Source organism: Hordeum vulgare, chromosome 5H (assembly GCF_904849725.1).
Source record: "Hordeum vulgare subsp. vulgare chromosome 5H, MorexV3_pseudomolecules_assembly, whole genome shotgun sequence".
NCBI lineage: Eukaryota > Viridiplantae > Streptophyta > Magnoliopsida > Poales > Poaceae > Hordeum > Hordeum vulgare.
The window spans coordinates 246,628,689-246,700,777 of NC_058522.1; the positions used below are offsets into that span (position 1 = coordinate 246,628,689).

Here is a 72,089-nt window from a genome sequence, read left to right on the forward strand (position 1 = left end):
TTTCAAGGGTAGAGTATTCAACCCAAATTTGTTGATTCGAGACAAGTTGAAGTGAAAGAATATTCTCGAGTATTAGCAGTTGAGTTGTCAATTCAACCACACCTGAAAGACTTAGGATCTGCAGGAAAGTTTCAGTAGCAAAGTAGTGTGATAGTAACGGTAGCAGCGATAACAGTAGCAATAGCGACAGCAGCAACGGTAACAATAGCAGCAGTGATAGAAGTAGAGGTAATGTAACATAGCAAGGACTAGTAGGAAAATACTCGTAGGCATTGGATCGTTGATGGATAATTATGTCGGATGACATTCATCATGTAACAGTTATAACATGGGGTGATATGTAACTAGCTCTAGTTCGTCAATGTAATGTAGGCATGCATTCCGTATATAGTCATACATGCTTATGGAAAAAAACTTGCATGACATATATTGTCCATCCCTCCCGTGGCAGCATGGTCCTGATGGAAACTAAGGGATATTAAGGTCTCCTTTTAATAGAGAATCGGAACAAAGCATTAGCACTTAGTGAATACATGAACTCATACTATGGTCATCTCCGGGAGTGGTTCCGGCTATTGTCACTCTGAGGTTGCTGGGTCATAACACATAGTAGGTGAATAAAACATGCAAGATAAGATCAAGAACACACATATATTGATGAAAACATAATAGATTCAGATCTGAAATCATGGCACTCGGGCCCTAGTGATAAGCATTAAGCATAGCAAAATAGTAGCAACATCAATCTCAGAAGATAGTGGATACTAGGGATCAAACACCATCAAAACTAACGCGATTACATGATCGATCTCATCCAACCCATCACCGTCCAGCAAGCCTACGATGAGATTACTCACGAACGATGAAGAGCATCATGGAATTGTCGATGAAGGATGGTTGGTGATGACGAGGCGTCGATTTCCCCTCTCCGGAGCCCAGAACGAACTCTGGATCTGCCCTCCAGAGGAAGAACACGTGGTGGCGGCGGCTCCGTATCGTAAAACGCGATGAACTCTTCTCTCTTAATTTTTTTGGGCGAGAGAGACTATATAGAGCTGGAGTTGGAGGTGGGGGAGCCACGAGGGCCTCACAAGCCTGCCAGGCGCGGCCAGGGGGCCGCGCCTCCTGGGCTTGTGGGCTCCTGGCTCCATCCCTCAAGGTAATTTTTGCGCTAGTTTTTTTATATATTCCACAAAAAATCCTCATAAATTTCCAGGTCATTCTAAGAACTTCTATTTCTGCGCAAAAACAATACCATGGCAGTTCTGCTGAAAACAGCGTGTGTCCGGGTTAGTTCCATTCAAATCATGCAAATTAGATTCCAAAACAAGGGCAAAGGAGTTTGGAAAAATAGATACGATGGAGACGTATCAAGGCTAAAAAAATATGGATGGTGGAAGTGCCAAGAATCGTATACTCACATTAGTCCGAAGAACTCATGAACTTATTATCGGTAACTCTCTATCTAGGCAGGAAATTCACAAAAAAACAAGTACCTCGAGGAGGAGTGTTTGGGGGTTTGGTTATCCTTGCGCATCATCGACTCATGGTAACGTGAGAGTACTCTATATATTCCAACCCCTACAGAGGTTAGCGATCATTTTAGTAGCTAGAGTTCTCAACTAATTTTTAGTTTTAGAAAAACATATGGATTTTCCAAAATTCGACATCTATCACTGATAGGCTCAAGCTCTTGGAACCTATAGTCCAAACATTACTAAAATCAATACCTCAAAACTATTGCAAGTTACTACTATATACTTAAATCGCAATCTTAATTACCTACTCATGCAAGACACACAACTCAGTGCGACAAGCCAACTCTCTAAAGAAGATAAGCATGATAACTCTAGAGAGTTCGAAAATCAATCTAAATAAAAGCTCTTAAAAAGATAAGCACGAAAACTAAGAGCTAAGCATGAGAGCAGCTATTGAAAGATAAAGAACACACAAAAAAGATAAGCATGAAAACCTATGTTGTGTTCTAGAGTGGAATGTAGCATGTTTCTCTCCCAAACAAGGTAGGCTAGGTTCCGACTTATTATAAACAACAAGCAAAACTAAAACAAACTAAAAAGTAAAGAGTGGGACACTCAAAGCATAGCACATAACATATGAAGTGATAAAAAATATAGCATGGACATGGACGAACTGATGATTGTTGATAGAGAAAGGGATGCACAAGGGCATCCCCAAGCTTAGACGCTTGAGTCTCCTTGAATATTTATTGGGGTGCATGGGGGCATCCCCAAGCTTGAGCGCTTGACACTCCTGTATCTTCTTTCATCATCTCCCATCACATACTTGAAAACTCCCTTCATATGAAACTCATCATAAGCTGATTAGAATGGTTAGTACCTATGATAAAAAATTCATTACCTACTAGAAATAAGGATTTTCATGAATAGCTATTGTTTCTCATAATTGCCAAACGTATTTTGCAAATAAAAAGTAAGCTTAGGATTTGCAAAACAATGAAATGCAAAACATGACAGAATGTGTGAAAAACAGAACATCGATTAGTAATTAATTTATTCGGGTCACTTCTGCAACCCAAATCAAAAAACTCAGAACACATGCCAGAAAGGCAATTATATAGAGCATGCTGTCAAAACAATTCAGATCATAAAGATGATCTAGTGATTTTTGGAGAATTTTTCCGTCAAGCAGACATAATCTGTTTCTGGACAACATGTCACAATTTTTGAACTTTCTTGCAATCGAGGGTTGTAACTTGGCACAAAGCTTAAAAATAAAGATACAGTGATGTTGCTACAGTAGTATCAAGCATCAAGACCACTAAAACTGAAAGTAAAAAGAAATTAGGTCGCCTCCCAACATGTGCTTTCTTTTATGCCTTTGAGCTAGGCATGATGCAAAAAAGATCAAGTGTTATCAACTCCATAAGAATAACTTGCCCAGGTAACGGACTCATAAGGTAACTTAATCTTCCTTCGAGGGAAGTGTTCCATTCACTTTTTAATGGAAAATGGAATCTAATGGTCCCTTCTTTCATGTCAATGATAGAACCAACGGTGCAGAGAAAAGGACGTCCCGAAATAATTGGACATGAGGGATCACACTCAATGTCCATAATAAGAAAATCAACGGGAACATAATTATCATTCACAATAATAAGTACATCATCAATTCTCCCTAAAGGTTTCTTTATGGAACAATCAACAAGACGAACACCAAAAGAACATGGATGATAAGGTTTCAAATCAAGCATATCATACATGCTTTTGGGCATAACGGAGGCACTAGCTCAAACATCACATAAAGCAAAGCAAGAGATATTATTTAACTTAATTTTGACTATAGGATCCCAACCATCTTCTAGTTTTCAGGGAATAGAATTCTCTAGCTTGAGTTTCTCCTCCCTAGCTTTGATAAGAGCATTGGTAATATGCTCGGTGAAGGCAATATTGAGTGTACTAGTGTGGGGGTCTTTAGCCATTCTTTGCAAAAAAGTGATCACTTTGAAAAGACTACAATTGTCAAAATCAAGATTACTACCATTAATTAAAGTGGTAGTAATGTCATCTAAGCTTTTGGTAGTCTCTAAATTCAAAGGACCTTCTTGTCCTATATTTGAGGTATTAGCATCACCATTAATAGGTCCATTGGGACTAGGGGTGTGATGGGTGCTAAAAGTTTTGAGATCCTCAACAACTTGTATAGTAGCAATGGTTGTGTGTCTAGGAAGGCTCTTAATCCTATATTCATCTTCTTTTTCTCTAGACCATCTATCTTTAAGTTCGGCTAGCATTCTTATGTTATCATTAATTTGGACTTGGATAGCATTCATAGGTGTGGTGTTCCTTTCGTCAAGTTGGGAAGTTCTAATTTTAAGCATCTCTACATCATGAGCTATGTTGTCTACCTTCAAAGAGAGACAATCTAATTTTTTCTAATTTCTCTTCTACACTCTTGTCGAAGGCTTTCTGAGACGTGATAATGTCTTTAAGCATGCTCGCTAATTCAGTAGTGGAGTTTTTGGTGCTCGGATAATTGTTGTTGTTGCCATAGTTGTTGGATGGGAACGGTCTAGGATTGCTACCAAAATTACTACTATAAGCATTGTTATTAAAGTTGTTCCTAGAGATAAAATTAACATCAACTTGCTCTCTTTCTTAAGCAACCAAAGAATTTAAAGGAACATCATGATGATCAATAGGAGCTTGCTTAGTGAGTAGAGTCATTATCATGTCAACCTTATCATTAAGGGAGGAGATCTCCTCAATAGAGTTTACCTTCCTACCCGTTGGAGTTCTCTCGGTGTGCCATTGAGAATAATTTGTCATCATTTAATACAATAGCTTTGTGGCAGCACCAAGTGTGGTTGACATAAAGGTTCCTTTCGCGGACGAGTCTAACAGATTCCGCGAGGTAAAGTTCAATCCTGCATAGAAAGTTTGGATAACCATCCAAGTAGTCAAACCATGTGTAGGGCAATTCTTAACGAGAGATTTCATGAGTTCCCAAGCTTGAGCAACATGTTCATTATGCAATTGTTTAAAATTCATAATGTTACTTCTTAACTGGATAATCTTAGCAGGCGGGTAATACTTCCTAATAAAACCATCTTTGCACTTATCCCGAGAATCTATGCTATTCCTAGGCAAAGATTGAAGCCACACTTTAGTTCCTCCTCTCAAGGAGAAAGGAAAAAGCTCAAGTTTAACAATATGACCATCTACTTCTTTATATTTTTGCATATGACAAAGCTCAACAAAATTGTTCAAGTGCAAGGCAGCATCATCTCCAACACCGGAGAATTGATCTTTCATAACAAGGTTCAGTAAAGCAGGTTTAATCTCATAGGAGGTAGCCCTAGTGGCGGGAACACCAATAGGAGTGCAGATAAAGTCATTGTTGTTGTGACTAGTAAAGTCACACAAGTTGGTGTTTTCAGTCGAACAAATAGCAGAGGCAACAAGCAATAACAAAGCAAATAATTTTTTTGTGGTTTTTGGTATAAGACTCTAAAGCAAAAACTAGAAAGCAAACTAACAAGACTAAAAACAAAGGTAAAAGATAGCGTGCAACGCCCCTATCTTGAAGACTAGAGTCCCCGGCAACGGAGCCAGAAAACTTTGCTTGATGACGATATGATGTATATACTTCTCGCTCCTCGTTGGTTACCCCAAGTGGAAGGTTGGGATGTTGTCAGCAGCAAGTTTTCCCTTACATGGAGACTATAAGGTTTATCAAACCAGGAGGACTCCTAGGATCAACAAGTAGGTGTCTCCCACCCTGGCGCTAGGAGAAGACGTGGACCTGCACACACACATATAACTTTGCTCCCAACGAGTACATAGAGGTTGTCAATCTCTCTGGCCTTCTAGTTTGCAAAGGATCAAAACACAAGCGGGAATAGCAATAGTGATTGCAACTGGAAAAGTAAATGAAAGCAGTAAATGATGGAGGTGTAAACAATGATGGTGATATGGACCGGAGTCACATGATGTTCACTAGTGATGTATCTCTCCCAAAAGATGATAAACAACTATGCTTGGGTAAACAAAATACAGTTGGGCAATTGACATAATTATAAACGCACCGCAATGCTAATTATGCTACTTGATAGTTAGAGGTTCAATAGTAATGGGCAGTATGCCAAGACAAGTAGACCGTCTATTCATCAGCATCTACTTAATGATCATCCACCTTGAGATATCTATCCAGAACATCTCGCTGGTATTAAGTTGCGAGCCCCACCCAAAGTATAAACTCAAAGCAACGGACAACTGCATTAACGAACTATGCATAAGGTAAACAATCCTTGCAACCGTGGTCACAAGCACCGTTGTTTTCTCCCTGGTGCCAACAACACATCCCCTAGTCTCATGTTTCTGTCACTCAAGCTAGACATCAGGGGGCATGAACCCACAATCATGCATAACGCTCCCTCTTGGAGTTACAATCTACTACTCGGGCAAAGCAATAAAGAGCAACGGACAACATGCATCAATCACTAAGGAGCATAATATAAAAGGATAATCCAAATATAACTCATAACAATCTGAACATAATCTCATAATCCATCGGATCCCAACAAATCGAGCATAGAAATAACAAGAGAATTACATAGATGCCTTGTTGATGTAGGGCAGCTTACAAGGACTAACCATTGAAGCACAAGATTGGAGAGAAGACATCACATAGCTATTGGTCACGGAATCATGGTCCAAGGAGGACTACTCACGGCAGGTTCGAGAAGCGTCCATGGAGGTGGATAACCTCTCGGAGGTCAATCTCTCTCCGGCAGGGTTTCCGGGAAGAGGTCTCGTGACGCTCCCGATCTCGGAAGCGCTCCGGCAGCGGAACGATGGAGAAAATTGCGATTCTGGATGTTATTGAAGGGTTTCCTCTCGAGAGGTAAATATAGGCTGAAGGAGGGCACCGGAGGAGGTGGGACCCACCCAGGAAGCCTGTGGGCGTGGCCAGGGGGTAGGCCCTGCCAGGAGGTCGCCTGGACGGCCCCTGGCCACCTCTAGCCCATCTTCGGTGATCTAGAAGCTTCCGGTACGCTGATTTGATATATATTTTTCTCGGGATTTTTGGGGCTTCGGAAAATTGGGTAAAAGCCCCTGCAAAAAGACATCAGTAGACAAGAACTGGCACTGGGTGCACTGAGTTAGTAGGTTAGTCCAAATATGTGTAAAATGATATAAAAGTGTAGCAAAACATTTAACAATGTCACCCAAAAGATCATGGAACAATAAGAAATTGTAGATACGTTTGGGACGTATCACTGTGACAGTCGTACGTCCGGTTTGGAGCGGCCTGGTATTTAAACCAAATGACACACAATCCCAGGACACTTGGTCCTTACCGTATTCTCCTTGAGCTAAGGACACACAGTCCTCACCCAACACTCATGGTAATTCTTTGGGGTATATTTCCAAACCCTCACAAACTAGGTCATCCGGTGAACCATAACTGACTGCTCGATGCTCTACACCAATGATGCCTAACCGTCTTGAGGATGCACAGTCCTCAAAGGTAAAAATCGTGGGTTCCACACACGAACAAACTCTTAAGTGATACTCAATCACTTTGGGTTTTGGGTTTTGGCTTGGGTGTATGGGGTTTTTCCTTACTGATGATTTTCACTCAAAGTCTTCAAGGAATGGGTTGCTCTCAAATGACAAGTCTCAATATCTCTCTTGGAGTAGCCAAGCAGCTACTGGTTATGGGGGGTGGCTATTTATAGCCTGGGAGTAATCCCAACATGATTTACATAAATTCCCCAATGATATAACCATTATGTGGATAAGGTTGGGGGCAGCTGGCGCACGACGCAGCAATGGTCGGAATCTTTCAACTTTAAAAGTGCTCATGTCAATCATGTTCCTCACTTGTAGGTGATACGCACTGGCGAAAACCTAACTCCTCAGTTAGACCAAATTCCTCAGAGACTAGAAGAGCTTCATCTCTATCACTAAAGAATTTGATTAAGATGTAAAAGAATTCCAAAGGCTCCACACGAACGATTGGGTACGTATAGGCTTTGAGATGACCATCACTTGGAACCTTTTCCTTAGTTTTACCTCGACCCCCTATGACTCAAAAGAAAGGAAATGAAAAACTAAAAAAATGCTTCACACTCCAAAGTCCTCATATCAATTTCTTCACAGGAACACCAATTTCCTTGCTTTCAAAGTCTTCGAGGAATTACCTAAATCTTCAGCCGAATACATTCATTTTTAGGGGTCGATATTCTGAGAATAACTCAAACTCCATAGCGACTTGTAGAGCCCGTGTACACTCACAAACACATAGTCTCTTAACCTATAAGTCTTAAATACACCAAAATCACTAAGGGGCACTAGATGAACTTGCAGATGTGGAAAGTTAATTCCTCAATGGAAAGCTTGAGGAAGAAGTATATGTTTCTCAACCCCCGGGATTTGAAGACCCAAAGCATCCTGACAAAGTCTTAAGACTCAACAAGGCTCTCTATGGACCAAAGCTAGCCCCTCGGGCATGTGACGAATTTGCCTACATGATGGGTGAAGAATATCGAATGTCCGTGATGGGGGAGTTGAAATTCTTCCTAGGACTACAAATTTGTGAACAATGCAATGGCATCTTAATCTCTCAAGAGAAATGTGGGGACCCCGACTTACGAGTCGAGATCGCCGAAAGAACGTGCTCAGTGATCCCAGAGATCAATGCTCACCGAACTGAATAAGAAGAGTCTTACATCCATACATACCGTATGATACTATAAATGACCCTTGTGGTCAAGTCTTGCATATATAGGGCCTTGAGGGGCAACACACCCAACTTGACCAACAGCAGAAATATTGGTCGAAAGCGTGAACCCATGCCATCAGCCTTAACCTACAGGCATTCTGGCTCGGAAGCGCCCTAGCTTGCAGGAACGTCACCAGGTTACTCTTCACCATATCTTGTTCTCTCATACCCCGTCAATGAAATAACCAGTGGCAAGCCAATGAGTATTTTGAATGTACTCGCAAACAGCCCATGATATGGAAAATGAAGTTGGTATTGTAACAATTAATATGCAGTATTGGTGGATAACAACTTAACTGTAAATAAACATGATCATAGAAGGATGTGCATCATAAGCTAGATGGTATTTAGAAGAACAGGTTACATATATTAACGTATCTGTTATGGGTTGAACACTTTAGGTTCACCCGATATGCCAAGTCACCAAACTTCGTCATATCAACTCTTTCAGATACACCATTTAACACACACACACACTCACACTTGGTTTATGCGGAAACGACTGGACGTAGTTTAAGCAGCACCACCCAACTGTCCTTGACCATGTACATGACAATTCGAATAGTTTTACACTCTGCAGAGGTTGTACGCTGTACCCACGAGATTCGGGAAACTTGCGTGTCATCCACGACTCGTGGTATCTAACACACCCGAGGTAAGTACCCGATCAATGTATTTCCCCTGACGATACTAGACAAAGAGGTCCACTCGATTGGTACCCAGCCCACATGATGTACGTCTTACGAGAACCGAATCTGGACAATATCATTCATGCGGGGACCAACGGTGTGCCCGGAACATGTAAAAACGACATAGTCGTCCTACCTCGCACGACCCCGTCACGAGAGTGACCACACATCACTCCCGCTACTAGTAATGTGACTTTGCTAGCACCGACCAGAGTAATCGACAAAGCCCCGTCCCATAAAGGCGTAACGTGGTCGCACATGTAAGGTTGGGATGGTCAACACATCATAAATCAATTCCCATTTCCGAAACCACTCACACCAAAATACCCAGTTCACCACTTCACCAAAAGTGGCCACCTAACTCATCATCACCCTTGGGCATTAGTAGCACCCGACGGGGTTTTCATAAACCTTTGATTTATACCATCATCATGCTCATGCTTCTACTATGCTTAGCCCTACTTGTCAACATGGTATTAGCGTGACCCTCATAGTTGGTAGGATCATGCTTAAAATGCAATTGCTCCGGAGGAGCCATCAGAAACATCATATCGATGATATACCGAATATTCATGATCATATGCAACGGGAGTATTTGCTTTACTAGCATGCAATATAACATATGCTCAAACATGGTCAAAGGGTTGCTTGCCTTTTCTCACATAAGCCCTCGGGGTCTTCGAGGTCTTCCGGTCCAACTCCGAGTACTCCGTCTACTCTGTCAACTAACGTCGGAAACAACACGATAAGCCATACAACAAGCAGAAACAAAAGTGCTATATAAATAGGATTTTTACTTTTCTTGGACCTCTCTCGTCATAATAAAAATACCTGAAGCTTGCTATAGGAGATTTGGATCATCATGGAATTTTGAATGGATGAAAGGAGGAATAGGTGGTCTTTTACAAAGCCCACAAAAAATATTCTGCTAAAAATGAGTGGAGGCACTCATTTGACAGAGCATGAATTTAAAAATATTTAGAAAGTTGTTTCGCTGGATTTGGAAATGATATGAATATACTAGGGATTTTTCAATACTGGATAAATAGCAAAAGGGAGCTATTTATTTATTGCAACAGAACAATGCGTGATAAAAATGTTGACCAAGGCTCTAAAAATAGGGTATGATATTAGAAGGCTGTGGAATCTGGAATCACTCCATTTGGAGTTTATTCAAACCCTATACGAATTTTGAAAGGGGAGGCTAGGAGCATTTCAATCTGTTTTTGAATAATAAGAAAATAGAGAAGTTGCTTGGGAAAATGCGCAAAGCACATATTTGGATAGCCCTGGTTTTTATGAACCTGCAGGAATTTGAATCATCAAATTTGGAGTTGATTTGAATTATATATGAATATTTGAAGTTTCAAAGAAAATAAAAAAGGCAAATAAGGGGCTACCATGGAGGGGGTTATATTGCGCTTGGGCGCTAGATAGACGGTGGGCCTGCCCAGCAGCTGGGGCTGCCAGCGAAGGGGTACGCGGAAGGCGTACTACACCGATTGGGCCTACTGCGCGGGGAAGCGTCGAGGAGGGAACCCGCCTCCACTTACCTACTGGGCTCCTGCTGCCTTGCCATGCCGGAGGCTGAGCCAGGACTCGGGCGGCTGCCCTGTTTCCATTAGAGCCCGGGGGAAAGGAGCCCCGCTCGTCGCAGGGGAGGCAGGGAAGAGGGCCTCGATAGGGGTGGACAGAGGCGACGGTGGCTGTGGGAGCGGTGCTCCGGCCACCTTAGAAGCAAGATGGAGAGAGGGGAGGGCGCTGCGGAGGCTAAGGGAGAGCCCCGTGCTGGCGAGGGTGGAGGGAGGGCCCTAAGGGGCTCGAGCTCGAGCAGAAGCCGTCGAGGGTCTTCAGCCAATGACGAGCATGCACGGAGGCAGAGAGCTAGGGGGAGTTACGGGATGCTCCACGGATAGGGAAGAGATGCAGAGGGCAGCAGGGGCTCGGGGAGAGAGGTAAAATGGAGGGGCCAAAGGGTGAGCTCGAGAGCTCATGAAGATCTCTGGCATGCGAGAAGGCACGCGACCCTAGGGCGCCTTGGAGGCTAGCCAGCGTCGGGAAGGGCTTGGACCAGTCAAGGGAGATGCCCTGGTGCACTGGGACACACTGTCGTTGATGGGCTCGAGCTGGAGCAAAAGAACAAGTGGTAGATCACTGATATTGCATGCTGCCAGCATGGTCACCATGGCCACTGATGTCTACACGGCCCTCATGAAAAGTCAAACATGTCCTACAAGTAGGGCACACATGCATGAAGTATACAGTGGAGTTTGGTTGCATATGGGGCTGATTTAAATTGGTTTTGGCTATGGTTAAGATTCCAGCATGAAAGTTGGGGCTAGCAAAGGTGGTTTTTAGAGGGGGAAACTTGGGGTGAAACCATGTCTAGCAGCATCTGGTATGGAAGGACTACACCACTACAAAGTTTCAGCTCAAGCAAAGGAGTGTAGTGAGTACTTGCTCTACAAAGCTACATTTCAGCTACAATTCAACTTGTATATGTGCTAATCATTTTCCCCCACATGAGCATGCCATATCTTGGTTTTAAATGAGGCCTTGGGATGCAAGGGACTCTCTAGAAAGAGGTAGGGGCTTTGGCTTAAGCAGAAGTGGGTCAAGAGGGGTAAAAATGGTGATCCAAGTGTAAAACTGAGAGGTAGCTACAAGGGGTGTCTCTCCAATAATTGACGAGTGGCCATGGCAAGGCTACTGGAGTAAAAAGGTAACTAGGGGTGGCTGTGGTAGGAATTTGAGATCAAGGGTAAAGGTGGAAGGGGCCAAAGTAGCCACTTTAGTGAGTGCACACAACGTGTTTGATGAGTGTTAGGGCAACCAGATGAATTTCAATGGATATGAAATTTAACATGATCAAATAATAGATGAAAATAAGCTTGGACACCAAGTTTGGGATTTGTTGGAGAAGGTTTCCAATGTAGACTTGGAAAACCCATGAAATGGGTAGAAGTGGCCTTCTTCTTACAAAGCTATTCAAATCAATTCCCTCAAATCCAATATTTGGCGTGGGGTCATTATTTGAGCATTAAGTTATGCCCAAAAAGTTTGGGGTCAATTGGAGAAACTTTATAATGTAAAGTTTCCCAAAGTCAGAAATCAACAGAGAGGGTTTTGAGGGTCTTGGGACAAGTTTTTCTATTGTCCTTGGTGCACCACTTGGTGTGGTTGCATTATTGGAGTATCAGAACATGTCTACCAAATTTGAGCACAATTGGAGATACTTGACAATGTAGAGTTGCCCAAATTTGGATCTGGACATATAGGGTTTTAGAATAATTAGGAGAGTCAAATCAACTTGGATTGAGATGAAACTTGGCAAGATCATCACATATATCATATGTGACATGCTGGAATTTTAGTGGAATTTATGGAGAATATTTCTTATAGAAATATTCGAAAAGCTTGAAATAGGCAGGAAGGGTTTTGAAGGTGTCGTGATTTTGTCACGGCAGATGTCCTCATGAAAGGACTTAGTGATGGAGCCATCACACCTTGGTGGCGACTCAAAGGGGGTGAGCGGAAGCGTGATTCAGGTTTACCCAGGTTCGGCCCCTCTTGTGGAGGTAAAAGCCTACGTCCTGCTTTGTGTATATTGATGGTGGATTTGATTACAAGGAGGGCATAATTCACGTGACCTAGCTCTCGATGGGTTCTAACTTAATCTTTCTGCCCTAGAGACTCGCCTTTATATATAGGTCGAGGCCCTAGAGGTTACAAAGTCCTGGCCTTACTTACAAATCGTGGCCTTCCATATGTCTAAGTCGCCGTGTTGGCCAAGCCAGGAAACCTCCTCGGCGACTCATCTTCTCCATCAATCCTGAACCGTCATCTGGCACATGGGCCCTGGCAACCCACCGATGAAGATCCCTTACACGTCTCAGACCCAAACCTAGGCTTCTACTAATCATGTATATATGAGTCGCAGCTTTCCTGACCCGGCCCAGCAGGGCGGGTCATACCGTAGGTAATATCCCCAACAGTAGGCCCTAGTTTGACTTGAATTTATTCACGCCAACCAACCTTTATGCTTATCTTTGGTGACTCATATTACCCCTGTCCTTCCTTTAATAAGTGACAAGCCGTCAACTTTCCCAATTTGCTTGAGTCGCCAGGTCATTTTTCGGTGACATCATCCTCTCCACTATTCCCGGGATTTTGGTGACATCACTTTCCAACGGATCTTTTTCGTCTTTGTCTTGTCATCGCGAAAATCTAGGAGTCATCATTTTCGGTTTTCAATTTGTCGCCTCGATTCCCGCGCCTGCCGTTTAGTCCTTGCCCTGGGCCTTTAAATAGCCGCACGGGAATGAGAGGGCATCACCACCTACCCCCATTCCATCTCTTTAGCCACATCGTCTTCCTCAGGCTCACGTCTCGACCACCTCGCCATCGCCGAAGCTCCATCGCAGGTCATCATGGCCCAACCGTTTCCCAGGCCAATCAGGGGTGCGGTCGCCTTTGCGGAACCTCTGCAACCTTCTTCCGGCGTCTTCTTCCTTCTTCAGGTAAGTTCTCCTCCTCCATTAGGGATAGATCTCGAACCCCTGTATTTCTTAGGGCAGCACCGGGACCTCATGAATGCCCTATCCCCTTAGCTTTTAATCTATATGGGTACATCATTGTAGATCCTTCCACATAGTGATAACCGTGGTAGTTCCATTGTGTTCCCCGGCAAGTAGTATTCCTCCTCCATTTCTCATAGATTCACACACTGTTTTTTGTAGTGTTCTTGTGTTCTTAGCACCTGATTCTTTGGCCAGCATTATTTTCTCAATCGGAACTACCCGTAGATCCGTAAGTTATCTCTTGGTGTTGGTAACATGTTTGTCCCCAATTAAGAATATTCTTAAGGAAACCTTTTAGAACCACAATCTGCCTCCTTTTGCGACGGCGAGTTACAACATCCTTGCAGATACGTTCCCGGTCATTTAGCCGGCGAGTTACCATTCCATAGATCCTAACAACCCGCCCATCTCTTTCTTTTTGTAGTTATGGATACCATCTCAAAATGTAACTGACTACCAACAGAGGTCAATGATGCTTATGTTGATAAATTTGTGAAAACGGGTAACCTTGATCCCAAGGAAATCATTGGTTGACGGACCGCCTTCAGGGAAACAATCCCCCAACCCGCCGAAGGGGAACTAGTTGTCTTTGCTGATCACCTAGAGCGAGGCTTCAAGCCGTCTGACTCGAAATGTTTTAGAGATGCCTTACACTTCTTCAACCTTCATCCCCACGACTTGGGGCCAAATTCCATCAGTAACCTTTGTCAGTTCCAAGTATTCTGTGAGGCTTATCTGCAAATAGAGCCCACTTTACTGTTATTCTGGAAGTTTTTCTATTTGAACCGCCAGAAAGAGTTTGCCAACGGGCCAAGCTTAGAGCTTGGTGGATTCAATATTCAGAGGCATCGTGAATGCGGGTTTCCGGCCGTTACATTGCCTAGTCATCCCAAAGGCTGGGCGAAGACTTGGTTCTACTGCCACGACACCTCTCCTTGCAATGAGAACCCTCTGCCAGTCTTCAGGGAAGATTGCCTACCTATGGACTTCAAGCTGCCGGAAAAGTTAACTGAAGAAGAGGAAGCAACATTCGTCCCTATCTTTGAAAAGTTGAGGGCCCTTACCACCAATGGTCTTACCGGGATTGATCTGATCCGCTGTTGGGTAGAATGGAGAATTCTGCCCTTAAGCCGCCGAGATGGTTTGAAGTGTGAATATAATGGCGACTTTAACCACCCCAATGCTTTTACAGTGTGAGGCTTTTGGAAAAAGATATCGTTGATATTATAAAGACGCTATGTGGCGAGCCTATTTGAAAATTGCTCCAAAATTGGGCTTAAACCCTTTTGCGTCACCAACCCGGCTCCAGAGGTAAAAAAACCGGGTTGCCCTTTTAACCTTTCCATATACCCGCTCATGTTTCTGATCTTGAGCCTTTCATCATGTTTTAATCAGAGGGATTCGACATTTTGGACCTGAAGACCCAAGACAATCGCCAATAAAACAACCAAACCTGCCCCCAAGACGAAGAAGAAGGGCCAAGGCAAAGCTGCAGCAAAGGAGTCATCCGTTGTTGGCGAGTCTCGGGCTGCCGAAGAACAGTCGGAGGTAAAATTTCTCTTGTCTTTACTGCTTCATTCTGACTTGCACTTATATTTTACTGCCTTTGTTTATACGATGATGACTTTCAGAGCCAAGATGAAGATGTCGAGGTAATTTACGTTTCTTCCGACTCAACTTCTTCTCTCCCCAAGCCGGCCAGGCAAATTTGTAAGAAAGTTCCCATGTCTCACCCGAATGCTCATCTGGATCCCAATTTCCTTTTGAAGACGGCGAGTTATACACCTAAATGTCACACTCGAAGCCATTCCGGAGACCTAGTGTCCGGCTTGCCCAAGACAAAAATGGGTCGCAAATGGCAAAACGAGGTATGTTTGCCGCAAGCATCCTTTCCTTCTTGTGTAATATATTCTCGTGATTTAGCCAATCTTTGAATCCTTGTCCATCAGGTTTCACCTCCTTCATCTGGCGATTCAGCAATGTTGACTCTCCCCCCAATGATTCGTATTCACGGGTAGGTTCCTTTACTAACATGTTCTTTCAAATATCAATGTCTTTGTTCCAACATTGATGCCATTGTTTCTTAGAGAGCAAGCAAAGAAAAGGAAAACTAGCAACTCATGTTTGGCTCCCAAAATAGCTGAAACGACTGGTATGGGTGCCTCCGTCCCACAGGCTCCAGAAGAACCAGCTGAAGTTTATGACAATATTTTTGATGATGTTCCTGATATCCGGGTCAACCTTTCAAGCCCTCAAAAGGAGGTGACTGAAAATATCAACCTGCCGAGTCCTTCTAAGGCGCCTGAAGATCCAGACGCAGTCATCATTACTGGTACTGGTTATTCTAAACCTGCAACCGCGGTGTTAACAAACACACGTCCAAAGATGCCCAAATATTTTTAGAGAAGGATATCACCAAGCTGAAGCTTCCTCATTATGAAAAATTGGAGTTTGAGGAACTATATTCTAGTTTTGTGAGCCGCCTAGGGACAAGCCGCGAGATGGAAAAAAGCATTGCCAACCTGATGCGGATCAAACATGAGGTATGGCATCTTTTATCATTCTTAATATATACTCCCATTAGCCCTCCAAAGGACGGGTCATCCATGACAAATCGTGCGTTTGTATCATTCTTCAATGTGTAGTCACCAAGGGTCGGGTCAGCTTTGTAAAGATGAGCTGGGTCTTGAACTTATAGTGCAAAAAAATGGCTTCAACGTGTAGCCCCCAAGGGTCGGGTCATCTTATTAAAGATAATCCGGGTCTTTAACTTTCAGTTGCAAAAAACAACTTCGACCTGTAGCCCCCAAGGGCCGAGTCATCTTTTGAAATATGAGCTGGGTCTTTGACTTGTAAGTGAACAAAAAATATCTTCAACCTGTAGCCCCCAAGGGTCGGGTCATCTTTTGAAAGATGAGCTGAGTCTTGAACTTGTAATTGAACAAAAAAAATCTTCAACCTGTAGCCCCCAAGGGCCGGGTCATCTTTTGGAAGATGATCCGGGTCTTGTGTGAAGGTATGACTTTAGAAGAATTGAGCCATACATTAGCCCCCAAGTGTCAGGGATGTTGTTTGCAATGGTCCTGAAACTTGCTTCCCCAATGTTTGTTTGCAGGAATCCTTGACTCGGGCCGACTCAACCGTGGCTGGCTTGAAGGAAAGCTTAGCTGAGCAGAAGGACGCTCGGGCTAAGTTTGAAGAATAGTTTCGTCTTTCCCTTATCGACATGGAAAAAATGAAAGCAGAGCACAAAAGGTTTAAAGATAATGCCCATGCTGAGCAAGCCTCCATTTTGAAACGGGTGGAACATGCCGGAGAAAAGCCGAAGGCCGCTATTCAAGAACTCTCCGGCTTGAAGCGTCATATCTCCGACATGACCCAAGCCATATTTGGTAAGCGTCAATTACCTTCTTCTGAAAATTGTTGTGTACAATATTGCAACCGCTAATTATCCTGGTTTGCCACATGTAGGTCCACGAGCCTCCACCCCTGCAGAGTGACTGCATTTTGAAGCTGAAAGCGGTCTATACTTTGATAGAGGAGCTATACACTGGTGGTATGATGACTATGAAGGCCATGATGGGCAACAAGGAACCCATAAAATCCATCAAGCAGATGTTGGGTTGCGTGTCAACACTACCGCCCCAGATAGAGGACTTAAAAAGGTTAGCCGCTCGTAAAGGAGCGCTAACCACCATAAGTCGGTGTTTGGCCTATGCCCCAGAACTTAAGACGAAAGAGGTGGCTGGTGGATTTCCAGAGTTGAAGGATGATGCGTCAGATTTCACTGAGGAGGACTACAACCATTGTGTCAAAGAGTCTCGTGTTGCGGCGACTCAGCTAGCACCCGGCCTGGACTTAGGCAAATACTAGGCGGCTTATGATGAACACATCAAAAGGGTGGCTCTTCCCTGGTATGAAATCACCAGCCTGACTCCGCGACACCGTAAGAATACTTTTGATTTTGACGTTGATCTGTCCACCGTATTGACTGATGAAGACGAGTTCCTCGCCTTGACCAATTGCAATTGAAAATTGGGCGACTTACAGATTGAAGATGGCGAAAGCTTGAGGCAGGATAACCCGGAGTTGACTTGAACTAAACTGTCATGAAGTTTATCCTCCAAAAACACTTTGATCCTTTATGACCGGGATATGATTCCTGGTAATAGTCTAGGATTTTGGAAAACAGTATGATAACCGTACCTTGTGATGGTGTTTGGAAGTTTCAGCCTTCATTAATATGAATTACTTTTCCCAATGCTTTGTCATGTTTTCACAAAAAAGATCTTTGCCCTGTTTATGAGAGAAAAATAATAGGTCGGCTCAGTGAGTCACGGCGGTTTATAATTTTTTACGGAACCTTTGGGCGGTGCCACAAAGATAGTCATAAAGTTCGTCGGCTCAATGAGTTACGACAGGATAGGACGAGTTTGCAAAACTCTAGTGCTACCCCAAGAATGCTTTTGCAACAACCCAAGTTGTTTAGACCGGCTGATCAGGCGCGAGTCAAGCTTCAGTGAAGCAGGTTCAGTGAACCCATGGTTTGTCTATTTTCCATGTGCCGGCTCTCGCTAGTACCTTTCATGTTTTAACCAAGGCAAATTCAGGGTCCAAAAAGTGCATTGACTCGCCAAGAGTACATGGGACCACAGGGCGAGTCGCCAAACACACAGTCCAGTATAACCATTGTAATGCGTTAATTTTTCGCTAGCCAAGTGGGTATTCAGGCTGAACTCAGTGAGTAGAAGCCCCCAATTGACCTATGATTAGGGAAAAGCCAAACATAGGATTGCAGAAGCGTATACGCTCTTACTGCAAAACGACTTGGGAGCCATTAGCCCCCAGGTAAGCCGGCTTATTCTCAAAACCATATAGGGTGCCCATGTTTGAATCGTGCAGCGTGGCAACTTTGGTCCTCTTTGGCGTATCAACATCCAGTTATAAATAAGCGCAACGTGGCGAATTATGCTCTTTGCTGCTGATAGCGTCAATTCTTGGACAACTTATGGAACAATAAAGACTCATGATTTCAAGAAGCTGAAATGGCAAAAAATCCCGAAGTTCGTGGGCGCCGGTTTATTGCTTTATATATAAAAGAAGAGATTTACAAAGTCAAAATTATAGACATAGATAAGGAGCAAGTGGCTCTAAGTATAATATGGCCGCAAGTGGGCGATGTTCCATGGGAGGGTTGTCTCAACCTCTGTTGCTGGCCTATCTGGGCGAAGATCCACCAGGCAGTATGAACCGTTGTGAAGAGTTTTGCTGACGACAAAAGGTCCTTCCCATGGAGGAGATAACTTATGCATACCAGTATGATCCCGAATCAACCGGAGCACTAAGTCGCCCTCTTGAAAGGCCCGGCTCTTAACTCGGCGGCTATGGTAGCGTTGTAAGTCCTGTTGATAAATCGCCGATCCTGACGCGGCCTAATCACGCTCTTCCTCCAGGGCGTCCAACGAATCTTAACGTGATAGCTCATTGTCTTGGTCCACATAGGCGGCGACTCGTGGTGAGTCGTGTCTGATGTCACTTGGTAATACTGCCTCTGCTCCATAGACCAGGAAAAAGGGCGTGTAACCGGTAGACCGACTAGGGGTTGTTCTGATGCTCCTTAAAACTGAAGGTAATTCTTCAACCCAGCATCCCGGAGTACGTTCGAGAGGTTCCATAAGTCAGGGCTTGATTCCTTGCAATATTTCCTGATTCGCCCTTTTTGCCTGTTCATTAGACTGAGGGTGGGAAACTGTACAAACATCAAGCCGGATGTGCTCCTTTGCGCAGAACACTTGCATGGCGCCTTTGGATAAATTAGTACCATTATCAGTAATGGTACTATGAGGATACCCGAAGCGAAAAATCAATTTCTTCAGGAACTTGACAGCCATGTCTGCATCGCACCTGCTAACCGGCTCTTCTTCAACCCACTTGGTAACTTGTCAACTCCAACCAATAAGTGAGTCTTTTTATTGGACGACATCTTGAAGGGGCCAACCATGTCCATCACCTAGACCGCAAAAGGCCATGTAATCGGAATCATCCGTAATTCCTGAGCCAACACATGCATCTGACGTCCAAATTTTTGACACCCATCACATTTGCGTACTATATCCTCAGCATCTGCATGAGTTGTCAACCAGTAAAACCCATGCCTAAAGGCGTTGGATACCAGAGAGCGTGACCCGGCGTGATGACCACAGTCGCCTGCATGTATCTCGTTGAGAACCGCAGACCCTTCCTCGGAGGAAACACACCTTTGAAAAATTCCAGAAGTACTTCGCTTGTGTAACTCGCCTTTATGTATGATCATGGACTTGCATCGGCGGACGATTTGGCGGGCCAACAACTCGTTAGTAGGTAACTTTCCTCGTGCCAGGTACGCCATGTAGGGGATTGCCCAATTCGGGGTAGCACGAAGAGCTGCCACAAGTTGAGACTCAGGGTCAGGAATTGCTAAGTGTTCTTCTAAAGGTAATTTTACCGATGGGTTGTGCAATACATCCAAAAAGACATTAGGGGGAACCGGCTTACGTTGTGAACCGAGTCGTGAAAGAGCATCAGCCGCCTCATTGAGCCGACGATCAATGTGATCAACCTGATAGCCATGAAAATGACCCGCCACGTCCGACGCTGCACGCCTATAAGCCGCCATTAGAGGATCTCTGGAATCCCATGTGCCAGAAATTTGTTGCCCCACTAGATCTGAGTCACCCAAACATCTATCTCGACTGAGGTTCATCTCTTTGGCGATTATCAACCCATGGAGCAGGGCCTCGTGTTCCGCTGCATTATTGGTACACGGGAACATGAGTCGGAGGACATAGCAAAACTTGTCACCCTGAGACGAAGTCAAAACCACGCCAGCCCCCCAGCCTTCCAGCTGCATAGACCCATCAAAATGGATAGTCCAATACGTGTGATCAAGTCTGTCTTCCGGAATTTGGAACTCGGTCCAATCGTTGATGAAGTCCACCAATGCTTGAGACTCAATAGCTGTGCGAGGGGTATATTTCACATGATGGGGTCCAAGCTCAATGGCCCACTTAACAATCCGCCCAGTCGCCTCTCGATTCTGTATGATATCACCAAGTGGGGCAGAACTGACCTTCATGACAGGATGCTCTTGAAAGTAATGTTTCAACTTCCAACTTGCCATGAGTACCCCAAAGACTAGCTTCTGCCAATGTGGGTAGCGCTGTTTGGAGAGGGTTAGGACGTCGCTGATAAAGTAGACCAATCTCTGAACCGGGTATTCCTTCCCTTCCTCTTTGTACTCGACGACTACTACAACGCTTACCGCTTTAGAATTGGCAGCAATGTACAGGAGCATAGGCTCTTTGTCAGTCGGAGCATCTAAGACAGGCGGCTCAGCGAGTTGTTTCTTCAAGGCTTCGAAAGATTCGTTGGCTTCATCCCTCCAGACAAGCGATCAGTTTTCTTGACCATCTGATAAAGAGGGATGGCTTTCTCCCTAAGGCGGCTTATGAACCGACTTAGGGCCGCAATACGACCCACCATGCGCTGACCTTGGTTGACATTGGCCGACTTGCCTAGCGAAGTGATTGCTTCAATTTTATCAGGGTTAGCTTCGATGCCTCGCTCTGACACCAAGAATCCCATTAACTTTCCTGCAAGAACACCAAAAACGCACTTGGTAGGGTTAAGCCTCATTTGGTATACGCGCAAATTGTCGAAATTCTCCTTCAGGTCCTCCAAAAGTGACTCTTTCTTCAAGGATGTGACCACTATATCGTCAACGTAGGCGTGAGCATTGCGCCCGATCTAAATGTGTAGGCAATTCTGGATGCAACGTTGATAAGTCGTCCCCACGCTCTTCAGCCCGAGCGGCATATACACATAAGAGAAGGCCCCAAAGGGAGTTATAAATGACGTTTTCTCCTGATCCGCCAAAGCCATCTTGATCTGGTGGTACCCTAAGTAAGCATCTAGAAAACATAGTCGCTCGCAACCTGCCGTAGAGTCAATGATTTGATCAATGCGAGGGAAGGCGAAAGAGTCCTTTGGGCAGGCCCTGTTGAGGTCGGTGTAGTCAATGCACATGCAGAAGGTACCGTTCTTCTTGAGTACCAAGACCGGGTTAGCCAACCACTCCGGGTGAAAAACCTCAACAATGAATCAAACGGCCATGAGCCGAGCGACTCCCTCCCCAATTGCTTAATACCGTTCTTCATTAAACCGGCGAAGATACTGCTGAACCGACTTTATTTTAGGGTCAATGTTAAGGTGGTGTTCAACGAATTCTCTCGGTACACCTGGCATGTCTGAAGGTTTCCATGCGAAGATGTCCGGTTCTCACGAATAAATTCGATGAGCATGGTTTCCTATTTCGGATCCACACCTGTCTCAATGGTGAACTGCTTGGATGAGTCGCCAGGTGTGAAATCTACCACCTTCGTGTCATCCGTCGGCTTAAACTTGAGGGGAAGTTCGGAATCAATTGTAGGTCTCTTGAGTGGTGTCATATCTTCCGGGTCAACGTTAGCTTGGTGAAACTTGAGTTCCTCAGTCGCGCAAGCCGACATGGCATAAGCCGCGTCTCCTTCCTCGCATTCTTGAGCTATTTTCCTGTCCCCGTTGATCATGATAGTTCCCTTAGGGCCCGACATTTTGATCTTGAGGTATACATAGCATCGGCGGGCCATGAAACGAGCGTAAGCCGGCCTTTCGAACAATGCGTGGTAAGGGCTCTTGATCTTGATTACCTCAAACATGAGGGACTCGCTCCGGTAATTGGACTGTGTGCCAAAAGCTACATTAAGTTTGATCCATCCAACAGGGTATGCTGACTTACCCGGAACAATGTCGTGGAAGACCGTGGAGGATGGCATCAAATCGCCCTCTGAGAAATTCATCCGCCGAAAGGTGTCGAAATATAAGATATTGATGATGCTGCCACCATCCATAAGGACCTTGGAAAGGGTGTAGCCCCCAACCTAGGGGGCCACGACCAAAGCTAAATCACCGGGGTTGTCAACCCGGGGCGGGTGATCCTCCCTACTCCAAACAATGAGCTTCTCAGACCAATTGAGGTACCTGGAAAGCGTCGGCTCAACCACACTGAAAGCTCTGTGTTTCACCTTATGGTCTCTTTTGCAAGTGCTGGAAGTGAACACATGATATTGTCCGCTGTTTAACTAATTAAGATTATTCTGGAAGCCGCCATTGTCATCCTGCCGCTGGGGGTTGCCTTGCGGAGGCGGTTGTTGAAACACCCCCTGCGTATTATACCGCTCAGTGTTCTGAACCTGATATTGCCCGACATTAGTCTGCGACCCGCCCTGCGGGCCCGGGTTGGGAAATCCACCAAACGGGTTTCGGTGTGATCCGGGCGTGCCAAATTGTTCCTAATGTACACCCTAGTTGCCTCCTTGACCATTTTTGAGCGCCTCAGTGCAGAACTCCAGCATCACATAGCAATCCTCCCAAGAGTGGGTGGACGGACCTTCCGTGGTGGCGGCTTGCGGGCAAGGGCCATTGAGCATCTCATGATAGTTGCATGGTTTCTTCCCGCTGAAGCCCCATTTCTTTTGACGCTGGTTTCCGTGGCCAGCGTTAGTGTTAGCGACGAAATCCATGACGCCTTCATGCTGCCTCCTCTTACATTGTCCCACTGGGTTGTGGTTAACTCACCCTTGGAACTGGGGGTGGCTTTTCGACGACTCGCCTCTCCTGTTGGTGCTAACTTTGTCGCCATCCTCCCCGTTGTGGCGCTCGACCTGATTACCACTGTAGCCAGACGATCGCCGCCCATAACCGCCCAGGAAATCACTCTCGCATGCACGTTTACAACAAGTATCCTGAACATAGGCATTTCTATTAATGAATATAAGAGTTTTACAAGGTGAGCTACAAGGGTATTAATTTAATCATGCATGAAAAACACAGAGCAATGCTTTAGGGCATCCATCAGATGGTCGGAGGGCCCGCCGACGAGCGGCTCTTCGATTCATGGCGTTCACAGCCAGTGGGGAGGGCCTGGTGGCGCGACATCTCGCGGCGGCCACGGCTCGGCTCCACCAAGATTCTGGCGATCGGAGGGTTTCCCGAAGAAAGCGAGGGCGGGGACGGGTCCCTAGGGTCATGGCGCGTCGGATGGCGGGCTCGAACGGAGCCAGGGACGGCCGGAGAGAGGGTCACGACGCGGAGGCCGAGGGAATGACGGCGGCCTTCGTCCACGGAGCAAAAGGGGACTCTAGAGCACATGGGAAGGGGCTTGCGAGGATGCTGGCAAGGAGGGCATGCTCGGAGGCAACTTAAATAGGCTCGGGGAAGGCTCTAGACATCTCTTGCCGACGATCGAAGCTCCAGGAAGATGGGCATTGCTCCAGTGGTTGGCAGACACGTCCATGGCGAGGAACAGAGGAGGGGAAAGGACCGCACGATCACGGTCTAGCTACTGGACATGGATGGGATGCGAGAGGAGGAGGAAATGGATGGCAGCGGAAAAGCTGTATCTAAGGCAGCATGGTCTTGATGCTACTCCAATCCACAGGGATCTGACTCGGTTACACTCCTAGCCCGCGAACACTCTCTCTCCTCGCGTACGACGGATCCTTATGTGAACCTGGTCACGTTAAAAGCCGCTGAGTAATTTTGAATGTACTCGCAAGCAAACCAGACTAACATATACACTAGGCAAAGCAATCCATGGCATTCAAGCATGTATTTGTTATTAGAACAATATTAATCATCATGGCATAGCATACCTGTCTAGAAATGTTAATTATCAAGATATAACAGGGTTATCTAGCAAGATAACTTCTAAAGTTAATGCGGTAAAGTAAAGCACATTAGGTAAATGATTTATACTCCGACTATACTCATGATCTAGTCTGAATCTGATCCAAATCCAATCCAACTCATGTGGTCATCCGACCACTCATTCATAGCCATCCCATGGATAACATGTCATATACCGGACATCTTCTGATGACTACACCAGACGAGTTCTTCCATCATTATCATCACTCTTACGGTTGATCACCTACTGAGATCTGGTCGGGCTGTCCAATACCATGGACTCGGCTATTCGAATAGATTTGACACTCTGCAGAGGTTGCACACTTTACCCACACTCTGGAGCACTCACCTCGTGATCCCATTCGGGTGGACCAGCATTGCTCCAACGCAACTTGCATGAACCGTGACCCTCTCATCGTACCACCGGCAACCAGTCTCCTCTGGAGTCTTGCCCTGGGTGGCCCTGTGTCCTCATGACACATGTGTCCTCATGACTCCTGCCACCGTCGTGGCCAAACAAAACTGTCCCAACTGGGGACGGGCCCAACTCAACTTAACTGGGCTCACAGGGTTATCACCGCCTACCTGATCAGGGTAGCACGCGTGCATAACCCTCCCTCTTTGGAGGTACCGGTGAGAGCGATCACGCGAACAGCTCAAGTCACTACTGTCCCATATCGGCAAATGTGGTTGCACGGATAAGCCCAGACAAGTGACTCGAGATCAACTCATTAGGTTGGTTTTAACAACATATTTATCAAGCATGGTTGTTATCAACTATGACTTAACATGATGATGATTATGCATGAAATAACAATGGTACAAACACCACGACCTATCTCTATATTATGAGTCATTAATAAGACAGTATGTAGACCCTCGGAACCCTCACATAAAACCGACAAATAAATCGGTAACCACCAGAACGGTCTTTACAACATAGATCTGGGACGTTACTGGAATAACTCAACCCCAGCTCAAGACGGCTGGAAAGCAGCACAGAGCATGAGGCGGTGTTGATAAGAAGAATGTAGAAGTTCCCTAAGACGGCCAGAGAACAGATCAGAGCATAGGGTCACTACCACGGAAAGAAATTCAACAACTACCCATGACGACCGAAAAGCAGCTCAGAACACGGGTCAGCGGTTGAAAAGATAAAACTAAAGTTGGCACCCACCCCGGACGCCCGAAAGCAGCTCAGACTCGGGCGTGGTGCCATTATTGAAGAAGATGCGAGCAAGGGTTCGTCAGAGTCACATACAGTCCACTACTATGTATGAAATCACAAGCATATTAATTTAATCATGCACGAACAACACAGAGCAATGCTTTAGCGCATATATCAGATGGTCGGTTTGCCTCGGGTTGAAGAATACTCCTGCAAGAGGTGCGGAGAGTCCGCGGAAAGGATCACCGGATCTATTCTCTCTCGAAGGGGGCTGATTGGAGACAAGGGCAAAAGGGTCATTTTCACAATGTCACCACCTTGTGAAAATGTTACCAACATGACGGGCTCGACGAGACGAAGACGTGGGCTTTTGAATCACCCCAATCGGAGTCTCGAGCAAAAAGATACAAGCATTGAAGGAAAAGGATCAATCTGCAATAATAATAATTGCCATCGGGTCCCTGAGAGCTCAGCCGATGGCGCCTTCTGAGAAATACGTTTCCCCGAGGGGAAAACGCACCGGCCGCCTGGCGCCTCCACTAAACCAGCTGGAGGTCTCTCTCTCTCACCGACAGGTGGGGTTGGGGCCCACCTGTCGAGTCCCTTCTCTCTCCTCTCTCTCCTGATCTCCTTCAATCTCCCGCTCGTGCCTGCGAGGCACAGAGAGGGCGCCGGCGCCGGCCCTCACCAGGGCGGCTCCGGCCACCCCCGACCAGACGAAGGCCACCGGAGGGCCCGCCGACGAGCGGCTCTTCCATTCATGGCGTTCACAGCCAGTGGGGAGGGCCTGGTGGCGCAGCATCTCTCTCCTCTCTCTCCTGATCTCCTTCTTCTTCAATCTCCCGGAGAAAGCGAAGGCGGGGACGGGTCCCTAGGGTCATGGCGCATCCGATGGCGGGCTCGAATGGAGCCGGGGACGGCCGGGGAGAGGGTCGCGGCGCAGAGGCTGAGGGAACGACGGCGGCCTTCGGCCAGGGAGCAAAAGGGGACTCTAGAGCACATGGGAAGGGGCTTGGGAGGATGCTGGCAAGGAGGGCGAGCTCAGAGGCAACTTAAATAGGCTCGGGGAAGGCTCTAGACATCTCTCGTCGGCGACCGAAGCTCCAGAAAGATGGGCATTGCTCTAGTGGTCGGCAGACACGTCCATGGCGAGGAACATAGGAGGGGAAAGGACCGCACGATCACGGTCTAGATACTGGAGATGGATGGGACACGAGAGGAGGAGGAAACGGACGAGGCCGAGGGCCCAAATGCACAGAGCTTGCATTTGGCGCGCTCTACCGGTGGTCACCACGTGCACCACCCCCTCTGTCACTTTCCTTCGTGACCAATCATGTCCAACAGCTTCCTCACTCCTCAAAAGGATGAGATCAAGGTCTGGAATGAGCTGGGAGGCTCTAGGATAAGAGAAACTTGCACAAACATGATCTGACAGCAACTTGTTTGTGTTCTTTTATGGAATATTTGCTAAATGGAACATGCTGATTTTTGGTGTGTGGAAATAATTCACTAAGATGAGTGCCTTGGCAAATTTCCAGGACAAACAACCCAACCTAACTAGCACTTCCTTCACAAACCAGCAATTGGTCCAGAAACTAGAATTTGATGCTGGGATCAAATGGCTAAATGGATTTGGCTCAAACTTGGGGGAAGATGATGGTTTAAATATATGGAGATGCTCGAAAAGATTCAGCTCATTTGGGAATGTCTACATGGTACTTCCTTCACAAAGCTTCCAAATAAGCAGAAAATTAGGATAATTGCTTGGACAACCTTGAAGAAAGAGATGGAGCTGATTTTTGGTATTCAATAGTGATTTAACAATATAAACCACCATGAAAAGTTTCAGCTCAAGTAGATCAAGGAATAGAGCACTTCCTTTGCAAATTTCCCAACTGGACAGAATTTGCAATTGGATGTTGTGCTCAAATTTTCAACTAGGGAACTTGGTATTTTGATGGAGATTAGCAAGATATGGATAGGAGAAGCTCCACAATTTATTTGGGATTTTGCGTGGCTACCAAAATGGTAGTTCCTTTAGAAAGTGCCCAAAATGCAATATTGGCATTAAATAGGAAAAGCCAATTTTCCTTTATTCTATGATGGCCAATATTTTATGGGAGCTCAATATGATCACCAAGAATACCTTCACAAGTTTTCATGAGCATTGGAGATGGATAGCTATTTTTCTGGATTTAATTCCTTCAACTAGAAGAAAAATGAATTAATTATAAATCAAAAATATTGCAAATGACTTAGCAATATTTTTGCATATCCAGGGTTTAAAGATAGGGGATGATCATTGGGAAAAGGTTTGGGAGGCAACAGGGAAAAAGAAATTGGGGTTCCTTTGAAACAGGAGAGATTAGTGTTTCCCTTCTAGCAATTCGGAAGGTAGGGTTTTGACGACAAAACCCCGAGAAAAGGTCTTGGGTGGAAAGGCTAGACTGGGGAGAATTTAGGGAAGGCAAGGCTAGGTGACCATCTTCACATTCCTAGGGTAAAAGAAATCCGATAACACCGAGAAAAAGACGGGGGTTAAATCCCGCAAATGAAAAAAAATCAGGGAGCGAAAACCAAGGTGTTACACCCGTGATCTTTAGTGTCGTCTGATTCGGCATACCTGGTCAGGGTGTCCATCAATTCTCCCACGTCCTGCACCTTACACTTGAGTCGCCCAAGCTTCAGCACCAAAGGCTCGTAGTGACAATTTTTCTCTAGGATCAGCACGGCCATGCGGCGCCCACGCGGCCCCGTCCCCTGCAGCTCTTCCGTGCCGGCTGGAGGTTAGGGACGGAACTGAACAACGGGACCCCTGCGTCAGCGAGCCAGGAGCTGGGGCACCCATTTAAGTGAAGGCGCCCCACGTGCTTCGCGCTCTCCCCTGACCGAAGGCATACTAGGCCGGTGCGCCTCCTGCGTGGCCACCTTGTGCCTCCAGGCATAGCCGCCGGGCCGGCCCATTCGCCTAATCAGTGCTCTAGGCACTAGTTAGCAAAGGATGAGTATCTTTCTACCTTTTCTTTTTCATTCCTAACTTAAAAAATCCATTCTAAAATCATCCTAACTCCAAGTCCGTTGATTCAAATTTCTGCACGCCCCAAAAATCAAGGCCTATCCATATCTGTGCCTTGCACATTTTCCAACCACTTTTCCTGTTGTATTATTTTTCAAATGTCAATCTGGACATTGAAAACCCCATCTTCCAGAAATCCCATAGGCTTCATATCAACTCCAAATGGAGTGATTCGAACTTCCAGAGACTCCTAAAATCATTCTCCATTTTTAGAACCCTAGTCAACATTTTTGTGTGACTTACTTCTGTTGCAATAAATAAATAGCTCCTATTGCTATTTATTCCACCTTGTAAAACCTCTAGAATATTCATACCATCTCCAAATCCAGTGAAACCACTTCCTAAATATTTCTAAAATCATTCTCTGTTAAATGGGTGCCTCCACTCATTTTTAACAGAATGTTTTCTGTTGACCTCTTCAGTGGTCACCTATCCCTCCTTTCCTTCCATCTAGACACCCCTGATGATTCAAACCCCTTGGCAAGGATTCAGGTATTTTTCTTATGACCAGAGAGGTCCAAGAAAAATATAACTTCTATCTATAAGACACTTTTATTCTACTTGATGTGTGGCTTACTATGGTTGTTTCCGACGACAGTTGACGGTAGACGGAGTACTCGAAGTTGGAGCGGAAGACCTCGAAGACCCCGAGGACTTACGTGATCAAGGCAAGCAGCCCTTTTGCCATGACTTAAGTATATAAAATGATGCATGCTAGTATAGCAAGTATTTTCCCGTTGCATGTGATCACGATGTCGGTTCATCATTGTGGTGATGGTACCGAAGGCTTCTTCGAAGCACTTGCACTGATAGTAATGATATTCACATGTCTCCTCGGAGCACAAACATGAGGAGCTGACCCTACCATCTATGAGGATCATGCTACTGTCGGAATACGTGGCAAGATAGCGCGTCTGGGTTTTGGCCTCGGCCTGCTCATGCTGGTTAGTGACACCTAGATGTCACGTGTTAGAACGTATGGTCAAGGCCTTCGCATAGCTCCCTTTTGACAGTGAAGTCCTTGACTCCCTTAAGGCAGGCAAGCTATGGTCGCGGGCGGTCTTCATCCTCGAGGGTGTGGAAGTAGTCTTCGAAGGCTTCTCGTGAAAGGGTCTGGGTTGGGTCTCGCCCATGATTCTAAGCTGGGAGACTCAGAGTCCAGGACAGGTCCTACCATCTCAGAGAGTTCGCGAGGGGTTCTGGATGAGCTGGCTACCCAAGAGTATAGACTAGTCTTCCACTCCCGAGGTCTGCGGCTCGGCAAATGGGTGAATAACCTTTAGAAGGTTTTTACCATGATCCAATCAGGACTCTCACCCTTGGTTTGGACTAAGAAGAGGTTCTCTAACTTCTCTCTATGTCCAAGGCTTATTTGTCTTGATTCGTCGAGGCTTCTCGACATCGTTGATGTAGTCGGTGCAGGATCGGTGCTTGACGTCTTCTACTTCCTTGCCATTGATGTGGTTTCCCATCCATGGTGGTTCTTCATCTTGTCTTGGGTAGGATAGACTTTCGCTATCTTGAGGTTTCTTTGAGAAGCCCACTTTCTCGAGATAACATTGTACCCTCGAGAGGCATAGCGATCGGCGTTCCTGGGGCTCGTCCAAACAGGACCAAGGTGTTCTTCCTCTTATTGGGTGAATAAGTATGTCATCCGTGAGGATAACAACACATTTTCACCAAGCATGACATAAGCACAGTGCTCACTAGACAGGTGAGGAGAACGGGGACTTGCCATGCGTGGTCGTTGGTCGAGAGATTCAGGTCCAACATGATCTAGTCCATTATGCCCATGTCCGTCATAGACATGGTGGGTGGCGGTCGGGCGGAGTACTAGCCATATTCCAATGACTTAGAGCTGTTTTCTATGGTCGTAATCTGGCCATCCTATGGCTCGGTGAAGCATGTATTTCAAGGAACTTAGGACAGTTATCATCTTATCTCTCAGCACATTCCTTAGATGCCAATAGTCCGGGACGACATCACCCTATCTCATCCAATATATCATCTCACATGGGTCAACTGCACACCACTCATGCTAGTCAACACGAGGGTTGAGGGAAGAACTAAACCCAAACACTACAAGTATGGTGTAGCTACGATGCATTCCTATGAAAGATCCGCGAGGAGGCATACAAGCTGCTAAGATTGAACTGGGATGCTACAAATCCAATGATCAACCAGATCATTCAATGGACAGGGTATTGCATTTCTATATTAATAAAACACGTAGTATTCCAATCCATGATCTTGTTTCCTTCCTACGAATCCGATCAAGTGGTCCATCAATCCGGTCGATCATCACTGGACCCATCACTCCTACAAATCCAATATTGATGGGGTTCTACATAATCACTTGGATTCCTCATAATTCACATATTATTGCCAGAACAATGTTGTAGTGTTTCCACCATCTTCCAATATCATGGCCAACTAATCTCCAAGGCCATGCTTATGCAGGTTCGCAAGTTATTCCTACAACTACAATTACTTCTACTCGTTATCCACCGAGAATCATGGTATCATGATCGAGATCATCGGGCTAAATCCAATTTACTCCGAACCATGTCGTCTCTGTCTTCATCGATACTCTATTGAGACTACCTATTTAAATCCAAAACTCAAGCCCAATAAGAACTCTTACTCGATACTCCAAGTTGGTATGATAAAACCATCAAACTATGTCAACTACTAGATAAGTCAATTATACCACCAAGAGTTATTTCTCGTGATCATAATCATCCTGCTGAATCCAAACTTACTCCAGGAACATGTAGGTTATGCTACTATATCAATTTTTCCACCTAATTCACCTCCCTTTATAAGGGTCTTACGGTCCACCAAGATAGTCTAGCCATATCCTTAAGACAACTATCATCATCACAACAACCTTAGTCTAATACTCTTATATCCGAGAATGGTCCTTCTTATGGCATCGGGGTTACGGTGCTAGCTTAAGAATGAAGGATACTTGTTCACTGTGATCACTCGTTCCATCAAGAACCCAGTGCTAAGTGGGGTTTTATCGGGGCTCGACGGTTGTTCTGGCAAATTCGTGTATCAGACAGGTGACCAGAAAATTGAGCCGAAAGGCTTGTGGAGGTTAGGCTAGGCAAGGGATGGTTTCCAATCTTGAGGGAAAGCATGACTCCTATGGGTTGCGTGTGTTTAAGCATGGTATAGTTAGTGTCTTCAGCATCAGTTGTCCATTGAAGTGGATTCCTAGTGCATCTTGTCTTGTTGGTCTTCAGTTGTCGAGAGGGGTGAGAGAGATACATAGATAGATAGATAGATAGAGAGAGAGAGAGAAAGAGATCAGCACTGAGGAGAGTTCCTAAGGGGTGCTACAGTGTAAGCGCAATCAAACAAGTGTTGGAAAATTCAACTCAAACATCAAGGTGAGGCAGGTGATGTAACTGCATGCATGTTTCCTAGAGAAAAAGTGCGACTTATATCAAAGCAAAAACAACAAAAACAAGCAACACACAACATGGTTCCATCCGAACCATTTCACGGACTCGACTTCGCATAATGGATTTACGACTCATCGTACCCTAGGGTTCTCGGACTCGACAGTCGTGCTTGCTTCGTATCCCGAAAAGGGGTCCGCTAAGTCTTCTGGACCTTCTCATGGTGTTGTCACGTCTCTTGTCATTTCTCGTTGAAGCGAGTCGGGTTGAGTTGAAAATAGCTCTTGATGTCTTCTCGTCTGGGGAGTTGCTGACAAAGGTGATTCTTTATGGCTGTCGTTAACAGGGTCTTCCTTTGTCTTCATAATCTTGCCATCCTGTTCTTGCCTTCCAAGGCGTCGAGAGTTCTAAGTGGACGACCTTCATGCAATGTTGTTAACAAGGCATGATATAGTTCCTACTCGTCAGTCATGTTGATTGCGATATCAACACCTAGAGCGGGGGATGAAGAGAACCGTTTTCCTGCTCACTAAGGTGAGGCGGACCAAATGCCGAGGTTCTCATCCACCGGTGATGGTCGACTCAACCTTGATGTTGACAGGGCCACTCTATTAGCGATGAAGATCATGGTCTTGCACTTATTATGTCGTGATCATCATAGGTGAAGGTGGCATCACTCCGGAACAGTGCTGAGGGTGTTGCCGTCTTGTGGCCTCGATGTCCTTGTTCCTCATGGAGGTACTTCTGTTGGTGTCGTCTCGTTGAAGCTTTTCATCCTTGTCCTTCAGTACATGGGTGGTTGGTTGGAAATATTTCTTCCTTCCAAGTTGCCCAAAAGGATTTTAAGTAATCCCGTGGTCAGGCATAAGGCTGCTAGCGGCCATTTGCAGGTTTTGAAGAAGCAAAACTAGGAGTGTCAAGAAAGTAAGAGTGGAAGTGCTAAGGCAAAAAACTTGCTCCCTTTGAATATTTAGGAGAGGTGAGAAAGATACAGGTTTGTAAGTACTTTTGAAGGGTTTGGAAATTAGTTTTATCCTAACTAACGTCCGTGATAACTAAGGGCTTCCTACAGTCATGATGGCTCTGATACCAGCTCTATGGGACCGTGACTTACGAGTCGAGATCACCGAAATGAATGTGCTCAGTGCTCCCAGAGATCAATGCTCAGCGAACACACAGAAACTGAATAACAAGTGTCTTACATCCGTACATACTGTTTGATACAATAAATGACCCTTGCGGTCAAGTCTTACATATATAGGGCCTTGAGGGGCAACACACCCAACTTGACCAATAGCGGAAATATTCGTCAAAAGCGTGAACCCATGCCATCAGCCTTGACCTACAGGCATTCTGACTGGGAAGCGTCCTAGCTTGTAGGAACTTCACCAAGTTACTCTTCATCATATAATGTTCTCTCATACCTGGTCAATCAAATAACCAGTGGCAAGCCAATGAGTACTTTGAATGTACTCGCAAACAGCCCATGATATGGAAAATGCAGTTGGTATTGTAACAAGTAATATGCAGTATTGGTGGATAGCAACTTAACTATAAATAAACATGATCATAGATGGATATGCATCATAAGCTAGATGGTATTTAGAAGAACAGGTTACAGATATCAACATATCCATTATGGGCTAAACACTTCGAGTTCACATGATATGCCAAGTCACCAAACTTGGTCATATCGACTCTTTTAGATACACCATTTAAAACACACACTCACACTTGGTTTATGCAGAAACGACTGGACGTAGTTTAAGCAGCACACTATAGGAATTAGCTTCTTTGCCGTTTGCCATCACAAACGGCAAAGAGTAAATCCCGGACGGCAAAGAGAATATCACAGACAGCAAAGAATCTCACGGCCGGCAAAATTTCTGCGTCACCGTACGACGGCATCGTAGCTTCTTTGTCGTCTATCTCCCAAAGCGTACGACAAAGAGCTTTGCCGTCAGCTTTTCATAGGAGCAGTCGGCAAAGTGATCGAGATGGCAGCCGACGGGCGTTGCCTCGGTTAGGGGCTAACGGAGGCTTTGCCGTCTGCCTCCCCCCCTCTTCTTTGCCGTATGCCTCCCCCTCTTCTTTGTCGTCTGCCTCCTCCTCCTCCCCCCTCCACTCTTTGTCGTCTGCCTACCCCCCCTCCTCTGTGCCCTCTTCTTTGCCGTCTGCCCCTGGAAGCAGACGACAAATATACTATATGGCCATCTGCTACTGCCTAGGTTGCACAGCTGGGCGCCACGTGGCACCTTTGCCGTCGGCCAGCTGACGGCAAAGGCCTTTGCCATCAGCTGGCAGACGGCAAAGAGCCTATATTGTCACATTTTTGTTTATTTTTTCTATTTCACAGCACATATACATATAATTCATAGCACATATATGATAAATAGGTCACAACACATATATGATATACATATAAAGCTCATGAATGCCATTTGTTCATCAACGTACATCCCATATATCAAAAGAACCAACACATACAAAGTTTCATCCATATATACATACATATAGTTGCACATATATTGTTCATCCATATGTACATATACATATAGTTCCAGAATGTTCATCAACTCAAATAAAAACGGAAACTAAAGCTCTCCAATGCCATCTTCCATGCATGTAGTACATCCAGTCTGCAAAATGGGAATAAGAAAGTCAGAAGAAGAACAACAACCTATATATGACAAATAAGCTAAATTGAAGAAGAAAGAGAAGAAGGAAGAAGAGAACAAGGAGAAGAAAAACAAGAAGGAGGAGGAGGAGGAGGGGAAGGGGAAGGAGAAGGAGAAGGAGCAGGAGAAGAAGAAAAAAGAAGAGAAGGAGAAGGAGAAGAAGGAGGAGAAGGAGGAGGAGAGAAGAAGAAGGAGAAGAAGGAGGGCTCCTTCTCCTTCTTATTCTCTTCTCCTCCTCCTCCTTCTTCTTCTTCTCCTTCTCCTTCTCTTCTTCTCTTCTTCTTCTTCTTCTTCCTTCTTTTCATTTCTCCTCTTGGAGCTAAATTAGCTAACTATGTCTTTTTGGAGCTAAATGGGCTAATTATGTCATTATAGAGGAAAACAAGCTAAGTATATAATATTAATGAGCTAACCAAGGTTCTTATGCCATTTTGAGCTTATAATGTCTTTTAGGAGCTAAATTGGCTAATTATATCATTGTTGGGGAAATTAAGGCAAGGAGAATATGAAAGAGGAGAAGAAAGAGGAGGAGGAGGAGAAGAAGAATAAATAAAGAAAAAGGAGGAGAAGGAGGAGGAGGAGGAGAAGGACTAGAAGGTCCTTGGCCTTCTCCTCCTTCTCCTCATCCTCCTCCTCATGCTCCTCCTCCTCCTCCTTCTTCTATTCTTCTTCTTCTTCTTCCTTTTCATTTCTCCTCTTCTCCTCTTCTTGGAGCTAAATTAGCTAACTATGTCTTTTTGGAGCTAAATGGGCGAATTATCCCATTTTAGAGGAAAACAAGCTAAGTATATAATATTAATGAGCTAACCAAGGTTCTTATGCCATTTTGAGGTTATTATGGCACTTTGGAGCTAAATGGGCTAATTATGTCATTGTTGGGGAAATTAAGGAAAGGAGAATATGAAATAGGAGAAGAAAGAAGAGGAGGAGGAGAAGAAGAAGAAATAAAGAAGAAGGAGGAGAAGGAGGAGGAGGAGGAGAAGGTCTAGAAGGTCCTAGGAGGAGGAGAAGGACTAGAAGGTCCTTGGCCTTCTCCTCCTTCTCCTCCTCATCCTCCTCCTCCTCCTCCTCCTCCTTCTCCTTCTTCTCTTCTTCTTCTTCTTCTTTCTTTTCATTTTTCCTATTTCTTCTCCTCTTCTCCTCTTCTTGGAGCTAAATTAGCTAACTATGTCTTTTCGGAGCTAAATGGGCTAATTATCTCATTTTTGAGGAAAACAAGCTAAGTATATAATATTAATGAGCTAACCAAGGTTCTTATGCCATTTTGAGCTTATTATGGCATTTTGGAGCTAAATGGGCGAATTATGTCATTGTTGGGGAAATTAAGGCAAGGAGAATATGAAAGAGGAGAAGAAAGAGGAGGAGGAGGAGAACAAGAAGAAATAAAGAATGAGGAGGAGAAGGAGGAGGAGGAGGAGAAGGACTATAAGGTCCTTGGCCTTCTCCTCCTTCTCCCCCTTCTCCTCCTCCTCCTTCTCCTTCTTCTCCTCCTCCTTCTCTTCTCTTTCTCTTCTTGTTTTTGTTCTTCCTTTTCATTTCTCCTCTTCTCCTCTTCTTGGAGCTAAATTAGCTAACTACGTCTTTTTGGAGCTAAATGGGCTAATTATCCCATTTTAGAGGAAAACAAGCTAAGTATATAATATTAATGAGCTAACCAAGGTTCTTTTGCCGTTTTGAGGTTATTATGGCATTTTGGAGCTAAATGGGCTAATTATGTCATTGTTGGGGAAATTAAGGCAAGGAGAATATGAAATAGGATAAGAAAGAGGAGGACGAGGAGAAGAAGAACAAATAAAGAAAAAAGGAGGAGAAGGAGGAGGAGGAGGAGAAGGACTAGAAGGTCCTTGGCCTTCTCCTCCTTCTCCTTCTCCTTCTCCTCCTCCTCCGCCTTCTCCTTCTTCTCTTCTTCTTCTTATTATTTCTTTTCATTTTTCCTATTTCTTCTCCTCTTGTCCTCTTCTTGGAGCTAAATTAGCTAACTATGTCTTTCGGAGCTAAATGGGCTAATTATCTCATTTTAGAGGAAAACAAGCTAAATATATAATATTAATGAGCTAACCAAGGTTCTTATGCCATTTTGAGCTTATTATGGCATTTTGGAGCTAAATGGGCTAATTATGTCATTGCGGGGGAAATTAAGGCAAGGAGAATATGAAAGAGGAGAAGAAAGAGGAGGAGGAGGAGAAGAATAAGAAATAAAGAATAAGGAGGAGAAAGAGGAGGAGGAGGAGAAGGACTAGAAGGTCCTTGGCCTTCTCCTCCTTCTCCTTCTCCTCCTCCTCCTCCTACTTCTTCTCTTCTTCTTCTTCTTCTTTCTTTTCATTTTTCCTATTTCTTCTCCTCTTCTTGGAGCTAAATTAGCTAACTATGTCTTTTTTGAGCTAAATGGGCTAATTATGTCATTGTTGTGGAAATTCTTGCTAGGAGAATATGAAAGAGGACAAGAGAAACATACCGTAGTGGTCATCAAGGAGGAGAAACACATGGAGAAGGGTCGTGCGAGGCCGCTCGGGAGTTATTCTGCAGAATAGATATGTTGCAATGTCTCAGTTAGCATGATGACACTCAATTATTAATACTAGTTTATAATGAAACTCACCGTGCCAATCGAAGAGAAGACGGGCATCGGCGGAGGGACTTGACCGCTCTTCTCGCACAGACCCTGAAGAGTGGGTCGTATTAGTCAGTAATGAAACAGACATTACACACATGATTTGGCTAATGTGAAAAAAAACTTACCACAAAAAGCTCGTATAGGGCCCGTTGACCCGCCTCATTCTGGGACCTCTCCTCCTCAATCAATCGTGTCGTAGTCTGGTCCCTCTCATCAAGAGCAGCCTGACTTGCCAATCTCTCTTTCTCAAGAGCAGCCTCAAGAGCAGCCTGGCTTGCCAATCTCTCTTTCTCAAGAGCATCCTGGTTTGCCAATCTCTCTTTCTGAAGAGAAGCCCGAAACACCATTCCTCATTACCACAGTAATGATCTACGGTGACACACATAATGAAATGGATGAAAGTGTTCTTAGTCCGTACAACTAACCTCGATGGCAAGATCGACTGGCCGTGGACGACGCATTATCTCAGGACAGCTGCTCGACTGGCGCGCCTTGATCTCCGGGAGAGTGAGTGGACAACGTATTATCCCATCTCCAATGGCTATCGAGTCATGGGGCCTCCCGCCACCAGATATCATCACCAGCTCTGGATAAAAAGGTTCCTGGCTAGGGTTAAAGTCATGCCCTTTCGTAGCCTTCCCCGTGTCCCTGTATGCCACAAGCTTCTGGTGGGATGATATGTTGGTGAAGTTATTGGGATCATCCAGGTCAGACTCAGAGAATGCCTTCGCCTTCTTGTACGAGGCAGTATGGGCCATGCCATAAAGGTCGTACAAGTGTGGCATCTCCATCTTATTGTGATGCGCCTAAAAGAGAGGAACAAAATATTAGCATGAAGAATGAATTGCATGAATCATGAAGCAAATCACATACGCAGTTTCGTCCGAACTGAAGTAAGTTGGCGCTTCCTTGATGGTGTGGCACACCAACCATTTGGCTACGCCGATCCTTCACATTCTCGTGGACGGCTCGCCAGCTGCCTGTGCACCACTCGTCAACCAACGCCTCCCAACAATCCATCTTATCCGCACACCATCTGGGGGGCACCTGTAAGTTATTAGAAAGAATTTTGAGCGCTACGCCTATGAATGAAATCAAGAAAACTACGTAGAAGGACTTAAGAATAGGTAATTACCTTCATGTATTGCTCCTTCTTCAGAAACTTTCCGCGGCAATCCTTCTTCTGCTTCTTAATACCACGCGTGGCGTAGTAATCTCGAATAGCCTGCGACCGAGCCTCGTGGCGTAAGTTTTGTAGTAACTGCCTACACTCGGCCTCGAGAACCCTGGCCGCCTCCTCCTCATATCCATCCTCACACCTATAGAAGGTCTGCAATCAAACGTGAAAACAACGATTAGTACAATAATTAGCTATATTGTTAATTTTAGATTCTGTAAAAGCATAATTTACCCAAAATCTCTTGATCACCATCTCGGCCCTCGTGTGGCACAAGACACCATCTATAATCTCCTTCGGCGGGGCCTGCGCAGCCTGGTAGTGCTCCTAGGAAAATCCTAGTGTAGGAACCTGACCCTCACTAGGCAACGTGACAAACCCTGAGAAATTTGTCCGGCAAAGCACACCAAGGATGGAGTTCGGCCTACGGACTCCAAGAGGGTGTACCCATCCCCTGCAGTATGATAAGGTCAACGCATTAGATATTTGAACAAACTTGCAGGAAAAAGCTAAAAAAAGAGTAAATGTACTTACCTATCTCCTTCAGGTTTAATCACCGGCCTCTGCTCGCGGGTAGCCGGCACGACTGGGAGACGTGTACTACCACGCTTGTACATGGTGGCCCCGTCCACCTGCACATCGCCCTCACTATCCGTAAGCTCATCCCCGCCATCCCCGCCCCCTGAGCCACCCGGACCGTCGGTCCAATCCGGCAACTCGGTCCGATCCGGCCAGGTCTCCCATCCGGGCCTCTCCACGTCGGGTGAAGCCTCCGGAACCGTAGTCTCGTGGGCCGAATGCACCTCGATCCAAGGCTGCTCCTGGACCGGAGTCTCATGGGACGAATGCCCGTCAACACCAGGCTCCTGGAACGGAGTCCCCGTAGCCTCCTCCGCAAACGGGTCGACCATAGTAGTCCTATGCTCGAGTGAATGAGTTGGTGGTGGTGGCGAGGACGGCTCAACAGTCCTCCTGGATCTTCCGCGGCCACCACCTCTCCCTGTACCCTTCCCCTTCTTCCCTACCCGACCAGCACCTCTCCTACTGGGCAATGCTGCCGACGAAGAAGAACCCACGGGTGGTGTCGACAGACTGTCTGCCAAGGCTCTACAGAGAGATAGGGGTGGAAGGGAAGTACAACCCCTCATGCGGGTTGCCTGGGAAGAACCCGTCGAGCGATCTGGACCAGCGCCCACCATCTTTCCACACCTGGTGACCTGCCATGATAAAGATTAAAAGAAATTAGTACAACATAAAAAAATTGAATAACTGACATGAATAATAATATGTACATGAATAATAAAGATTAAAATATATATAATTTAAGTTGTGAATCTTCCAAACTAATAATCATCATCAATAAATGCATCATCATCATCACTATCATGCATGTCTTCAAGAATGATGTGCTCGTCGGGTTCAACGGCATGAAGTTGTGAAAGGCCTTCCTTTAATCGTTGAAGCATTGACAGGTCATCCGCATCAGTAACCTCTACGAGTTCCAGGTCTTCTGGTTCCGGCTCAGGGATGGAGTCGGATTCATTGTCGCTGTCTACTTCCATGTTCTTGGGTGAAGCACGGCGGTTCTTGAAACGTTTCTTGGAAAGACGTGTTTCTTGGAAGAATTCTCCATCATATGTGTCTGGGTTAATGTGAGGTTCATAATCCTGTTCATTTGGGAGAGGTGGTCTGACATGTGGCGGCACTTCATAAACAACATACCAACCTTCCAGATTCTTATCTGTGTGGCATGCCCACGGTAGATAGAAAGCTTGGGTCGCCTGTTGAGCCGTAATATAGACATCGGGAACATCTAAATGGGTGTTTGGATTGATTTCGACTAGTCCTATATGTTCATGAGTCCTTCTAGTATTCTTCAGCTGGAACCAATAACATTTGAAGACTACGACGTTCGATGGGTTTTCACCATAGAATTGAAGTTCATAAATTGCTTCAACTCTTCCATAATACTCGATAACACCTTCGCCGATAGCAGAGACACCACAATTTGTAGATTTCCGGTCGGGCATAGATAGCTCTTTGCCAAAGGTACGAAAGAGATACCCGTTGATGTTGTGTTTCTCAAATGAACAAACCTTATAGTCAAAACCATTAGCGAATTATCTCAATTCGGCGTCCATAGACTCTGAATTAGCCTACAAGTTTAATACGAAATGATTGTTGCATTAGCCGCAAGTTAGACCAAGAAATGAAATGGTCCATTATTGATAATTACCGTTTGTTTGAACCAAGAGATGAAACCAGGATAGCCGCCTCCTGTCTTTGACAGAAGCTCATACTCTTCGACGGAATCATTTTCGATCACCGCTCCATCCGAGAATTTGGCGACGTAACGGCTGTTTGAAATATCTGGGAATAAGAGCAGTTCAAATGAATTAGAAGTTACGAGAAAATGTGCCGAGAACTCAATCGATGTACGGCCGTACTTCTGTTAGTTTGTTGAAGATATACAACGAAATGTTTTGCCATTCTTCGACATCTAACGTTATTGGTTTCGAAGCACCGGCTGGTGCGAGCTTCCCTTTGAATAGGCTGAGGTTGGACCCACCTTTTTTAGGGTCTGCATCATTGTGCTTCGGATTATGCAAATGATGATTTTTGGCTTCGTAGTGTGCTGTCACAAAGTTTGCCACCTCCTGAGTAATGAATGCCTCAGCCATCGATACTTCAATTCTACGCTTATTTTTACATTTAGCTCGATGGGTCTTCTGCATCCTCTCAGTTGCATAGCACCAATGATCTTGCACGGGCCCACCCAATCTTGCCTCGGTCGATAGATGTAAAATCAAATCCTGCATTGGATTAAAGACGCCCAGTGGAAAGATCTTCTCTAACTTGCACAACAACTCCGGTGCAAACTCCTCCATGTCTTCTACCACGCCAGGCGACAATTCTTTCGCACAAAGAACACGAAAGAAATAGCTCAGCTCCGCCAGTACTAGCCATTCATCCTCAGGAATAAAGCCACGTAACATCACCGGCATTACCCGCTCTAGCCATATGTGCCAATCATGACTCTTGAGACCAAGGATTTTTAATTTTTCAAGAATTGCTCCCCTCTTTAGATTCGCTGCATACCTATCGGGGAACACCAAGTGCATTTTGACCCACAAGATAATTTCCCTCATAGCTGGCCTTCCAAGATTGAACCAGGCCTTTGGCTTCGACCACTTCTGCTTTCCTTTGCCTTCTCGCATGTTTTGTAACGGTCTATGACATAGTGTCTCTTGATCGAATCTCGCCTTAGTATTATCCTTTGTCTTCCCATCTGTGTCGAACAATGTACCAAAAATAGCCTCTCCGATATTCTTTTCAGTGTGCATCAAGTCGATATTGTGTGGAAGAAGGAGGTCTTTGAAGTAAGGCAGATCCCAGAAGCATGGCTTGTGAGTCTAGGCATGTTTTGAATTATACCCCTTGAAATACCCTGGACGCTCTGGATCAGGCCCGAGGGCCTTTAACTGATCCAGGATCTGTTGGCCTGTGAACGCGGGTGGTGCCAAGTTTTTGACAACTTTACCTTTGGTAAAGTTCTTCTTGTCTTTTCTGAACTGATGGTCAGGATCCAGGAACTGTCTATGCAAGTCAAAGCAAGAATACTTCCGACCCTCTATCAACCAATGAAACTGAAGAGCTACCTTGCATTGAGGGCACAGGAACCTTCCATGCACACACCATTCAGAGAATAGCACATACGCTGGCAAGTCATGCATAGAGTACATGTACCACACATGCATTTTGAAGTTTTCTTTTCTAGCGGCATCGTATGTCTTGACCCCATTATCCCAAGCTTCTTCCAATTCATCCTTAAGTGGTTGCAGGTACACATTCATATTCTTCCCCGGATAATTGGGCCCTGGAATTATCAACGTTAGAAATATGTTCTTTCTTTGCATAATCTGCCCGGGGGGAGATTGAGTGGAATGACAAATACAGGCCAACAACTCTATTGGGCTGCCGTCATGCCGAAGGGATTAAAACCATCCGTGGCAGCGCAGACTCGAGGATTCCTTGGATCTGCCACTTTATCCTGATGCAATCCATCGAAATGTTTCCACGCTTCCCCATCCGATGTGTGTACGATCATCTTATTCCCATCCGCATCTAGTTCGGTTCTTTTGCCCAATTTGTGCCATGTCATTTGTCTGGCTGTCTCATCGACCATGAAAAGACGTTGAAGTCTTGGTACGATTGGCATATACCGAAGAACACTAACTGCGATTTTGGTCTGCCTCTTCTCACCCATACCATTCTCTACCACAAGATACCTGCAAGACTCGCAATTGGGACAATAGTCCAAGTGTGCATACTCCTTCCTAAATAAGACACATCCTTTCTCACATGCATCTATCTTCTCATAGGGCATCTTAAGTACACGAAGTATTTTGTCCGACTGGTACAGTTTTGTAGGCATGACATGGCCTTTGGGCAGGAAGCGTCCAAATAGTGTCATCATCGTGTCGTAGCATTCTCTTCCCAAGTTGAACTGAGCCTTCAGAGCCATTACTTGTGCAATTGCATCCAGCTGACAGAGCTCAGTGTGCTCATGGAGAGGAAGTTTTGAAGACTCCAACATTTCATAAAAGGCCTTTGCAGATTCCTCCATCTCATCTTTCGAATCCCGAGCATCATCAAAGTCTTGCACCATGTCTTCGATCCCAGTACCATGCTCGTCCGTGCGACGACGGAGCACCTCAGCTCTTGTGTGTTGTATAGACTCACCATGAAATGTCCACACCGTATAATTAGGCTTAAAACCCATCCTCTGCAGGTGTTTAATCATTACAACCTCTGTCGTCTTTTTATAGTTGTCGCATCCAGGATAGGGGCAATAGTTTCTTTCTTGGCCATTTGCGAATGCGGCTTTCACAAATTCCTATGTTTTTACAAACCATTCTTTCGTCATATCTTTATGACTAGGGTTACCGGTATACATCCACGCACGATCACTCATCTTGCGTAGCTACTAAAGACAGAAGAAATATATTTATATATAAGTTAGCATTTATATTCATCGGTTAATGTGGTTCGCCATTTTTATTACGTCCAGGCAACCTACACGCTAATAGGTAAAGATAGGTCCTAATCCCACCCGAGTATGTGTAGATTTGGTTCATTTTCCCATGCTCTGCTCCGGATCCAACGCAAAATTTCGGCAGCACCTCCCCGCTGTTCTCCTCATACACGTCTCCACAATAAACAGAGAGGATGTGCATCTGGAGAACAACAGGGAGGCACTGACGAAATTTCGCATCGGATCCAGAGCATAGCATACGGTAAAAACGAACCCAATCTACACATACTCGGGTTGTCCGTGGATAATGTTGGACAATTCGAAAGGATGGCGGTTATAAATATGCAAAGACACGCATATTTATAGATGTCGCCCTTTCGAATGGGAGACGCATACTGGTCAGGCATACTGATAAATTAATTTAATTACCTAAATCTAGAATGTTTCATCTGGAAAACGAGCCACAGTAAATGAAGGGGCGGGGAGGAGATGAAATTTGTACTGACCCACGAATGCAGGGGCGGAGCTCGTACAACGCACGGGCAGGTCCTCGCACAACACACCTCACAGCGACGAGACAACTATCACATGTAAATCCACCCGATCAACAAAAATATTCTAATTATGTCATTTTAGAGGAAAACAAGTTAAGAATATAATATTCATGAGCAAATCAAGGTTTTTATGCCATTTTGTAGCTAAATGGGCTAATTATCTCATTGTTGGGGAAAATAAGGTTAGTTGAATAAGATAGAGGAGAAGAAAGAGGAGGAGGAGAAGAAGAAGACGAAATCAAGAAGAAGGAGAAGGAGGAGGAGGAGAAGAAGGAGAAGGAGGAGGAGGAGAAGAAGGAGAATAAGAAGGAGGAGGAGAAGGTATTTTTCTTCTCTTCTTCTTCTTCTTATCTTCTTTTCTTCTTCTTTTCTTCTTCTCCTTCTTATTTTTGTCTTCTCCTCCTCCTCCTTTTCTTCTTCTTCTTCTCCTCCTCCTCCTCCTCTTCTCCTCTTCTCCTCCTCCTCCTCTTCTTCTTCTTCCTATTCTTTCTATTAAGCTAACTAACTAACTAACCAAGCTAACTAAACCTATCGCTAAACCTAGATAGCACTAAATAGCAAAAAAAGAATCTAGCTACTACTAATTAACAAAACAAAATCTACCACTAAACTACCTACTAAATCTACTAATTAACTAACTAAATCTACCAACTAACTAAACTACCACTAAAACTACTAATTAACTAACCTACCAACTAAACTATATATGCCACTAAGGCCCCGTTTGATTGCAAAGTATTTTCTAAGTATTTTATGAATACTGCAGTTTCTTTTGATACCACGGTTTTATTTACTGCGGCCTGTTTGACTAACTTAAAAACTGTGTTATTAAAATTATAGTATTTATAAAACTGCGGTAATTTCTCTAGATAATAAAAAGAAACCCGAACCTCTATTTTTAAAACAGAGCAAGCTAAAGAAATGAGTCCGTCGCTAAATATACTCAATAAACTCATCTCGTCTGGTCATAGAAAGGATCCGATGCAATCCATAGCTATCCTTTATAGATCAACCAAGGTTGGGAGCCTCTCTTAAGGACTACTACTCACTGAACCCAAAACCTTTACAATTTTGAGGATAAAATGAAGAGCCGTGTTGTGGATGGCCATTTACATAACGTACAATCTGGAGTTGTTCGTGCATGTGGTTGTTCTATGCACGCTGATGGCAAGGGCTAACCATCTACGTAGCTGGATAAACGAAGCAAAAATAGAGTTTGCACCACAAAAAGCAATAGTTAACTAGCTAATGCATGCACTGCCAAATGCTAGCTAGTAAATTTTACAATATTTTGTGGCCTAACCAAACATGTCCTTTGCATTGTGAATACTCCAAATAACATTGTTATATTAAAACCATGGTATTTTGTACCTATTGGTAAAATAACTGTAGTTTTCAATCTTTAGTTTTTGTAGTACTTTGCTATCAAACATGGCCTAAATCTGTTAATTAGCAAAAAAAAGAAAAAAAAGGACTCACCGGAGGGGGCGGCCGGGGAGGAGGAGGGGGCGGCGATGGAGGAGAGGGCGGTGGTGGTGGTGGCGGAGAAGGGGAGAGCTCCGACGGCGGTGGTGGAGGAGGTCCCGAGGAGGAGGAGGGGGCATGGTGGAGGAGGGGGCACAGGGAGGCCGGAGGAGGGCGCAGGGAGGCCAGAGGAGGAGGGGGCGGTGGCGGAGAGAGGCCGGAGGCCAGAGGTGGGAGGAGGAGGGGGCGCAGGGAGGCCGGAGGAGGAGGGGGCGGCAGCGCAGGGAGGGGGGCAGGGAGGCCAGAGGAGGGCGCGGCGGCGGCGGTGGTGTCGGGGGTGAGAGAGAGGGGTGTGGGGTGGCCGTTAGGGGTGAGAGAGAGGCGCGTGGGGGTGGGGCTAACGGTCGTTAGGGTGCACCCTCTTTGCCGTCCACCTCACGACGACACAGAGGAGAAAAGCGGACGGCAAAGAGAGAGGTAGTTAGGGGAGAGAGAGGGGGTGCGGGGTGGGCCAGCCGAGAGCTTTGTCGTCTGCCTAAGTGATATTTTCCATGAGCCTAGCTCTTTGCCGTCAGCCTGAGTGGTGTTTGTCGTGAGCCAGCAGACGATAAAGAAGCAGCAGATGGCAAAGACCCTCTCTGCCATCAGCCTCCTCTTTGCCGCCTGGTTTCTGGTAGCATATGGCAAAGAGGGTCTTTGCCATCAGCCAGCAGATGGCAAAAAACTGTTTTCCAGTAGTGGCACCACCCAACTATCCTTGACCGTGGACACGGCTATTCGAATAGTTTTACACTCTGCAGAGCTTGTACGCTGTACCCACGAGATCCGGGAATTTCCATGTCATCCATGACTCGCGGTATGTAACATACCCGAGGTAAGTACCCAATCAATGCCTTTCCCCTGACGATACTAGACAAAGAGCTCCACTCGATTTGTACCCAGCCCACATGATGTACGTCTTACGAGCACAGACTCTGGACAATATCATCCATGCGAGGACCAACGGTGTGCCTGGAACACGTAAAAATGGCATAGTCGTCCTACCTGGCACGGCCCCGTCACGAGAGTGACCACACATCACTCCCGCCACTAGTAATGTGGCTCTTTGCTTGCACCGACCAGAGTAATCAACAAAGCCCCGTCCCATAAAGGGGTAACGTGGTCGCACATGTAAGGTTGGGACGGTCGACACATCATAAATCTATTCCCGTTTCCGAAAGCACTCACACCAAAATACCCAGTTCACCACTTCACCAGAAGTGGCCACCTAACTCATCATCAACCTCGGGCATTAGTGGCACCCGATGGGGTTTTCATAAACCTTTGATTTATACCATCATCATGCTCATGCTTCTAATATGCTTAGCTTCACTTGTCAACATGGTATTAGCATGATCCTCATAGGTGGTAGTTTCATGCTTAAAATGCAAGTGCTCTTGAGGAGCCATCAGAAACATCATATCAATGATATACTGAATATTCATGGTCATATGCAACGGGAGTATTTGCTTTACTAGCGTGCAATATAAAATATGCTCAAACATGGTCAAAGGGCTGCTTGCCTTTTCTCACATAAGTCCCCGGGGTCTTCGAGGTCTTCCGGTCCAACTCCGAGTACTCCGTCTACTCCATCAACTAACGTTGGAAAGAACACGGTAAGCCATACAGCAAGAAGAAACAGAAGTGCTATATAAGTAGGAGTTTTATTTTTCTTGGACCTCTCTCGTCATAATAAAAATACCTGAAGCTTGCTATAGGAGATTTGGATCATCAGGGAATTTTGAATGGATGAAAGGAGGAATAGGTGGACTATTATGAAGCCCACAGAAAATATTCTGCTAAAATTGAGTGGAGGCACTCATTTGACTGAGCATGAATTTAGAAATATTTAGGAAGTTGTTTCGCTGGATTTGGAATTGATATGATTATACTAGGGATTTTTCAATACAGGATAAAAAGCAAAAGGGAGCTATTTATTTGTTGCAACAGAACAATGAGTAATAAAAATGTTGACCAAGGCTCTAAAAATAGGGTATGATATTAGAAAGCTCTGGAATTTGTAATCACTCCATTTGGAGTTGATTTGAACCCTATAGGAGTTTTAAAGGGGAGGGTAGGAGCATTTGAATATGTTTTTGAATAATAACATGACAGAGAAGTTTCTTGGAAAAATGTGCAAATCACATATTTGGATAGCCCTAGATTTTAGGAACCTGCAGGAATTTGAATCGTCAATTTTGGAGTTGACTTGAATTATATATGGATTTTTGAAGTTTCAAAGAAAATAAAAAGGCAAATAAGGGCCTACTAGGGAGGTGGTTATATTGCGCTCGGGCGCTAGATAGACGGAGGGCCAGCCCAGCAGCTCGAGCTGCCAGCGAAGGGGTACACCGAAGGCGTACTACACCAATTGCGCCTCCTGTGCGGGGAAGCGTCGAGGAGGGAACCCGCCTCCACTTACCTGCTGGGCCCAGCTCGCGGTCGCCGACACTTGGGACCCGCCAGCCTCCTTCTCTCTCCTCTACCCTTCTTCAACCTCGCGACGGGGAAGGAAGAGAGAACGGAATGTCGTGGCTCCTGCTGCCTTGCCTCGCCGGAGGACGAGCCAGGGCTCGGGTGGCTGCCCCACTGCCATTAGATCCCTGGGGAAAGGAGCCCCACTAACCGTAGGGGGTAGGGAAGAGGGCCTCGACAGGGGCGGACAGAGGAGACGGTGGCCATGGGAGCGGTGCTTCGGCCACCTGAGAAGCAAGAGGGTGAGAGGGGAGGGCCCTGCAAAAACTAAGGGAGAGCCCCGCGCTAGCCAAGGTGGAGGGAGGGCCCGGAGGGGCACGATCTCCAGGGGAGGCCGTCGAGGGGCTTCGGCCATTGACAAGGATGCACGGAGGCAGAGAGCTAGGCGGAGCTACGGGTGCTCCAGGGAGAGGGAAGATATGCGGAGGGCAACAGGGGTCAGGGAGAGAGGTAAAATGGAGGGGGTGAAGGTGAGCTCGAGAGCTCTCGGAGCTCTCTGGCATGCGAGAAGGCACGCGTCCCTGGGGTGCCTTGGAGGTTAGCCAGCGTCGGGAAGGGCTTTGACCAGTCAAGGGAGACACCCTGGCGCTCTCGGACACGCGGCCGTTGATGGACCCGAGCTGCAGCAAAAGAATAAGAGGTAGATCACTGATATTGCATGCTTCCAGCGTGGTCACCATGGCCACTGATGTCTAGACTGCCCTCATGACCAGTCAAACATGTCCTACACGTAGGGCACACATGCAGGAAGGATACTCTGGAGTTTGGTTGCATATGGGGCTGATTTGAATTGGTTTTGGTTGTGGTTAAGATTCTAGCAGGAAACTTGGGGCTGACAAAGGTGGTTTTCAGAGGGGGAAACTTGGGGTGAAACCACGTCTAGCAGCATCTGGTATGGGAGGACTACACCACTACAAAGTTTCAGCTCAAGCAAAGGAGGGTAGCTAGTATTTGTTGTATAAAGCTACATTTCAGCTACAATTCAACTTTTAGATGTGCTGCTCATTTCCCCACATGAGAATTCAATATCTTGGTTTCAAATGAGGCCTTGGGATGCTAGGGACTCTCTGGAAAGAGGTGGGGGCTTTGTCTTAAGAAGAAGTGGGTCAAGAGGGGTAAAAATGGTGATCCGAGAAAAATGAGAGGTAGCTACAAGGGGTCTCTCTCCAATAATTGACCAGTGGCCATGGCAAGGCTACTAGAGTAAAAAGGTAACTAGGGGAAGTTGTGGTAGGAATTTGAGATCAAGGATAAAGGTGGAAGGGGCTAAAGTAGCCACTTTAGTGAGTGCACACAAGGTGTTTGATGAGTGTCAGGGCAACAAGATGAACTTCAATGGATATGGAACTTAACAGGATCAAATAATAGATGAAAATAAGCTTGGACACCAAGTTTGGGATTTTGTGGAGAAGGTTTCCAATGTAGACTTGGAAAACCCATGAAAAGGGCAGAAGTGGCCTTCTGCTTACAAAGTTGTTCAAATCAATTCCCACAAATCTAATATTTGGTGTGGGGCATTATTTGAGCATTAAGGAATGCCCAAAAAGTTTGGGGTCAATTGGAGAAACTTTATAATGTAAAGTTTCCCAAAGTCATAAATCATGAGCGAGGGTTTTGAGGGGCTTGGGACAGGTTCTTCTATACTCCTTGATGGACCACTTCGTGTAGATGTATTATTGGAGTACCAGAGCATGTCTACCAAATTTGAGCACAATTGGAGATACTTGACAATGTAGAGTTGCTCAAATTTGGTTCTGGACAGATAGTGTTTTAGAAAAATTAGGAGAGTCAAATCAACTTGGATTGAGATGAAACTTGGCAAGATCATCACATATATCATATGTGACATGGTAGAATTTTAGTAGAATTTATGGAGAATATTTCTTATAGAAATATTCCAAAAGCTTGAAATAGGCAGGAAGGGTTTTGACGCGGTTTGCCCAATATTCTGAACATGACCATGTTCTTAAACTCATATATATGAAATATATATGTCCACTGAGTTTCCCTAAATTTTCTCAAATATATTGAAAGCAATAAAAATAACTTTCCTTCATAACAGGCCATTTCTGGCCTCTCAGGAAGGCATTTCAATAAAATGGTAAAATAACTTTTAAAATAACAATTTTGTGGTTTTGGGAAGTCATTTTGATAATGGGTTTTAAATAAAATAATTGGTGCAAAATAAATTCCCTAATTTGAGGACTTGTAGTACAAATCCCATCTCATGGGTTTTGAAAGCTTAATTCAAGGAAATGCTTTTTGGTGAAAATAATATTTGGTAAAAATAGTTTGTTGTTTTAAACACATGGCATGATCATAGGCAAGGGTGTGGGTCAAGGATCTGAGTCTGGAGGGTAACATGAATTATTGAGAATAAAATACAATCATAGCAGCAAACAAGCAAGCAAACAAGAGTCACTTCAAGCATCACAATCATTCACAACAAAAATTGGTCCTAAATTTTGAGAAAAGTCAAAACAGTCAGGAGAGTTAAAAACAGGGTGTTACAAGAAATACCTCAAGAAATTCGGCGTCCATGTCTGCAAGGACGTCAAAATTCTAATGCCTACAAATGCCACCTCCATATTGACAAAAATGGTAAATATTTTGATCAGCATGTATATCGCTCCATGATTGGCTCTTTATTGTACCTACGTGCATCTAAGATAGACATTATGCTTAGTGTTTGCATGTGTGCCCATTCCCAAGCAACACCGAAGGAATCACACCATAAGGCTGTGAAGCATATTCTTCGATATCTAGCTCACACACCAACGCTTAGATTATGGTACCCCAAGCGCTCAAATCTTCATCTCGTTGGATATTCTTACTCTAACTATGTCTGTGAGTGTGTGGATCGCAAGTCAACATCATGCATCTGCCATTTACTCGGACGATCCCTAGTTTGTGTGTCCTCGAAGAAACATCACGTTCCACTACTAAAGGTGAGTACATTGCTGCTGGTTCGTATTGTTCACAACTACTGTGGATGAAGCAAATCCTCAAGGACTACGACATCAACATGAAGCATGTGCCACTCTACTGTGACAATGAGAGTACAATCAAGATTGCAAACAACCCAGTACAAGACTTGAAGACCAAGCACATCCAGATTCGTCATCATTTTCTTCGTGATCATGTACTCAAGGGCAACATCTTCCTTGACCACGTGAAGACTGAAGAACAACTTGCATGTATCTTCAGTAAGCCCTTGGATGAAAATAGATTTTGCAAGTGGCGGTATGAGCTAAATATCTTAGAATCTTCAAATGTTCTGTGAAAGTACACACATCCTAACACTTATGCAAAACTGATGACTTAGATGTGCAAGATACGAAGTAGCATTTTTCTTCAATCAATGAAGACTAACACTCTAAATGTGATGAAATTAATGCAGAATTTAATTCACAAGACCCTACGACAATTGTACGTGGTGTGTGAAATCATCTTTCTTATATGGTGGGTCATTCCACCAACCCAATTTGAGATTCTTCAAGTTGAAATTCTTCAAAATTGAAATTTTTGCAAATTCTTTAGATTTTTTAAAATTCCTCAAGAAGTTCAAATTCTTCAAACTTTTAAACATGTGTTCTTCGCTGACTATACACTTATTAGTGAGCTTTAAAAGTCCTGAATAACATTCATATATTGCTAAGTCTTCATATTTATTTTTTCTATGTGAATGTGATCAGACTCGTTCCCTCTCTATGCTTATCTCAACCTAGTCTATTCTCAAGTTCTTCATATGCGTTCTATTTGAAACCCATTAAAAGTCTTCACTAAGTGCTTGTCAGCTGAAAAAATTGCAAACAAATTCCTCAAAAAAATTAGTCATTGCCGCTAAACCGTACCCACGACTGGATAAGCACGATCTACACGATCTCCACTAACTTCATCGCTTAATCATGTCAAGCGGAGAGGAAGAGTGAGGGGTAGTTTGGTCCAAAAACTTCGGGCCCAACCATTTTCACGTGGGCTATAAATACCGTACGCTCACTCCTGAGTCACTTTCTTCCTCTCATTTCAACTTCTCACCGCTCAAAGTCCAGACCTAGCGCCGCCGCTAGAAATCATCGTCGCCGATGAGGATGAGCTTCACTTCCTCAACCTCCTCGTCGGAGTACTCACGTCGGCCATGGATCTCCTCCCTCCGCTGCCGCCATTGTTGTCTTCAGCCGCCAAGTTATGGCATTGTAGATCTTAACCGATGAGCTTCTTCTCCACTCCCTCGAGTTCGTTATGTTCTTCGTGTTCTTCAGAAAGGGTAATTAAGATCTAATTTTACTGCCCTTGTAGATCTTTGTATGTCCATAAAACCTTCAAAAAGTGTTATTCCTCAGCAAATTCATCATATGAACACTTCATGTGCTTAGATCACTTGATGAATTTCACTAAGTTGCACTATTATTCAAGAGATTCCTAAATTGTGTGAATTTTCGGATGTCCACAACTGTGGAACACAAGACATGAACACTTAGCAAAATTCTTCAAAACAATTTTCGTCAACTTCCTCAACTTGAGTCATTTTTGAAAATCTTGTCAGAATGCATATGACCTCTTTGAATTTTCCGCACGTATACTTTGTTCACATGGACAAAATGTCTGCTAACGAATCACTAGGTTCACATCAACTTAATTCATTTGCAGCATTTCTTGAATAAAATTTGCATACCTCGTCAGATTCCGCAAAAGTACAAATTCCTCAACTGAAGAAAATGGCTGACGAGAAGAAGCAACAGAAGGGTGGAAAGAAGCCTGAAACTAACGCTACCTTTGAAAAACATGAATACTTCTATGAAGAATATTGCACCCATGATGAAGAAATTTATGGGAAGGAGACAAAGGAAAAGCGCAAGACGCGCTTGTAGAAAATAGAGAGGAGATGGGTCACGGGATGGAGGGAGTACATGTATGTGACTCCCAAGTATATGAAGAAACTCGCCTTGACACCTCCAGTCCCAAGACTTCCTCTAGGCAATCAACAAGTTGTTGATCCCATAAGACTGGCCACTTGTGAAGACTATCGTGAAGAATGGGCAAAGCAACAGGCTAAACTGCACAGAACTACAAAAGAGGTCGTCAGGAGATTCCATGTGGAATCTACTGCTCCACGAGCTGCTGCCTCCTCCACTACTGCTGAGACCTCTCGCACTTAAATTTCTCAAAAGAAAAGTTTGGTGAAGAAATCGGCCATCAAGCCAAAATCCTCAACTGCACATTCCTGACAGCAAATTCCTCAGTCAGCTCCAAATGTGGCTGCAAAGTCCTCAATGACTGCCACAATCCTCACTACCAATGCAGCTCGAGACAAGCCAGCATCCAATGGGGACTCTAATTCCCTTAGATCCCTCTGCTTCTGGCTCTTCACATACTTCTTCAAGTGCAACCATGAAGAAAAAGAGGGCCGCTGGGCGAGGAAAAAAGACCAAGCCCTAACAAGGTGGTCCTCACTGTTCCCTTAGGATCCCAGGAAGAAGAAGTGTCTACTGATGAAGAACTTTCTATAATCATTAGAATCAAGAAAGAGAGGGTTGCTCAGACAAAGTCACAACCATTCCTCTAATGCTAGATCCAAAGGTGGTGTTAGACTTCATTGACACCTAGTATCAAAATCCTCAAACCCTAATTGATGATTTGAAGCTCCCACCTGGACCAAGTTACAACTCGCAGGTGCATTGGTTTCCCTCCAAGCTTAAGTGGTGATGTAGCACAGCGACGACAAGTATTTCCCTTAGTTAATAAACCAAGGTACTAATCCAGTAGGTAGATCCATAGGACTAGGTAAGCAACACGTGCACACGAATAGCAAATCTCGCAACCCAACGCATGGAGGGGTTGTCAATCTCTCTTGGGTAAAGTAAAGATAAATTGATAGATTCGAATAAGAGTGATAGAAAATAGAACGCAACAAGGTATTTTGGGTTTTTTGATAATATATATCTGAAAACAAATGAGCAAATAAAGCAGAAAAGCAAATAGCAAAGGAAAGATTGCAAATAGATAATGTGATGTAGACCCGGGGGCTGTAGGTTTCAGTAGTGGCTTCTCTCGAGAAAATAGCAAGCGGTGGGTAGACAATTTACTATAGGGCAATTGATAGAAGAGCAAATAATTATGACGATATTCAAGACAATAATCATGTATATAGGCATCATGTCAAAAATAAGTAGACCGACTTTTGCATGCATCTATTGCCATACTCCACACATCGACAGCTACCCAGCATGCATCTAGTGTATTGAGTTCATGGAGAAATAGAGTAATGCCTTCAGAATGTTGACACGATGTAGTCAAGATCTATTCATGTACGAATAGATACCATCATTTTATCCTTGATAGCAATGATACATGTGTGACATGTCTCTTTCTATCACTCAGATTGAGCACCGCAAGATCGGACCCATTAGAAAGCACCTCTTCCCATTGCAATATAAAACTAAGTTGGACAAACAAAAACCAAATATTGGAGAAGAAATATGAGGCTATAATAATCAAGCATGAATATGTTTTCATAGATTTGATCATAAACTCACAGTTCATCGGATCCCAACAAACACACCACAAAAGAAAGAGTTACATCATATCTATCTCCAAGAGACCATTGTATTGAGAAACAAAATGAGAGAGAAAGCCATCTAGCTACTGCCTATGGACTCGTAGGTCTGATATGAACTACTCACGCATCATCGGAGGAGCACCAATGAGGATGGCGAACCCCTCCAATGAGGATGGAGAAACAAAATGAGAGAGAAACCCATTACAATTTTTTCTTTCAATTATACCTACTATATTCTGACTTTACCATGGCTTATGCCCCCTAATATAAACCATAGAATCATTAAAATAAGCACATAACGCGAAGAAACAAAACATGTTAAAAACCGAATAGTTTGTAAAGATTTGAAATTTACTTATGATTCTGTATCTCCAAAAATTCAGAAAAAATAGGACAACGTAGGGAATTTTCATATTAATCTCGTGTAACAAATTCAGACACTTTTAACGTTTCTGTGATTTTTAGAATTGTTTCTATCGAATGGAAAAGTTTTTGTTTTACAACAGGATTAAAGCAACTAATACCCCCACATGATCCCAAAGGCTTTGCTTGGTTCAAACACTAAATAAAACAAAACAATAACACAATTATAACAGTAGTATAATTGTGCAAACACTCAAGAACAAAAAGCAAAAGTGAAAATAAATTTTATTCCTTGTGTTTCCTCCCAACAAGCTCTTTCTTTATAGCCATTAAGATAAGCTTGAGATTTTATTGATGCTCACATGCACTACAAGAAATCTGTTAATCCATGACAGACTTATTATTTTGTCAAAATCATGACGGATCACGACCGTCACAATTGACATTATGATAACGACGTTAACATCCGGACACATCATCACCTGACATGGCATGCAACATGTATCTGACATGGCGGCCCATGTGATGATCAGCCCAATATTTCAACACGTATAGTAATGGGCCAATTAGGATCTCAGCCCACTAAATTCAACTATTGGCCATCTTGTATTAAGCGTAATTATTTTTACACCCCATTAGGGCCCGTCCGTCTTTTGCCAATACGGTTTAATCTGTATGAGAATACCACTATTTTGTGCTACAAAAATAGTAGGCTACTAATTTTGATTAGGTAACACATTTTGATACAATGTATTCTTTAACATTTCTTCTCATATCTAATAGAAGACAAATTACAAAAACAAACATTACAACCAGGAACATAAGCCAAATGGATCCTTGCAAAAAAAAAATACAAACAAGCACCAAACGCCCCCTGCCATGACTGGTCGTCCGCTCCAACATTGTAATGCTTGTTCAGGTGCACCACAACCCATGCTCCAAATATTATAGGGGAACATGGTCATCCAGATCTGTGATGCAACAACATAGCAGCAGCCTACAAAAAATGGTCCTTTAGAATCTAAAAACACCAAATCATAATCATCGATAGTAATCATAATTTAAACAAAGTAGTGTACACAAAAAAGTTGCATATAAGTATTTATTACCAAAGTTAGGGCGACATAATTGATATGCAGTGAAATACAGATGTAGTTTGTGTCAAGCATAAAAATTAAAATTATGTTAGAATTTGTTCATTAGTGATTTATCATTTATTTTCTCCCCTATAAATGGTACAAATGATCTTTTCTCTACAGTGATATGGAAAAGTTGAAGCAACTATATACTTACTGTCCCTCCTAGTAAGTGATAATTATACTTACATGTCAATAGGTAAGGTGTTCTTTCCTCTCTTTTCTAAGTACCACCTACCCTAAAGGAGATGCTCAAATAGACGGAAGTTACAATCCACACTAGCAGACCAAAGGCGCGGCGGCAAGAGCCTATGGTGCATGTAGGTTGTCTTTTGTTTCCTGCTGAATGTATTAATATACTGACCTTTTCTACTTCATTCTACCGTACATAAATGAACATTCAGTAAATACAGTGCCTAAATGTATTTTAGTATACTAATACATTTGTTAGCTCGATTTAGACATGTGTCCATAGAAGGTCTGCATTGTTGGTCTTTGAGAGAACTAGTTGTATAGTTTGGAATGGAAGAGAAATTGCGAACAAGAATAAAAAAGAGGGAAAGTCGGAATCAGAAAGATGAATAACTATTTTCTTCTAATGCATAATTCTAATTGAGTAGCCATATGCACCAATTGAAAATAAGTTAACTGGGAATAAATGTTGAACTTACAATTAGTGGATAAATCACTATTGTCCAGCGCTTTCAATGTGCAAGAGGGCCCGTATTTTATTTTCCGTGTTCTCTGTTCTTGAGTGCTCCAATGAAGGTTCTTGAGAGCTGCAAGGATGGGTATTTATTTTAACCTGCAAAGAAGATTACTCCATCAGTTTTACACTTCTGAAGGCATATGACCATGAGAAATTCAATTAGACTAAAAACACTATGATATTAGTGGATTTGGATGGATTGTTTCGCATTTAACAGAGAAGCGAGACAGAAGGAGTAGAAAATATCATTGAGAAACAAAATAAAGGTCTGACAAAGCTCACCAACAGAAGATCATATCAAGTAATGTTCATTATAGACATGATTAATATGGATGTGCATACAAAGCAAGAAACATGATTAATATGAATGTATAAACACAAGTATGAATATCACTCAATCAAGCACATATATGTAGCAAAGTATATACTCTTACATGGAAAATATCTACAGGACCAAAGATAGCATATTTTTACGTTCCCATCAGAGAACTGTAGGATAATCCAAACGTGGGCTAGCTCGTTGAGTCCGGTTAGGATTATTGAAAGGTGATCAAGCTTGTCGGTAATTAGTTTAGGAAGTGATCAGCGCTGCCGTGTCATTAGATTAGATAAGCAAATTTGTGTCCGGCCAAGTGTAGTACGTGTCCTAATTCGAGTACTAGTATTTGGACTTGTATGGGAGTCCGGCTAGGATTGTGTGGCCGGGCCGTACTAGTTTGAGTTTAGATGTGTCCAGAGTTAGCACGAATAGGTTTACGAACCTTTTGTACCTGTTGGGTGTGTATATATACACAGGGCATAATTGTCTTGCTATTGCACATTCGTAATATTCTTGTGGCAGTGATCTGAAAAAGGGAAACATTCTCTATTAGCTTTGCTACTGCCTAGAAGTTGGCACACTACCAAGACATTTACTCAAACCTCAAATGACACCGACAAAGTAATCTCATACCAATTTCCCCATTTAGCGTACAATGAAAAAAGTGCAACACTTGAGAATAATACGACGACCCCTAAAATGTTGGCAGGTGCAACACTTGAGAATAATACGCCTGTGCGTGAGATCCCAATACGCCTCTACGACAAATCCCACAGCCAACATCCAGCAATGGAATCCAAGCAAGAATATAAAAGTGTACCCTAAAATACATCTAGAACTCAAGTACAAGCAGGCCATTTGCTGAGCTGCACTCACCATCTCACGAAATCAATGTGACTGGTGTCATCGTTGAGTGTGAAGGAAACATCTGTGTTCCGCTCCGCCTTGCCACTGACCATCCCCACCAGACTGACCTGCAGATCCCCCAACCCAAATAATAAAGTGTATAATAACGCAATACCTGCAAACAAATAGACCAGGAGAAGCGTGTGGGGATTGGGTGACTCCTCGCTCATGTTGAATCACCGCTGGATGGAGTTGGATCTGTGTCCACTACCGGATGGAGGTGGATCTGTGCCCCCCGCCAGATGTAGCTGGATCCATGCCCGTCGCCGGCTACCTTGGGGACTTTAAAATCCAGCAGTTAGTAGCGCCGCCACCCCTTCCACCTCAGTTCGAGGGGTAGCACTGGGCCGCTGTGTGAGCGCGATCTGAATGGGGAGGGGCATGGCGTGGGCTAGACGGGGAGCATCCGCTGTGTGTAGATGGGGAGGCGCCCGGTGCAGGATAGATGAGGAGGCGCCCGACATGGGGTGGTTCAGCGCCGTCGTCGCCGCCGGTGCAGATTTGGAGCAACGCGAGGAGGATAGGTAGAGTGGTGGTGGCTGATGGTTCTTACAGGAGGATATGGGAGAAGGGAAGGGGAATTAGGGTTAAAAGGGCGGTCTTGAAAATTTTGACTCCCCGCGCTAGCGACTCAAAATTTTCTTTCTCGCGCGCACACTTTGTTAGTTTTGATCTATGTTTTTCTATATTGTTGATTACATCTCACAGGTGGGCCACACACATGACGCATCAGCAAGAGTCATCCGTGACGGTATAATATTATATAAACAAAAAAACGCTAGACAAAACTAGACCGAGGTGATTGATCCATGACAGTTTCCACCACGACACCTACTATCCGTCATACTATAGCTACCATTATGGATCCCTTTTGCATCTTCCTAATCTGCGACGGTTTCCATGATGGTTAAGGCAAACGTCACCCGAAATCCGTCATGGATTAACAGATTTCTTGTAGTGATGAAAGATAGTAGTTCAAACACAAAGAGAGAAGAATGTAGCATAAGACAAACAAATTTAATTCTAACATACTTCCCATGCATAGGCATTTCATAAGCAAACAAATTATCACGACTAGAAATATCTACCATGTGCATGGAAGAAGAAAGAAACAGTAGCAACCTCAACATGAAGAGAGATAATTTAGTAACATGAATATTTCTATAACCATATTACCGTCTCTCGTAATAACTACATGTAGGATCATATTCAAATTCAACAATATAGCTATCACATAAAATATTCTCCTCATGAACCACATGCATAAAATTTGTATAATCTTCAAAGGTAGTGGGATTAACATTAACTGAAGTAATGACCTCTCCAAACCCACTTTTATCAAAAAAATCAAGAGATAGATAATTCTCCGAAATATTGGGATCATTACTATCTAAAGTTGACAGTCTTCCAAACCCACCTTCAATATTATTGCAAACATTATTATCAATGTCATCTTCAACATGAGGATTACATAAATTTTCAAGATAATAAGAAGCATCACCCCAATCATGCTCATTACAATGTGTAGTGGAAATGAAAATTTGTCCATCCCCAATCTTGTATTTTTCATATTATTATCCCAATTGACATTAATAGAATTTATAAACATCATCACAATCATGATTTTCATTCAAGGAGATATCATGAATCACTTTATAAATTTCTTCTTTTAACATTTCATCACAATATTTAGATTCGTAGTTTTCAAGCAACACTTCAAAAAAATAATCAAGAGCACTCAACTCACTAGCAACTTGGTCAGGGTAATTAGATCTTCCGAAAAGATTAGCAAGTGGATGAGGATCCATATGTCTTTACTTTTCCTATTTATTTTTCTGTTTTCGAGTGCTGACATGAAGGGAGTAGAAACAAGCAAGCAAGAAAAAGGCAAATAGAAAGACGGCAAAAGGAAATTTTTTTGAAGTGGGGGAGAGGAAAACGAGAGGCAAATGGCAAGTAATGTAATTGTAAGGAGATGAGAATTGTGTGTAGGAACCTGATAGATCTTGACATGATCTTCCCCGCAACAGTGCCATAAATATTGACTACTCGTAGGAGAGTCGGTTTCCCTCCAAGCTTAAATGGTGATGTAGCACAGGGACAACAAGTATTTCCCTTAGTTAAGAAACCAAGGTATTAATCTAGTAGGAAGATACACAAGACTATGTAAGCAACACCTGCACGCAAATAGCAAATCCTCGCAACCCAATGCGTGGAGGGGTTGTCAATCTATTTTAGGTTAAGTAAGGATAAATTGATAGATGCAAATAAGAGTGATAGCAAATAGAGCGCATCAATGTATTTTTGTGTTTTTTGATAATATAGAGCTGAAAAAGAGCAAATAAAGTAGAAAAGCAAATAGAAAAGTAAAGATTGCAAAATATATGATGTGAAGTAGACCGGGGGGTCGTAGGTTTCACTAGTGGCTTCTATCGAGAAAATAGCAAGCGGTGGGTAGAAAAATTACTGTTGGGCAATTGATAAAAGAGAAAATAATTATGATGATATTCAAGGAAATGATCATGTATATAGGCATCACGTCCAAAATAAGTAGACCGAATTTTGCCTGCATCTACTTCTATTACTCCACACATCAACCTCTATACATAATGCATCTAGTGTACTGAGTTCGTAGAGAAATGAAGTAATGCCTTAAGAACGATGACATGATGTAGACAAGATATATTCATGTAGGAATAGATCCCATCGTTTTATCCTTTATAGAAATGATACATGCGTGTCATGTTTCTTTCTGTCATTGAGATTGAGCTCCGCAAGATCGAACCCATCACAAAGTACCTCTTCCCATTGCAATATAAAAGATCAAGTTGGACACACAAAAACCAAATATCAGAGAAGAAATACAAGCCTATAATAATCAAGCATGAATATTTTTTCATAGATCTGATCATAAACTCACAATTCATCGGATCCCAACAAACACACCGCACAAGAAAGAGTTATATCATATGGATCTCCAAGAGACGATTGTATTGAGAAACAAAACGAGAAAGAAATCCATGTAGCTACTGCCTACGGACCCGTACGGCTGATATAAACTACTCATGCGTCATCGGAGGAGCACCAATGAGGACGGTGAACCCCTCCGTGATCGTATTCCTCTCTGGAACGGGTTGTAGATTTGATTTCGTGGCTGTGGAACTTGCGGCGACTGAAACGATTTTTCATCGACTCCTCTAGGGTTTTCAGAATATTGGGGTATTCATAGAGCTCAGAGGCGGTAGAGAAGCTTCCTGAGGGTCCCACAAGACACCAGGCCGCGACACGGGCCTCTAGCGCGCCCTGATGTCTAGTGGCCCCCATGGGACTTGTCTGCTCCTCATTCTTGGTTCCCAAGTTTCCTTGTGGTCCAAAAAAATATTTGTAAAGTTTTGTTGCAATTGGACCTCATCTCATATGGATTTTCTTTGAGGGAAAAAAACAGAAAAAATAGCAAGTTGCACTAGTCACTATGTCAATAGGTTAGTCCCAAAATGATATAAAATTGCTATAAAATGATTATAAAACATACAAGAATAATAGTAAACATCATGGAACAATAAAAAATTATAGATATGTTGGAGACGTATCACCAAGCCATGTGCTAACTGCATTTATTCAAGAAGAAAATTGGAAAGTTGAGAAGGCCAAAAGGGCGAGAAAAGCACAGACTCAGAAAGAAAAATTTCTTAAGGACAACATTCTATCACTGACCCGTGAACAACTCATCTCCACACAAACTGAGATCAAAAACCTCAGTGAAGAATTCAGTAGCTATCATGCGGACTTGAAGGGTGCAAAGGTCAGATTCGTTAATGTGGCCTCCAAAGCTACAAGTGACCACAACACCAGGGCTGCAGTTCAAATGCAGCCACAAATTCCTCAAGCCAGCACCTCTGCTCAACTGCCAGCTGAAACTATCAGGGCTGCAGAAATTCAAGCGCTCGATGAATCTGCAACTAAAGAACCTTCCACGCGAGCTGAAGAAAATGTTGGACCTGAAGAAACTGTTATTGCCTGGATCACTGCAACAACCATGCCTGAAGAATATGCCCCGACACCGAAGTCTTCAAAAATGAAGAAAGTGACCCTTCCTTGTGCATTAGAAGGGAAGAAAACCAAGGCCGCTGAAAAGGAAGCAACTAAGAAGAGAAAGGCATCAACAAGCTTTGAGTCCTCAGAGGCCAAACGCTGGACGACTTTGAGAAGTTCCTCAACTACACCTATTGACGCCAGTTCTATCAACACGGTACCCTCTTACGAGATTGTGCCATTTGGTGTCGAACCCGTCATACCAAAAGGGGATGAAGAAATGTAAGATACTCGGTCTGCTACTTCCATAGAACAGGTCGATGAAGAAATTGAAGCGGAACCAAATCCTTCAACTCCTCAAGACTTATCTCCTCCGCCTCAGCACATAACAGAGGAAGGCGGTGAAAAAGATGATGAAGTGGACATTAGCTGCACAACTGTAGTGATCAATGACGACTATTGGGAAGAAGCTCATCCCAACTCACTAATGGCAACTCCACTTCCACAAAATCCTCAGTCCCCTGCAGTTATTGAAGAAATTCGTACAGGGTCTGATGACAAACACACTACAATGAAGTCTATCATGGAGAATGAATCAGTTGCATTAGCTAAAGAAACTATTAATCAAACTGCCACTAAGAATACTGTTGGACCAGAAATTGGGGAATCTGCAAAGCATATTCCTCGTACTAAAGAAAATTTGACTCAAGAAATTCCTCCTCCTCAAGGTGAGGACACTGCTGATGAACCTCATGTTCAACACCCTCAGTCTGCGTTGGTCATGGCTTACATTCCTCAGATAGAAGAACTCCAAAGACTTGTGGGCCAGTTCAAGCCAAATCTTCAACCAAAACTCTTCAGCCATACAGTGGTTCAAAAAGGACAAAATTCAAGAAGCAGGGATTCTTTGATGAACGACATTATTTCATCAGTGCAAATCCGTATGACTCCAAAATAATGAGGCACAAGATATTCTGGACTAGTACATAGATGAATTACAATGGTGTTGCGCTCTTTGACAAGAACAAGCTTTTTCAACATCAACAAATTCCTCATACAAACATGGAAAACATTCCATGCTTCGGGCCTGTCCTCAGGTTTTGTTTGATGCTGGCCTACTGTCATTCTGCATGGACATCTGCAACTGGAATGAAGAACTTATTCTTCAATTCTATGTGACTTTGCATCGTTCAGGTGAAGCATCAGATGTAAACACTTGGGTTCTGGACTGGCTGACTGAAGACACTCACTACACAACCCCTGCCATGGAGTTACCTTGTGCAGTCCCAGTACCAATTCCCTCGAAAAGAGCCATATGCCTCTATGATGAACCTGAGCTGCCATATCACCTGATGCAAGTGTTGATGAAGCCTTTGGCTCATGGCAAGCCATGAAGTACCACATTCCTCGTCAAAGAATTGATCTTTGTGCCCAGGTGAGTATACACATCTTGGACAAAACCATTAGACCCATTCGGGGCCACAACGCTAAAGAAGAAGACGTTGTGGGAATCAGGAAGAATCTGCTATTCAACATTATCCATGGGATTCCAATAAATCTTCACGGTTTCTTCATGACGGTTTGGCCAACTCTGCTATGTCACCTTTTGATCTGAAGCCTTATGCGCCATGAATTATGAAATTCATCAGTGTAGATTCTCAATTCCTTACAATGCTGATTTTCATAATCACTTCAGCGACTTGCCTCCACTCAAAGTCATCAAACAAACCTTCAAGCAGATTGAAGGAAAGGGCAAATGAGTGATTGATGAGGGATCTCTTCCCCTTGATGTACAATTTTGCAAGGCTGCATCCTACTCCACAAATGATGATACTGCATCACAAGACTCAGCTACAAAAGCCTCAGCTAAAGCTCCTCGTGAGTTTGCCCCGCGCGTGATGACTGACCGTGAGCTTCTGATTAGTCTTCATCAAAAGGTTGATTGCAATCACAAGTGGGTAATCATCAGTTTGGAGCCATTGTGCGTGATATAAATGCGACGCAAAATGTGGTGACGAAAAACAACTATTATCTTCATGAACTCACTCAAATGGAATTTCAGCAAGATTTTGATTGGTCCTGGCCGCCCAAGAAGAAATTCAAGAAAGTTCCAGTTCATCACTTGGTGGCTAGTTCATATTCTTCGTCGCACAGAACTGATGAAGATGAAGATCTTGATGACATTGTTGTCGATCCAATCACAAAGAACGAGCCCAACAACGTTGATGCTCCTCCTCCACCAACAAGTTGATATTCTTCAGGGGCGTTTTCCCTCAGTTTCATCCCATTTTGTCACTTGATGAGAAATGGGGAAAATCTGAGTTAGTCTTCAAGCAGGTCTACCTTGTGGGCTATGAACTATATTTTCAAGGTGCAACTCTCGTTCTTCTGAAGTGCTTGGTTGTATGAGTTGTAAACTTATGCCCGTTGGTGGTTTGACTCTTTCGAACCATTTTCTTTGCAAGTTTATTCCTCAAGTTGATTAATGCACGCATGTTGAAATTCATCAGACACCACTTTCCATCATGCATTTAAATTTACTCATGATATATGTCAAATCCTTGCATGGATGACAAGATATAGGGGGATATCTCCATGGTATAAAACTACAATGTGCACTTCCAGTCCACTACAAATTCCTCAAATATGCACATCTTCAGGGGGAGCTTCTCTATATCTTGCTGTCAAATTCCTCAAACACTGTACTTACACTTCATATAATTTTCCCCATTGAAAACTTAACCTATTTTTCATCAATCACCAAGAAGGGGGAGATTGTAAGTGCATCTAGTGCCCCTTAGTGATTTCGGTGTATTGAAGACTTATAGGTTAAGAGACTAATGTGTTTGTGAGCGTACACATGCTCTATAAGTCGTTGAGGTGTTTGAGTTATTCGAAGAATATGGACCCCTAAAAATGAATGTCTTTGGCTGAAGACTTTGGTAATTCCTCGAAGACTTTGAAAGCGAGTAAATTGGTGTATCCTCGAAGAAATTGATCTCATCTCAAATGAATGTCTTTGGCTGAAGTCTTACTTTTACTATCTCATTTCCCTCTCTCTTGAGTCATAGGAACACCGTACTATTAAAGGGGGTCGAGGTAAAACTAAGGAAAAGTTTCCAAGTGATGCTCATCTCAAATCCTACACATACCGAATCCTTCGAGTGAAGCCTTCAGAAATCTTTTACAGTTTAGTCAAATTCTTTAGTGACATAGACGAAGAAGATCGTCTCACCTTTGAGGAATTTGCTCTAACTGAGGAGTTAGGTTTTCACCGGGGCGAATTACCAACACGTGAGGAACATGAGAGACATTAGGACTTCCATAATTGAAAGATTTCGACCATTGCTGCATCGCGCGCTAGTTGTCCCCAACCTTATCCACATAACGGTCATATCATTGGGGCATTTATGTGAAATCATGTCGGGATTGCTCCTAGGCTATAAATAGCCGCCCCCATAACCACTAACTTGTTGGCTACTATGAGAGAGAAACTAACACTTGTCATTTGAGAGCAACCCATTCCTAGAAGACTTTGAGTGAAAATTATCAGTGCAGAAAAACCCGAAACACCCAAACCAAAAGCCAAAACCCAAAGTGATTGAGCATGACTCAAGTTATTGTTCCTGTGTGCAACCAACGCTTGTTACCTTTGAGGATTGTGCATCCTCCAGACGGTTAGGTGTCATGGTCTAGAGCATCCAGCAGTCAATAGTGGATCGCCGGGTGACCGAGTTTGTGAGGGTTTGGAAGTCTTCCCTGAAGACTTACCACGAGTGTTGGGCCAGGACTATGTCCTTAGCTTAAGGAGAATACGGTAAGGACTAAGTGTCCTGGGATTGCATGTCCTTTGGTTTAAAAACCAAGACGCTCCAAACCAGACGTACAACTATCATAGGAGTTGGAACTGGGTCATCAAATCATTATCTACACCTAATACCTCATTCTATTACCTCAACACTTTTATTTCCTTGGTTATGTGTTGATGAAATTAATCGTTACTGTTTGAGGAATTTGACTGAAGACTTTCACAATTTCCTCACCCCATATTCTTCACGTCACTTGTTTCCTCACATACGCATCCTGAACACGCTACTTGTATGAACCAAATGTTTCATTTTATCATGAAGACTATGTTCTTGTTGTTTTGCATTTTTGCCTAAGTAATTAATCCGCTGCTCGCCGTTCACATCTGAGGAATTTCCTCACAAGGAATTGCCTCAGTGATGAATTCATAAAAATCGCCTATTCACCCCACTAGTCGATATAACGCACTTTCACCATCAAGTGTACTTCATTTTGTACTTGTGTTCAAAGAAGAGGTCGTGAGTACTAATGCTTCAGAACATCTACCTCTTTTATTGTCGTGTTTGTTCTAGGAATTCCAAAATGTTTTTCTTGATGAGCTACCTCCGGGACTCCTACCCAAATAAGGGATCGGACACTGTATCGACCTCATACCCAGCGCACCACTTCCTAACAAGGCACCCTACCGCGTCAACCCCGAAGAAACTAAGGAGATACAAAGGCAAGTCCAAAAACTCCTAGATAAAGGACATGTACGCGAGAGCTTAAGTCCATGTGCGGTTCCGGTGATACTAGTGCCTAAGAAAGATGGTAGCATGCGCATGTATTCAGATTGCCGCCCCATAAATGCTATAACCATTAGATATCATCGTCATATACTTTGCCTTAATGATATGCTCGAAGAGTGTTTACTACCAAATACGCAAGCAAAAGGGCAATGAATGGGAAACTCCGTTCAAGACTAAGTTTGGTCTTTATGAATGGCTAGTTATGCGAATGGGTTTGCCCCAAGCACGGGGTACATTTATGTGACTCATGCACTTTAGTTTACATCATCTCATTGGATATTGTGTTGTGGTATACTTTGCTGACATTCATGTTTTTAGAAAAACTCTAGACGAGCATGCTAAACATGTTAGCGAAGCATTAGAAGTTCTTAGGAATGAACAACTTTATGCAAGCATGGAAGAATGCACTTTTGGTGTTGACAAGTTTGTTTTCCTTGGATTTGTGGTATCTTCTGAGGGTGTTCAAGTTTGAAAGGACGTGGATGTCGCCTACAGGGGGGGTGAATAGGTGCTTTAAAATAATTACGGTTTAGGCTTGAACAAATGCGGAATAAAACTAACGTTTAATTTGTCAATCACAAAACCTACAACAACTAGGCTCACCTATGTGCACCAACAACTTATGCTAAGCAAGATAAACAACAAAGTGATAGCAAGATATATGACAATAAACAATATGGCTAACACAAAGTGAAGTGCATAAGTAAAGGGTTCGGGTAAGAGATAACCGAGGCACGTGAAGACGATGATGTATCCCGAAGTTCACACCCTTGCGGATGCTAATCTCCGTTGGAGCGGTGTGGAGGCACAATGCTCCCCAAGATGCCACTAAGGCCACCGTAATCTCCTCACGCCCTCGCACAATGCAAGATGTCGTGATTCCACTAAGGGACCCTTGAAGGGCGGTCACCGCACCTGTACAAATGGCAACCCTTGGGGCGGTTACCGGTACCCGTACAAATTGCTCGGAGCAATCTCCACAACCTAATTGGAGACCCCGACGCTTGCCCAGAGATTTGCACCACAATGATTGAGCTCCAAGACACCACCAAGATTCTAGGACGCCAAAGCATCCACGAAGAACAATCTCTAGGGTACTAAGTACCGAAAGGTAATATGGCTTCTCAAACTTCACTTCCACGTATCACCGTGGAGAACTCAAACCGATGCAACTCATGCAATGGCAAGAACACACAAAGTGGTCAAGTCCCTCATACTCAAATCCCTCCACAACAACAAATTTTATGGAGAAATATGAGAGGAAGAACAAGGAGCTCACAAAGAACTCCAAGATCGAGATCCAAGGGGTTCTCCTCACATAGAGGAGAAAGTGATTGGTGGCGATGTGGATCTAGATCTCCTCTCTCTTTTCCCTAAAGAACTATCAAGAATCATTGGAGGTGTTGAGATTTAGCAAATTCTAAGAAGGTCAACAATGGGGGAAGAACACGAGCTCAACGGATAAAATTAGTCCAAGGGGGAAGAAGATCCCCTTTATGTAGTGGGGGAAGAAATCAGACCGTTACCCCCACTTACAGCCCGAGCACAATAGTACTACCGCTAGCCCTGGCAGTACTACCGCTAGCCCCTAGCGGTACTACCACTAGCCCTGGCGGTACTACTGCTAGACCCTAGCGGTACTACTGCTAGACCCTCGCGGTACTACCTCTAGCCCTGGCGGTACTACCTCTAGAGAAAGTCTTCGCAAAAATTTCGACGAAGAACAATGCTCAGAGAGAGGTAGTACCGTCCCGAAGCGGTACTACCGCCCACCCGGAGCGGTACTACCGCTAGGGAGCTGTTATAAGAAATTACTACCGCTCCGGGGGCGGTACTACAGCTATGGGGGCGGTGCTACCGCTACAGTAGAGGTACTACCGCTGGCACGAGGAGCAGTACTACCGCTGGATAGTGAATCTGCTCTAACTTTCGCATACAGACTCCGATTTCAACGAAACGAAGTTTGTTGGAAAGATAACGACATGGGCGAACACAATATTGATATAAATATCAATAATAATCAAGTGAGAAAAGGCCCATAAGAAAATGGTGAGAACCCTTCTTCGAATAAGACCGGTAAAAACTCCCAACCTCGAAAACATCATAGAAGATGCATATGAACTCCGTTTTCGATGAACTCGAGCTTGTAATGAAGAAGACAATAAGCTATAAAACTCACAAAGAGAAAAACCAAACAAGAACCAAGAAGTATGATGCAAGGATGCAAATGGTTTGAGCTCTCAACGAGCGATACGATCAAGCTACTCACTTGAGAGCCCCCCTTGACAGTACATCAATCTATCCTAAAACAGAAAACCTATCAAGGGCAAACCTATACCTTGCACCTTGTCCTCTTGAGCTAGATGATGATGATCTTGGCTTCCTCAAGATGGACCACCTTTCCTGGTTGCGATGGCTTGATGAAGACTAGTTGATTGCTCCCCATACTCACTATGGGTGAGCCACTCTTCAACATATCTTCACAAGTCCATTGCCACCAAATGGACGGCAAGCTTCAAGCATGATATATTCGTGCTGATCCACTTGAACTTGCACACCGCAATCTTGATGACGATCACTACTTGACGTCATCCTTCATGGGTTTTATGATATCTTCCTTTTGACGCAAGCCCATGGAAACACACCTAACACCCACATAGAACTCTCACGAAGACCATGGGTTAGTACACAAACACGTAATGGACAATGCTTACCATACCATGGGATCACTTGATCCCTCTCAGTACATCTTGTACGCTTTGTGTGTTGATCATCTTGATTTACTCTTTGTCTGACAATCTTGATCAACCTTGTGTCTCTATGACCATTTGGTACGTCTCAAACGTATCTATATTTTTTGATGGTTTCACGCTGTTATATTGTCTTCTTTGGTTGTTTTATGTACCTTTTATATCTTTTTTGGGACTAACTTATTAATTAGTGCCAAGTGCCAGTTCCTGTTTTTTTCCGTGTTTTTGACTCTTTTCAGATCTGATTTTGGAACGGAGTCCAAACGGAAGAAAAAACCCCGAAATGATTTTTTCCTGAACGGAAGAAGATGAGGGGGCTTTTGGGCCAAGCCAGGTGGCCTCCGGGGAGCCCACAAGCCCCCACTCCGCCACCAGGGGAGGCGGCGACGGGCAGGCTTGTGGCCTCCCTGGCCGCCCCCTCACCTAGGTCTTTGGCCTATAAATTCCCAAATATTCCGCAAAAAATTAGGGGAGCCTTGAAAATACTTTTTTGCCGCTGCAAGCTTCCGTTTCCGCGAGATCTCATCTGGAGACCCTTCCCGGCGCCCTATGGGAGGGGACTTTGGAGTTGGAGGGCTGCTTCATCATCATCATCGCCCCTCCAATGACTCGTGAGTAGTCCACTTCAGACCTGCGGGTCCGTAGTTAGTAGCTAAATGGCTTCTTTTCTCTCTTGGATATTCAAAACAAAGTTCTCCATGATCTTCATGGAGATCTATCCGATGTAATCTTCTTTGGCGGTGTGTTTGTCGAGATCCAATGAATTGTGGATTTGTGATCAGATTATCTATGATATATATTTGAGTCTTTGCTGATTTCTTATATGCATGATTTGATATCCTTGTAAGTCTCTCCGAGTGTTGGGTTTTGTTTGGCCAACTAGATCTATGATTCTTGCAATGGGAGAAGTGCTTGGTTTTGGGTTCTGCCATGTGGTGACCTTTCCCAGTGACAGTAGGGGCTACAAGGCACACATCAAGAAGTTTCCATCAAGGGTAAAAAGATGGGGGTTTTATCATTGGTTTGAGATTATCCCTCTACATCATGTCATCTTGCTTAAGGCGTTACTCTGTTCTTATGGACTTAATACACTAGATGCATGCTGGATAGCGGTCGACGTGTGGAGTAATAGTAGTAGATGCAGAAAGTATCGGTCTACTTGTTTCAGACGTTATGCCTATAGAAATAGTCATTGCATAGATATCGTCACGATTTTGCGCGGTTCTATCAATTGCTCGACAGTAATTTGTTCACCCACCGTTTACTTGCTTTTATGAGAGAAGCCACTAGTAAATACTACGACCCCCTGGTCTATTCACATCCATCGTTTACACCTCCACTTTTACTTTGCTTTGTTACTTTGTTGCTTACAGTTCTCACTTGGCAAACAATCTATAAGGGATTGACAACACCTTCATAGCGTTGGGTGCAAGCTTTTGTGTTTGTGCAGGATCTTGAGATACTCTTCCGTCGGATTGATACCTTGGTTCTCAAACTGAGGTAAACACTTACCGTCGTTGTGCTACATCACCCTTTCCGCTTCGAGGGAACACCAACGCAAGGCTCCAAGGGCACGGGGGAAATCCTTTGCATACTTGCCTAGGAAGTCCCTTAAGGCGTAGCCGTAGCTGAAGGATTCCTGCTGCCGTCCACACATCTATTTCTTGGCGCCGTTGCAAGGGATACACAGCAAACATCAGAAGTATTTCTGGCGCCGTTGTCGGGGAGGAGAAATCAAGATCTATCCAAGTAGGTCTCACAAACTCTTCTCTTGCATTTACTTTTGTTGCCATTTGCCTCTCGTTTTCCTCTTCCCCACTTCACATTTGTCGTTTTCATTCGCCTTTAGCCTTCGCCCTTTTTCTCTCGCTTGCTTTCTGTTTGCTTGTGTGCCATGTGCCCTCAATATGCTTGTATCTTCGCTTGCTGAAAATCTAGTGATATGGATCCTCATCCACTTGCTAGTCTCTTTAAGAGACCCACTCGTGTGGAACAAATTGCTATTGAGTTGAGGGCAATTGACTATTTCTTTGGAGTTTTGCGTAAGATGCGTGAATCTGAAAATTGTGAGGAAGAAATTCATGAAGTGATTCACGAGGGCTCCTTGGATGAAAAGCATAATTGCAATGATTTCACTATAAATCCTATTAGTGACAATCATGCTAAAAATATGCAAAACCCTAAGCTTGGGGATGCTAGTTTTGCTTTTTCCACTACTTGTTGCAATAATCATTATTGGGGTGATGATCTTTCTTATGATCTTGAAAATTTGTTCAAACCTCATGATGAATATGATATTTGCAACAATACTGAAAGTGGGATTGGAGAAGTCATGACTTTATTTGATGATAATCCCACTATTTTTTAAGAGCGTCAACTTTGCATGCATGTGGATCATGAAAAGAATATCCTAAGGGATAGCTATATTGTTGAATTGGAATATGATCCCACGTGTAATTGCTATGAGAGAGGAAAATATTTTTGTAGAAACTTTCATGTTAGCAAATTACCTCTCGTTATGTTGAAATTGCTATTGTCTCTTTCTTCTTCCTTGCATATGGCAACTATTGGTTGTCTTGACAATCTGTTTTCCTATAAAATGCCTATGCATAGGAAGTATGTTAGACTTAGATGTGGTTTTCACATGCTTTAGGATGCTCTCGTTGTGCCTCAATTCTTGTCTTTTGTGAGAGCATCATTGAATGCGTAGCTAAGGGTGTTAAACAAAA

The 72,089-nt window shown here is 44.0% G+C and overlaps 1 long non-coding RNA gene across 2 annotated transcripts; it reads right to left on the reverse strand.

Annotated features, from left to right (window-relative positions):
- Nucleotides 1-55,619: 55,619 nt before the first annotated feature.
- LOC123395500 lies at nt 55,620-58,547 on the reverse strand. Of its 2 annotated transcripts, none has more exons than XR_006609772.1 (4): nt 57,954-58,547; nt 57,529-57,603; nt 56,721-56,854; nt 55,620-55,910 (listed from the first exon to the last, which is right to left on the reverse strand). It is a non-coding gene; the product is annotated as an uncharacterized LOC123395500 (long non-coding RNA). The 2 variants fall into 2 exon arrangements; XR_006609771.1 differs by having other exon boundaries at nt 57,520-57,603.
- Nucleotides 58,548-72,089: the final 13,542 nt, after the last annotated feature.